At 32.1% G+C, this 72,089-nt stretch overlaps 4 protein-coding genes and 1 pseudogene across 4 annotated transcripts; all 5 read right to left on the reverse strand.

Annotated features, from left to right (window-relative positions):
• Positions 1-6,852: 6,852 nt before the first annotated feature.
• LOC111888554 (uncharacterized) lies at positions 6,853-13,196 on the reverse strand. Its single transcript, XM_023884709.3, has 2 exons — positions 8,118-13,196; positions 6,853-7,136 (listed from the first exon to the last, which is right to left on the reverse strand). The coding sequence occupies exons 1-2, from the start codon at positions 9,089-9,091 to the stop codon at positions 7,088-7,090; spliced, it is 1,023 nt and encodes a 340-aa protein (XP_023740477.1). The 5' UTR covers positions 9,092-13,196; the 3' UTR covers positions 6,853-7,087.
• A 9,158-nt stretch (positions 13,197-22,354) lies between these two features.
• Positions 22,355-25,129, reverse strand: LOC111888575 (cell wall / vacuolar inhibitor of fructosidase 1). Its single transcript, XM_023884736.2, has 2 exons — positions 25,021-25,129; positions 22,355-22,923 (listed from the first exon to the last, which is right to left on the reverse strand). The coding sequence occupies exons 1-2, from the start codon at positions 25,127-25,129 to the stop codon at positions 22,355-22,357; spliced, it is 678 nt and encodes a 225-aa protein (XP_023740504.2).
• A 6,145-nt stretch (positions 25,130-31,274) lies between these two features.
• On the reverse strand, positions 31,275-31,793 carry LOC111888532 (cell wall / vacuolar inhibitor of fructosidase 1-like; annotated as a pseudogene).
• An 8,452-nt stretch (positions 31,794-40,245) lies between these two features.
• On the reverse strand, positions 40,246-42,348 carry LOC111888534 (cell wall / vacuolar inhibitor of fructosidase 1). Its single transcript, XM_023884686.2, is given in 2 exon segments — positions 40,246-40,814; positions 42,309-42,348. Coding segments are annotated over 2 exon segments (609 nt in total).
• A 6,845-nt stretch (positions 42,349-49,193) lies between these two features.
• Positions 49,194-49,712, reverse strand: LOC111888544 (cell wall / vacuolar inhibitor of fructosidase 1). Its single transcript, XM_023884695.1, has one exon. It carries the CDS (start codon positions 49,710-49,712, stop codon positions 49,194-49,196), a length of 519 nt encoding a protein of 172 aa, XP_023740463.1.
• Positions 49,713-72,089: the final 22,377 nt, after the last annotated feature.

Consider the following 72,089-nt stretch of genomic DNA (forward strand, 5'->3'; position numbering starts at 1 on the left):
AATACATTCTCTAAAGGGGGTTAGAAAACCCTAACTCTAGGAATCAACACCACAATTGAACTCGCCGAGTCCAGCCGTGAACTCGGATAAGAATCCGCGACCATACTCGGCGAGTTTAAACACCAACTCGCCGAGTCCCCTCTCAACTTCCAAAAACAAAGGAATAAAATATTATACATGGGAACCCGGATGTTACATTATGAAACTAACGATGGAATTTAAAATCTTTTTACACTGCCAACCTTGTTTTTTTTGGGTGGTATAAAAATGCAATATTTGTCACTTTACAATTTGTTTACACAAGTAATTTGGTAGCAACCGCGATGACAATTCTCTATCAACTATTTTGCGAATGACACAAATGTCAAATCTAATTATTTGGATTTGATGTGTTCGCATGGAACACACGTCTTTGAAACATAAATAATCATATGCAACGAATGCTATTTAAACGGACTTTTCTTTTCTTTTTTCCTTTTTTTTATTTTGTCTTTAAAAAAATTATTATTTTTTAAAAAAGGATTTAGTGCAACATATACTCAGTTTTTCAGTTTATAAATTATTTTATTTTTTTTATTATATATATATATATATATATATATATATATATATATATATATATATATATATATATATATATATATATATATATATATATATATATATATATATGATATCTCAAAGTATTTTTTTATACATTTTTTGGATTCTTAGGGTTTTTTTTAGGTTTATGCATTTTCTATTAATGTTACTTTCTTTCTTTCTCTCTCTCTCTCTCTTTATATATATATATATATATATATATATATATATATATATATATATATACACACACACACACACACACACACACACATAGAGAGAGAGAGAGAGAGAGAGAGAGAGAAAGCCATATTCTTTTGAGAATCAAAATATTTGTGAGTTGCGAACTCATAATCAACTCATCATTTTTTAGCACCAAAAACACAAATCTTCGCCAAATGGCGCGTCTAAGCCACATCTAGGCTTAAAAAAATTTGACGGGTTTTTTTTGGGTTATTTGTAGAACTACTTATCAACACAATCAACAGTTGTACAAACTGTAAATGACCACAATCAACAATCATATGGACTACTAATGATCACAATCAACAGTCGTATGAACCGTTGATAAGCAATCAACAGTCCATATGACTGTTGAGGGTGCATATCCGCAGTCCATATAACTGCTAATTATGCTCATCAACAATCCATATAACTGCTGATTGTGCATACATGCAAATTTTGAAAATAAATAAAAAATTTGTCAAATCTTTTTTTGAGCCTAGATATGGCTTAGACGCACCATTTGAAGACATATCGATATTTTTGGTGTTGAAAAATAATAAACTATTTTTGAGTTCGCAAGTTCAATTTTTTAGTTTACACAATAACTCAGCCCGATATATATATATATATATATATATATATATATATATATATATATATATATATATATATATATATATATATATATATATATAGTCTTAGGTTATTATATTCAAAGTAATTATTGTGTTATTGTATGCATAAATGTGAGTCAATCATTTTACTTATTTTAAGAAAGTGATTAATACATATTATTGAATTAAATATAATTGATAAATATCATCAAATTTAACTAGAATGGTATTTTAGTCAATTAATATAGATTTAATAAAGGAAATTTGCATATTTTAAAGAATCATAGATTCTATTAATTTTAAAAATCCGATTTTACGAATTATAATGTTTTTAATTCAGACATTTTGACAGAATATGTTTGATTATGTTCAAAAATAAAAATATTCTAGAACCATAAAATTATGAAAATATTCTTGAACATATTTCTTGATCGACTTTAAAAATTTCTTGTAGAATAACAAATTCTCAAACCAACAATTGAAGAATTAAAACAAAAATTCCATTATTTCTTATAGAATACATGTAACAATTGCTAAAAATTACATTTATTGTTAAAGAAGAAAACTAAAAACTTTCAAATTGAAAAAAAAAAACATCAAAGTCTAACAAATACACTAATACATTCTAAAAGAATAATGTTGCTAAGAGGCGTCGTTCAAATTTCGTGGTCCGTTCTTCAAGCATCAGTTTCTGTGGAAACAAATCCAATGAATAAATCAGTGAGAAAAATATCCATATTCCATTCCAACATAATTGGAATTCGTGATTCCATTTTGATAGAATTGGAATTCATTTACCAATAATTATATTAATACAGGGCATTCCAACAAAATATGTTCATGATTATCATAAAAAAAAACATTCTTTTCTGATAGAATACTATAAACGAAAAAATATCATTCAGTTGAAGCATTTTAGCGAGCGCTTGGTGTGCATCAAAACAACTTTCAATTTCCTGTAAAAATTAAACAATCTGAACAAATTCCTAATTCCCAAAAATATTACACCTTGAAAGAATTAGACAATAAACCTAAACACATCCAAAATTTCTTTGATTTCTGTCAAACAATCAACCCAAACATCCATTCTATATATTAAAATCAAATCAAATTAAAAAACCCATTTGAAGATTAAACTTCATTGGTTTACAATAAATCAGTCAAAATAAGAAGAAAAAGAAGAAAGAAACCTGTACCCATCGACCTCCTTGTCTCTCATTCTCACCTCACTAGAAAAAAAAAAAGGAAGAAGTGGCAGAGCCGCCTACTACCGCCGCTGATTTTGCTTGTCCCTGCCTAATCGATTTTGTTGTAATGGAATACACAGTGGTGTAGGGCACCGATCGATAAGAAAGCCACCAGAGAAAGGCGTCTGTCCCTCTCTTTCTCGTCTTTTCTTCTTCTTTTCAAACACAACAATCGAACGCTCCCTGGATCGGTGTTGTCTTGATGCTTCTTCCCTCCGCACCTCCTCACGATTTCCCAACTATCACAGAAGCTCCGTCGACATGCCTTGCTCCTTCGTTTCCCTTATCGTCAGCGTCTTCGACTGATTAGAGGGGTAGGGCACCGATCGATAACTGCTTCCTTCGAACCAACTGTCGAGAGATGCTTGATTGTTAAAGGTCGATGTTTTCTGTCTAGGGTTTTAAAGCGGTAAATGTAAACGATTTTGCCTAAATTAAAGGGTTTATGATTTGAATAATTAATTACCAAAATTAATTAAAAGCTAAGATTACAATTTTACCCATATGTAGGTTTTTAAAATGATTGGTCTATATTTATGCATACGACAACACAATAATTACTTTAAACACCTGAACCTCTCTCTCTCGCTCTTTCTCTCTCTCTCTCTCTTTCTCTCTCTCTCTCTCTCTTTATATATATATATATATATATATATATATATATATATATATATATATATATATATATATATATATATATATATATATATATATATATATATGAGTAAAGTACACGAATGATCCCTATGTTTTGAGATAATTTGCGTGTTTAGTCTCTAACTTATTTTTCTCAGAAAGTTCAAACTGTTTGTTTTTGTTATGCGCTTGGTCCCTTTGTTACCTAAAAGGATTATTATGCTATTATTTAAATAAATTAAAATAATTTTTTTAGGTAAGATAAGGTGAGGTGAGGGTGGAATTGGGGGTGTGTTTATTTAAATAAATTAATAAAATCAAGGGCAAAATAATCTTTTTAGATAAAACAGAGACCAAGCGCACAACAAAAACAAAAGTTAGAGACCTTCCGATTTAAAAAAAAAAAGTTAAGGACCAAACATCCAAATGATCCCAAACCATAGGGACCATTCGTGTAATTTACTCTCTCTCTCTCTCTCTCTTTATATATATATATATATATATATATATATATATATATATATATATATATATATATATATATATATATATATATATATATATATATATATATATATCTTCAAATGTTTCTCACATCTATTGTGTGCTAGAATGCACCAATAGAATTTTGTATTAATTATATATATATATTAAATGTTATCCATACTTATAACTCATTTTATGGAAACAAATTAAATTCGTCATTAATGTAACAATAATATTCTTTCAGAATTAATTCATATCTAGAAGAATGAGAGTTCATTCTAGTAGAATGAGAGTGTATTCTAGTAGAATACACTCACGTTCTTCGTATCCCATGCAAATTTATTGTTTTTTAAGTGAGTGAGTCCTGAAACAAAATACGAACTCATATATAAAAACCTAGATGTGAATTCATTCTAAAAAAATGTTATTGCTGACGTTAATGATGGATTTAATTAGTTTCTATAAAAAGAGAATTATAATTATGGATATCATTTATTATACATATAATTATGGAAATCATTTAATATCTATATTTATTTAATTAAATAATTATTTAATTTACTAAATTCCTATTGGTGCATTCTAGCACACAATAAATGTAAGAAACAAAATAACCTATATATATATATATATATATATATATATATATATATATATATATATATATATATATATAGAGAGAGAGAGAGAGAGGGAGAGAGTTAGGTTCAAATGTTTTCACTATCTATTGTGTGCCCGTATGATTGATTCTGGATCAATCATTTTAGTTATTTTAAGAAAGTAATTAATGCATATTAAATGCTGAAGATGTAACTAATACCTATTATATCTTCAATATGTAATATGCATTAATTACTTTCTTAAAATAACTAAAATGATTGGTCCAGAATCAGTCATACATGCAGACAATAGATAGTGAAAACAAAATAACCTAACCCTATATATATATATATATATATATATATATATATATATATATATATATATATGGGAAACATGAATATATACATTACAGCCCCACCTAATCTTAGGTACTAAGTCTCATTAAACTGTGTCGTTTTATTAGCTAAACATTGCAATTATGGATTCATAATTAACACTTGATGTTGTAGATTCAATATTGAAGCAATAATTTTGATAGGGAAGCAAACATGTTAATTATCTTTGACCTTCATGATGATGAAAAACAGTAATGTTTACTGACGTGAAGTAATAAATGATAATGGAGGAAATAAAACATGGATGATTAAACGATAATAAAGGAAAGAAATCCAATGGAGAATTATATATTTACCAAGTGAAAACTGAATCGATTATATTTACTAAGATAAAATTGTATAATTTAGAGGTTTAGTACCTAAGCTTATGTGGGTCTATAATGTATATTCTCCATCCCTTATAATTTAATGGGGAATTATATATTTGCCAAGTGAAAACTGAATCGATTATATTTACTAAGATAAAACCGTATAATTTAGAGGTTTAGTACCAAAATTTATGTGGGTCTATAATGTATATTTCCTATCCCCTATATATATTTATATATATATATATATATATATATATATATATATATATATATATATATATATATATATATGTTTTTTTTTCATTTATTTTATCTTGTAACTTTTAGATTGACTTATAAAGCTTTATATTCTATGGCAAAGTTTATTGAAGGTCCAATGAATGTTACACAGAAAGGCATTGGGTGTGCAACACTTGACAGCAGTTGACAACTTGATATGCATATAAATTTATCTTGACTTTGTGATAATCACAGAATCGTTCAACTTCTTATAAAATTTCATATATGGATACTGAGTTAATTTTCGTTAAACGATAGCAAACATTAATGTAAATCATGTCATTTGTACAAAATGTTTTTATTTTTATTTTATTTAAATAGATATATAACCAGATACCGTGGTAGAAAATAATAAATAAATAAACTTCTAAGTTTGCGATTCCTTTATTATTGCGGTCATAACTCACCATGAACAAGTTGTTTCTCAATGTCATGATAAAATGGACCAACAACAATGACAATATACGTTCATTTATTTGTATCTTATAATAGCATATTTTTATTTACTTATATTAAAATATGTTCTTTCATCTTTTTTTCTTATTATTACATTGTATCCCAAATTATCCATATATTTACAATAATTTAGGATATTTTAATTTAAAGATCCATTGAATTATAAGCTTATAACCAAGGTTCTAAAAAACTCGTCATGGCTCCGTCATGGCACGTCACGACTCCGAGGCTTGCACCTACCGCCAAGCTTTGCCAAAACGCCGCCTTAACTCATATATGTGTATAAAAATGAATAATAACTGAAAATACATATAAAAAAATTAATTATATAGAAAATTGTCGCCTTAAGTCATGCCTTACAAACGTCATGACTCGTCAGGGCTCGGAAAAGCTTGAGGCTTGACATTGCCGCCAAGTCACGCCTTACGTTATTTAGAACCTTGCTTATAACTGTAAAAATTACATTGTATTTTTCGACATTATATATATATATATATATATATATATATATATATATATATATAAATATAATATTTTAATAAAAGAAATAAAAATATATCATAAAAATCCCTATACTAATAAAATAGTAGTTATTTTGCCATCTCTCATCATATTAGACATCCTAATTAATATGATGCTATTTATCAATCAATTAATTCTTCATTTCAAATTTATTAGACTTCCTAATTAATATGATGTTATTTGTCAATCTATTTATTTTCTATTTTCCATTTTAAATTTTATATTATTGTTTACATTAATTCACAAATAAAAGTTATCCGATATAAATTAAAAATTAATTTCATATATTTATTTGAATCAACGAATATAATTTTACATAACTAATAAAAATATTTTTTAATTAATAATTTATTTAAAATAATTGATTAACAATTTTGAAATTTTACAATGAAATTTTAATTAATTTTGTAACCATGGTTCCCACGGATTATAAATTAGTTGAATATAAATAGGTGCTTTTTTTTATCCACCCTATAGAAATATAAAGTATCAAAAATTGCATATAAAAACTTTCCATATATATGTCTTCCTTCGCTAAGCAACAATTCCAGTTCATTCCTTTCTATATATTTTCTGTTTTAATTTTCTCATATCGCATATTACTTGCAATCATTATTACATAGAAAAATAAAAGTACAACAAAATATTAAAAAAATTAACAAAAAACAAAACAAAAATAGTTCAAAAATTCAGCCACAATTGATTTTTCAAAAAACGCAATCAATCTTTTTTCAGGCTAGCCACTCCCCATCAATTCCTTCAATTTCACCTATATCCATGCTGCATTTTTCAAATTCAAAATCAGATATCTAAAAAAAAAAATTAAAACCATTAGAAATTAAAATTAAAATTCAAACATTTCATTGTACACAATTATAAAAATTGTTGCAATTTCCACACGTAATAAAAAATGAAAAAGGTCAATGTGAAAATAAATATGTAAAAAGTCATTTAGAGACATGGAGGTGGGGGGACCTATGTGGTCTCACTTCCATTGTTTTAAAGTCTCATACTGCAACAATTCAGAGATTGCAATAGTCTTTTGCTAAAACAACAGTAACAGCACCAACAAATATCTACAACTAAAAGTGCTAAATGTAAGAAATAGTGTCCTACTTTTATTTATTTATGTTACATCATTATATTTTTAAAATTTCTAAGATATGATACTTCAAAATATACCCAATTATAGCATTATACGTTTTTTTTCCCTTATCACTTTGAGAAATCTCTCCAATTATAACATTGTATTTTCGATTTTGACATTATACTTCAAAAAATCAACTTAATTATAGCATTATACTTTCAATTTTTTTTTTCTTATCACGACAATATACCTTGAAAAATCCATGCAATTATAGGATTGTACTTTTCAAAAAAAAAAAAATTATTAGAAAGTTATACTTTAAGAAATCTATCAATTGTTTTCTATTTCAATGATATTGCTATAAAATTATAATATGAAGAAATAAAAGTTGGATGCTATATAAACAAATCAATGGAAATATGTTGTTATTTCTTGCATTTAACCCAAACTAAAATCGGTAAAACGGATTTAGCAACGTAATTATCTCAAATAGCAACAAATTGCATGTTGTAAAAATGGTTGTTTCTTGATTTAAAAGTAACATTACTATTGTACGGAGAAAATAGTAAATACCAACATAAAACATTTCCAATTTCCTTACACTTAATAAATTTAATAATTTCTACAAATATACGAAAATGAAAAAAATCAGAGAAATAAATGAAGACTCTTACCAAGGTAAAGGAGGATCTTGCATGTACGCATCAGAAAAATTAAGATCTTGCAAACAAGAGTTCTCATTTCCATTAATCAGCCATGGTGGAAACTTCATAACTTGATCAAATCCATAAAACTCATCTCCTTCATCTTCTTCCATTTCCATATTCTTCAAGAAACTACACCACCTTGCTGACGTCATCAAATTAATGGTGTCATTCCACTCAATCTGGTGTTTCTCACCCAACGACCGTATCTCCTCCATCTCCTCATCTCCCATCGCATGATGCAACCCGCCGGAGGAATTTTCCGGCGTCTCCTTCCGTTTTCCAGCCACCGGATTAGAGGAAGTTGAAGATGATGACAATGGTGTGTGATAAAAACGGGTGTCTAAATTTTCAAAATTCTGAAAATTTAAATTCAATCCCAAAGTTTGACTCGGAAGAAATAAATTTAAGTTGTCATGGTACGCTGGCGGCAGTGGCGGTGCAGTGGCGGAGATAGGCCAATACAAATTGGCAGCGGTGGTGGTGGCGGTGGCGGCACCGCCGTCCGTGGTGGTGGAAGGATAAAGGCTGAGAATTCGTCGGGATTTTGGTTTTTTCTCTTGTACTGGCGGCGGTTGGTGGTGGTTAGTGACGGCACCACCGGCGGCCTCTTGTTGTTTCATGGAAGCTCTGTGAAACTTAAGGGCGGCGACAATTTCTCTTCTGGCTTCTGCCATGTTTAGGAGTCGTTCTTGATAAGGTCTAGTTGTGTGAAGTCTTCTTCTGACTTGTTTTTTGGGCTTTTGTGGTTTTTGGGTGTTATTATTAATTTCACTAAAATGTTTCTCATTTTCCGGCGATCCACCACCACCACCACCACCGTCGTTGGTGGTTAAGTGTTTCACAAGGCTACGGATGTAAACATCTGATACACGTGGTTGGAGCTCTTCTTTAGCTTCATCAACTTTCTCTGTTTCCATTGATCTCCTTCCTTTTTTAGCCATAATCTACCTCTCATCTATATATATACATAGATATATCTATATATACATATAAAATATAAATATATTTTAATTTCTTTTTTTGGGAAAAGTTTTTTTTTTTTGAGGAAATTGGAAAAAAAAAGGGTTTTGATTGAACTTGAGTTTGCCTTTCTGAAAGAAAAAGCAATGCAGAGGCAGAAATCGGCAGTGTCTCATGAAGGATATAAATAGCTGGGTACCTGTTTCTTTTTATTATTATTTATTATATTCTCCAATTTAAAATAAATGGGTATTTGTGTTTTTTTTCCTATTTTGGAAAATCAACTAGGTTCTTGGATTTTCTTTCCCTTATGTCAACTTGCTCTTCACACAATACCATATAATATATATGACTCATTATATGCCAATAAATATAAGATTCTCAATATGTTACCTGATTATTCAAATAACTATGTTCCAATATTGTTGTGAAATAGTACAAACATAAAAGTGTAAAAAAGAATAAACTATGACAAGAATTGATAAAAAAAATAAATAAATAATCAGAATATGACGTCATTACTCTTTTTTAAGGATCTAAGTGCGCGTGTGTGTGGGTATAAGATCATAACGAATTGCTTTTTTCAGCTTAAAAAGAAACTACTTGCCTAAAATAGTAACCAAACTAATAGATGATACTAATTATATATAACTTATAAGTCAATGTATCTATGTACTATGTAATAGTATGTATCACTGCTGATGCACATAGTTGACTTCTTTGACCACTCAATTAACTTCATGTTCAACAGTTCAAGCTCAAAGCAGAAATGAACTTTATTTCACCATTTCGATATGAAGTAAAACAAAGTAATAACTAAAAAGCAAAAAACAAATCCAATAATAAATTAAAGTTACTAATATCTTAATTTATAATTTAAATTCAAACTAAGTGAGACATATAGTATAAGTACAATGACTTAATTGGAGAGTAGAAGCAATAGAATAGTAATACATTTTATATAAATTTAGTATTTGGAAAATATATAGTGATACTTATTTATAACAAAATCGTGAATGAGTATCTTTTGTAATGGGACCATTCTTAAAAAAAAACGTCAGCAGAAGGCAATGGAAACTGACAGGAGAACCTCGACCTCCATTGCTGTTGTGAGTTGTGACCTTACTTTAATTGTAAATAAATGTGTGTGTATACGTGTAAGTATGCAATTTGTATGATTTAAAAAAAAACGATGCATAAAAGTCCAAATTTTCTGTATATAATTGACCAATATAATTTGTTTCTCATGTTAAAGGTTAAAACAGAGAACTTGGTCATTTATTCTAAGGACACAAGTAGCCTATTAAAGACACAATTCCTCCATACCACATCAAAAATAATCTTTCTCCACCTACCTTGACTTAACTTTTTTTTTTTTTTTTTTTTTTTAAATTTAAATTTCACACAAAGGCATGGCTTCTTAGTTGTTTGGGTGTATTTAGTCCATAATTTGAAAATGAAAAGTAAAAGTCGATAAGAATATTACATTATTACACCATATTTTCATATTCAAGAAGCAAGAGAAATAGGGCAAATTACATAAACAAAAACATACATTATAATATGGGCAGTTTGCGGTTTAATCACTAATATTGTATTTTTTCCAATCAAATCATAAAAGTTTCAAGCAATTTTTTTCAAATTAATTGTTTTGACATGTTGTATCAAGTTTCATAGGTAATTTTCTAAATTAACCTTTTTGATATGTTATATCATGTCAAAATGGTTAAATTGGAAAAACAATTATGGTTTGAGCGGAAAAAACAAATAATAAGTGGTTATACCATAAAATTGCCCAAAATATTATGTTTTTTTTTTCTTTTGGTAATTTGCCCAAAGAAATATAAAATATTATATGTTCACATATAAGAAATCCTATTGAATTTGAAATTTCTTTAAAGAAATTAAACAGTAAGCATCTGGTAACATACCTTCATTGATCCTCAAAAAGTGAAAACTAAACTCTGCTACATTATGGATAATCACTTGGGTTGATGTTTAGAAAGCAAGGGTGCAACCAGAAAGAACAATAAATACTAGTAACATTGGACAGATTAGGAATTAGAAAATTCTGGTCATAAAAAATGGGAAATAGATAAAATTATTATAACTCTCATGCTATTTTCACTTTTATAACTCAACAAAATGATTTGAGTAAATTACACGAATGGTCCCTATGGTTTAGGGTAATTTGTGTGTTTGGTCCCTAACTTATTTTTTTAACTCAGAAGGTCCCTACTGTTTATTTTTGTTATGCATTTGGTCCCTATCTTACCTAAAAAGACTATTTTGTCCTTGACTTTTTAATTTATTTAAATAAGCACACACCCCAACCCTACCTCCTTACCTTACCTTACCTAATCTACCATTTTTCCCTATTTAAATAATATTTTTTTTAGGTAAGACAGGGATCAAGCGCATAACAAAAACAAACAGTAGGGACCAAATACATATAAAAAACAAACAGTAGGGACCTTCCGAGTGAAAAGAATAAGTTAGGGACCAAACGTGCAAATTACCCCAAACCATAAGGACCATTTGTGTAATTTACTCAAATGATTTATCAATCACATAATGAATGAGGTTTGCAAAAATCAGATCAATTGCATAAAATGGGAAAAGGTGACACTTTGTTGCATAAATATGCATTTAACCTTTTATTTATTTTGCCCCACAAGAAAAATGTTTGTAATATCTGTGAACTCGAGTCTTGATTAAAATACATGCAAGTAGATATCCATAAAACAGTCATTTTATATGCTTTTCAAACATGTTCTTATATGCAATATATGCATGTCAGCTTGTAAGAAAAAATAAATTATCCTTCTGAATATAATATGAATCTAGAAAGTAACTTTATTAGTCTTGTTATTTTATCAGTTCATATATATGATATTATAATTGTTGCACTATTTTATTAGAGTAATTCAAACACCCCCTTACCCTATATATTTTCATGGGAGTTTGGTTTTGTTATTGTTATTGTTGTATATGAATCATGCAACATTTTACAATATATGATCTATATAAATAACAAATCTCTCTCTCTCTTTTTTTTCACAAGCCAACTATTATAGCAAACGGTCATTTACATGGAATTTTTCTTGGACAATTTTTAAAATAAAAGAAATAATATACACTTTCAAAGCACCTAAAAGATCATAATTGCAAGCATTTGAAGAAAGTAGGAACATCTATTGGCTGGTTTATTTAGTGCAAACTCAAGAAACGTTTAAATCTTATCCTTTTCTTTTTTTCGATCATGAAAAGAAACTTAAAGACATTATGTTTTCATGAAATTTGGCATCACTAAACTCCAAATATCTTACTACAGCCAAAAAATCAATAAAAAGAATCTAGAAGAAGTTATCCAAATTCAACAAACTTCATACATATGAAACAAAAAAGATATGAGATAAAAATTTAGAGAAGCAAACACACACAAACACTTGGAGACGGATGTGTCAGAATTAAGATCATACATGCATATGTATTTGAATGTCACAATATGAGGAAATCTAAGAGAAAATTACCAAATTTCAATACTATAAATAGATAGATATATCTAAATAAATTATTTTAAAGATTCATGCATATAACAGGAGGAAGTAAAAAGCGAAGATGAGTAACGCTTATCATCATATTCACATGTGATCACACATAAACGCGACAGGAAACAGATAAAATTAAATAAATACATCTGCATAGAAAACTAATTAATAAATTGAAATAGAAAAAAGACCTTCGAGAGAGTCCCCTGACTCTGAGTGGATAAACATGAAATTGGCAATGAATTGGCTTCTTTCTGAATTCAGTAAACCTGATTCCACCAATCAGAAATTCGTTGATTTTTTGAGTCATTTTTCTTTCGAAATTCTCTCTCACCCATCTTTTAGATTCCATTCACACAAAGGTGATGTAAGAAAGTAGGATAAGAGAAAACTGTAATTCATAGGACCTGCGATTTTGGGAGATCAAGTTGCAAAAAAGTTAAGGGGGAACAGAAGAAATACGATCCGACCATTGGATGGTCGTCTGATCTTTAACACCTGAGAGAGAGAGAGAGAGAGAGAGAGAGAGAGAGAGAGAGAGAGAGAGAGAGAGGAGAGAGAGAGAGGAGAGAGAGAGAGAGAGAGAGAGAGAGAGAGAGAGAGAGAGAGAGAGAGAGAGAGAGAGAGAGAGAGAGAGAGAGAGAGTGACATTGTAGAGAGAGAGGAGAGAGAGAGAGAGAGAGAGAGAGAGTGACATTGTATCTATCTTCGTTAAGGATCGTGTGACCTGAAAACTGTCAGTCCTCTGAAAAAAAGAAAGTAAAACTCATTAGTTGAATAGTAATTCATATCAACTTATTTACTGAAACAATGCTTTGTTTGATTCACAAAGATTTTGGAAGGTTTTATATAATCATACAACCAAATTTTTTAGACTTTAAAAAATTAATAATATATTAATGAAAACTAGGTTATAACCTCTAGAGTCTATGGTTGACCAAATAAAACAATATATAAATGTCAAAAGTGTAAGAGAGAATGAAAAAAAAAAATTTAAACAAAACATCATAAATGGTCTATGTGGTATCAACAATGACTTTCTTAAGAGTTCCACTCGTTCTTTGCCTCTTTACGATGGTGGGTTCACCGGAATCTGTCATTAGAATGAGAACAATACCAACAACTACGAGAATAACCAACGAAAACCGCCTTAAATCAGTGAAGGAACCTGCAACTCTTGTAGCCAACGTGCAACCACTCCAACAAACCTAGATCCCGTGTCAAGCTTTTTACGGTGAACCTTTCGAAGATGCGACTCCTGCATCGACGTGCTTCCCAACTCTGATGAATCCAATGCTCACACATGCTCCATATCTTCTTTCCATAAGCACCTAAATGATATACCCTAAAATCATATGTGACAGATCACAATCTTCTTGAAGCTCGTCATCTAGGCTCGAAGTGACAACCAGCGACGAGTAATCGGTTAGAGATCAAATTGTATACCTTTAAAGTTGAGAAGATTCGGTACGCATTCACGTCATTGATGAGATTATAGATCGAAAATGTATTATCAAACCAGGAGCAAGTATCCTCGACTTTTTCATCAAGTAATACGGTAATACTTTGATTCCTGAATTGAAATAAATTTCCATTCGCCAAACTACCAAATCTACCGGGTCCTGGATCCGTTCACGTCAACTAGATAAAAATGGATGTTGGATTTGAAAACCTCTGGACACGATTAAGTGTTGGACAAATTGCTTTGAAGGCATGGATGCACACCATTCACAGAGCAACAATATCAGTAGTTGAACAAAATGAAGTATATGCAACTATGCAAAGATTAACCGGTGATTTGTTTATAAGACAAAGAGAATGTAACATACCAATTTTCGAGTCCAAAAAAATTCGTTTTAAATTAAGTAATTTATAAAATCGATTACTGAAAACATTGTCGATATCATATCAAACCATAAACCATCATAACATGTCTCAAAACAAACATTGAACAGTAATAAAATCAGAGTACAATCCCAGACTACTCAATGCGGAAATCATGTGTGTGAGTGTGTGATGTGCTGCTACGCCGCCTACTCCTTCCCCTTGGATGAAGAGGTTCCAGAAACCAAAACTGAAACTGTAAGCACAAAGCTTAGTGAGTTCCCCCATCATACCACATACTATACAATCATACATGCTGTCGGGCAATTCTGGGGTGCCCGACCTACCTAGGTCAAGCCATTTTGAGGTGCTGAATACCCGTGTCAAGCCATTCTGGGTTACTGACTACCCGTGTTAGGCCATTCTGGGGTGCCTGCCTACCCTCCGGTTTGTCTCACCCGGCCACGGGGACTATTTCACCCCTACTACTAGCATATAATAACATATCATAAACATGCTGTCAGACATATTTGGGGTGTCCGATCTACCCTTCGGTTCTAACAACCGATCGGGGGACTAATCCTCTCCTACTACCACTATCACATAGAACATAGCATATTGGCACATAGAACATAGCAAACCAGACAAATATCATAGGGACAATCATCTCAACTTAATCAACTACTAGTGGGTCGGCCTTGATGCCTTAGATCCACTTCTACTGGAAGGTAACTCACCCCATAAACTGTGTGTCGAACCTCGCGGAGGAAATCTCTAATAGCTGCTCTGATAACTCTCGGCTATCAGAGACACATAACACTCAATCAGAGTCTATAACACTACTTAGGGTAAAATAACCTTTTTACCCTTCGGCCCAATTGGGACATACTTAAGTCTTGATTCTAGCTTATCAAGCCCAACTCTCTTACGGCCCGTTAAGGATTCCCTAAGGGCCCAATCATTGTTCAATTTCTGAATTAGACCTTATTTTCCACAAATGGGCCCAAAAATTCCCAAGTCCAATATAATAATCCTCAAGGACCCAATCTTGGCCCAAAAAGGCCCAATACTCCAGTTCCTTATTCCTAAGTCAAAAATGATACCTCACAGTGGGCCATGGGGCCCAAAAGTCCAGGCCCATCCTCTTAGGACCCAAAAACCCAATTTTCCCAATCTACATGTGTAAGTGCGGCGTACCTGGAAAGTACGACCATCGTACGCTGGCCTTGACCAAGATGGAGAGTTTGACCCAGTACGCACGGCGTACCAAGGAGTACGCCCAACATACTATTCAGCTTATTTGGGACTTCATTCATGACTTAATCCGTTAAGTCTTTACGTCTAAAATGTAGATCCAGGTCCTTTTAGACCTCCTAAACCATAAAGTCACGAACTTTATGTGCTTGCATGCAAGGTTGGGGTCAAAACATGATTTTGGTCCTTTTAACAACTTTAAGACCCACAAAAACTTGCATGGTTGTGGCTTAACCACCAAGGTTCGATTTTTATGACTCTTAGTGCCTCTAAGAGCCCAAAAGGACAACTATTATGGTCTGAAACCAACAATACTCAAACACTCCCAACAATGGGGTCAGAAAGGACATAACCCCCCCCCCCCCCCAAATAAACAAATCTAAGCATACAATGGTCAAGTATGGAGCTTGATACCTCAAAAGAGTTAGAAATGGTGTCAATCCTCTGGATCTACAAGCTCTTGGTGGATCATTGCTTCTTCTTCAAGCTCTTTTCTTCTTTTCTCACTAAAACAACACAAAAACACTCTCAAATGGCTTCTAGAACACAAAGGGAGCTAGGGTTTTCGTGGTGGCTGGGTAAGAGTGAAGGGAGGCTGAACCAACAGGGGTTATGTTCTTTATATAGGGAGAAAACTCTCATTTTAGGGTTTAAGGGTTTGCACACGTACGCTGGGCGTACTCCTGGTACGCTAGGCGTACGTGCATGGCTTCCGTGTTTCCTTTTCCTGAATACACTGAGCGTACATAGCAATGTACTCCCCGCGTACAAGGTTCCTCAGCCCACTCTTAAGGGCCCAAAGTCAAAGTCCAACAAAACAACCCATAAATTTATTAAGGCAAATACTCATAATACCTAGAAAAATCCTGGATGTTACAAATCTCCCCCACTTGAATCAGACTTTGTCCTCGAAGTCCGTTGCTACTGCTAAAAACAACTTAAGATAGTGCTCCCTCATTTCATCTTCCAGCTCCCATGTCCATTCCGAGCCCTTGCGGTGCTGCCATTGCACCTTTACCAGCTCCACCCTCTTTTTCCTCAAGTCCTTTGACTTCCTGTCGAGGATCGCCACTGGCCGCTCAATGTAGTTCAGTTTGTCATCCACCTGAATATCCTCCAAAGGCACCACTGCCGAGTCGTCCACCAGGAACTTCCGTAACTGGGACGTGAAAAGTACTATTAATTTGACTAAGTTCGAATAGCAGGTCTAGCCGATATGCCACCTTGCCTACCTGTGCTATAACCCTGAAAGGTCCAATGTAACTGGGGCCCAACTTGCTCCGTTTCCTGAACCGAATGACACCTTTCCAAGGCGACACCTTCAGGAGCACCATGTCCCCGGCCTGGAACTCCAGGTCCGAACGACGCTTTTCGGCATAGCGTTAATGATTTCGGAAATATGAATTAAGAACACAATGTTGAATCTTCAATGAACACTATATTAATCAATAGTCTAGTACATAAGACTCTCTATGTTTCTCAGTTCTCTCTATCTCTTTCAGAATCTCGAAATCAATCAACTAGAATGACCAACCACTGACACAGCTAAAACAATACTATATATATATATATATATATATATATATATATATATATATATATATATATATATATATACGTAGAACTAATTACATAGGCCCAACCCAAATCCCAACCGAAATATGTTAATGATTTCGGTCAAAACAACACCGAATTCATGGTATTTTCGGTCCTAGACCGAGAACTCTAAAATCTATGTAAATTCAAGTATAAACCATAAATCATGTCCTAATACCATTCTTGTCGCAATCATTCTAGTCACTTGGAAATGGTCTTGAAGGGTTAACATCATCTTAATTAAGGTTTTCATCGGACCCAAATTGAGCAGAAGGAAGATTTCAATCGGTTTCTTCAAGACTACAACAGTCATTTCTTATGACGTGATCATCAATATGTCACATCATGACGACGGGACCAAATCGGCTAGATTGTGATAAATGTTTAGCTCATGACGTGGCGCCTTCTTGGCCACGATGTAGGAATGCTCTGGACAGAACCATTTTTATTTCATGTTTTGTTTTTCATCAACTCTTTGTGTAATCTTTTAAGGGTGTTAGACTACTTGTTTGAAGATGTCTTTCCTCTATTTATTGCTTAACATACCTTGAACTGGAGGTGATTCATTTCTCGTGGTGGTTTAGGTACTTGTATTGGAAAGTTAGCCTGCTATTATGTTATGACTATTTGGTTTGTGTATTGCTAGATCTTGGAAAGTATGATATGCATGAAATTTGATAATATAAAGTATATAGAGAAATAAATGATTTAGGAAACCCTAGGTATGTTAGCATTCCTAATATCAGCATACATTACATAAGGATAAGAAGTAGGGATATGTTAGTGGTGAGATTGTACATGTTGTTAAATTGTGATGTTTTTCATGTGAATTTGTTTTTCTCACACTTGAATGAAACTAGGAGATGCATGTTATAAGTTGATTGTCAAAAGGTGTAACTCTTTATATGTTAATATATAATGTTTTGTGGTATTTATGTGAGTATACCTTTGATTTTTTATATGAGATGTAGTATGCCATCGATTAATTGATAATTATTAATAAGCATGATTACATAATGATAATAGTGAGATGCGTGTTTGGCCATATGAGTGAATTAATTAATTATACAATTAATTAAAGTAAAAAAGAGAACATGCATAGCACGGGTAAAAGGGTAGTAACCTAACTTATGTATGTATCATTATGGGATATCACGATGGAAGAATATCGTTGGTGGAAAAGAGCTTAATCCAAGTCGATGTCAAGTGGTTGTCAAGATAACCATCTCGAAACATGGTTTTGGTGCACGTTGGTGTACTGGGACTAGAGTGATGTCGGTGATCATAGATGTCTTGTACAAACATCTCGTTTGGGTGTAGGTATGCTCATGGAGGTATCGTGTATCCCCCTCGAATGACAACACATCGTGTTGCACATTCATAGTCAGAGTAGCAAGGACGGAGAACCAAGGACAGTGTTACGAGTAGGAGTCGTGTCTGATTTGATGCATTAGGTCGCTAGGTCACGTTAGTACTGAATGGGGTCTTCGTCAGGAAGTTTTGTGATGCATTAGACCCTAGTTAGCGAGTGACATTAATAGTAATTTCAATGAAGAAAATAAATTAATAATTACTATGATGAAAAAAGAATGTAAAGATTGATATATGCAACTATATATTAGTAACTATAGATGACTGAGGAATGGATTGATGTGATTGCATGATGGTCCGGTGAGGTTAGAATTTTTGGATAGTTATTGTTTCGATACCAATGATGATATCAGTTTGAGACTTAATGTGATGTTTTATTTACATTTGGTTTGAGATTTGTTTTGCTTCAAATTTTACAACTTTGAATTATGAAGGGTTTTTGTGAAATATTTTCAAGTAACACTTGTGGTCTTTTCTTAATAGGACTTCTGGTAACATTTTTTGATTAAATTCTTTTAAAAATAAAAGAAAAATTATGGTGTTACAATTTAACCTTGATTTTTAACAGATTTAGCCAAAATGACTAACGATGTTTGATTTTTAAACCACAAGGAGCATCGGGGAAACACTTTACAAGAATATCTTGAAAGTTCCATTTCTCATAAACCACAGGGACCATTTGTGAAATTTTGTCAAGTATTTGTGCTATTATAATTGCTTAGTAGCAAGTAATGGAATAATATATGTACTCTCATTTAAACACCACAAAAGAATATATACAAATAACATATACAATGAGAAATATAGAGCAAATTCCATTTCCAATTTATAAATACCCATTTAAATTTAAACTAATGAGAGCAATTTTTGAAAGAATAAATTACAGAAATAATCCCTATGGCTTGATCGAATTCAAAGTCTTGGTCCCTAAGTTTAAAATTTAATAGCTTACATCCCTGTGGTTTGTGAATATTGCACTATAGGTCCTCGCTCCATATAAAAAGACCAAATTACCCTTTCTTTCTTTTTATTTTATCTTTTAACAAATTATTATTATTATTATTATTATTATTATTATTATATATGTAGAAAATATTGATTTTTATCTTTAATTTAACTGAATTAATATAGATTATTTATAATATTCTTTTTAATTTTTTTTAAATCAATTATCTAGATTATATAAAATCAAAAAAAAATATTTGTATTTATTTATCTTTGTTTTTGAAGTTTAAAAATATTTTAATATTTTTGATGTTTTATTTGAATGTATTATTTAATGTTGTTTTTTCTTTTTTGACGTTTTTTTAATAAACAAATTAAAGCAATAACCCAGATAACTATCAGTCTTTCAATAATATATATATATATATATATATATATATATATATATATATATATATATATATATATATATATATATATATATATATATATATATATTAGATTGAATAGTTTTATTTTGGATTTTTTTCATAAATAGTTATACGAAAAAATAAAATTATTTAGGCAATAAATGAAGAAGCATTGACAAATAAACGAATGAAGTAAAAAAACACATAAAACCGCCTAAAACTCAATAAAAGAATAACCATTAACATGTAAGTGAATGATGTAAATAAAAAAACAAATAAAGAACAACACCAAAATAATTATATTGGGCGATTTATAGTTATCCGATTTATTATTTTAATTTTTTTATTCAAACAAAATATGATGATGAGTTCATAAGCATTTTGTATAAAAATCTGTGATAGTTAGAAAACCAGAAAATCTGATATTTTCTAGTCAAAGTAGTTGTAAGTCTTGTTGTCAATCAAATATAGTTGCATGTGTTTTAATTTATCATTTTCGAAATCGTATAAAATCGTTTTCTCGAGAAAATCCTATATTTTCTGAGGTACAAAATAGTAGTCTTAAAACCCTAAGACTTGTGCGGTAAAAGCTTCGTTTAGAGTATCCAAACCATAGTTGTTTATAATCGAAAAGTGTGACCTGCATAAATTTCTAAATAATATTCTTATATTATGAGTGATCGTTATAACCATACTAATATGACGAAGTGCCTGTCTAGGAGTTCTTCAGGCACTGGTTTCGTTTAATACATTTGTCACCCTAGACTGGTCAGTCTAGCTGTAGCAAACAACGAAGGTGCGGGGTGTCAATCCCATATAGATCTATACACAAATTCTCGTTCTCCTTCCAGGAAACTCTGGTTATAACTCCTACAGGACTTTAAATGTACACTAATATATATATATATATATATATATATATATATATATATATATATATATATATATATATATATATATATATATATAGCGAAAATGCGTCTGACTAGAATACTAACAGATATTGGTGCAAATCCTTGAAATCCGTTATTTATTAAATAAATAACAATAGGTGTACGTACTTGTTAACTAGATATATTGTTTTCGTTTGTTGAAAATAATCCACTTTGAATCATATTTGTCAAAAATCACGCAGTAATATCGATGTTGGCAAAAAGGGCCCTTCTTTCTATAAATTATAAAATAGCCCCATATTTGTCAAACGGTGTCATAAATAGTTCAAAACTATGTGAATTATTGAAATTGGCCATTTCTTCAAAAATGCTCATTTTAGACTTATATTTAAGAAAATGTTCAAAAAGCCCCTGTTTATCCAAAAAATTCATTTTTGGTCCTTTGGAAATTGAGATGTTCAATTTTATCCCATTTCCAAAATGATCCTTATATAAATATTTATGGTCGAAAATGGCCCCCAAAATATTATTATTTCCACAATTTAACCACTTCCAAATTATTTTGTCCAACAACTTGTTTAAGCAAATTTTGAAGCAATCCTTATGGTTTTTGTCATAACAATTTGTGATTTATAATTTTTTAACATATTAGTTCTTGGTTTCATACAAAATTTGTAAAATATGGTTCATACACTTGAGACTTGCTCAAGATTTCGAGTTCATGAAAATTTCATATGGAGTATTCATAAGTTTAGCACATATAACTTAGCATTCATGCATAACAAGCAAATATATCAAAATTTAAACAAGACTGTGACTTGTATTCTCCCCCAAAAACAATGAAAAGCTCAAACTAGGGGTATGAAGCTCACCTTGGGTAGAAGATAGTATAGTGGGAGAGATGAGGTGAGAAATTGGAGCCTAGAACACTTGAAGAGTTTGACAACCCTTGGAAACTTAGTAACGAGGGACGATCAATGTAATTTTTTTAAACTTACAATTATTAAGAATTTTATTATTGTATAACAAAATTAGAGTTATTTAATGGTTTTGTTTTTAGATATTAATAGTTTAAGTAACATAAAATTTTTGAGATCTTACATCCAATTTTCCATAAACCGTAAACAACAAACTGATACCAAAACGTTATTTAATGACACCTTCGCATCATAAAATGTAAAACCATCAAAAGAAAATTTTCTTTGTTATTCAGGTAACAATTTAAGAGCATTCAAATAAAGATCCTAGCTAAATTAGCAATATCATCCATAGAATTAAGTGAATGATGTTATCAAATTTGTGTTTTTGATAAAATGAAAACAACTTTCAAAAAGCTACGATAAATTAAAAGTTTGCAATAAACTCGTTAATATATAAATTTCTTTTTATTATAACAAAACTTATAAAAGCATTCTAATAATGGCCCTAGCTACATTAGCCACATCTTCCATATCTTTATTCATATTCGTCAACGGTGATGTTTGACCATGCTCCTTAAAACTCCTCTCACATGTCTGCGACTCGATAGTGGTATCAGCCATTCCATCTTCGCCGAATTTAGGGTTTCCAAGATTCAATGCGTTAATGGTTAAAGGAACATTCACATGCATTATAGTGTTATACACATCTCCACACTGCATCAGTGTTGCTGTCAACTCGGGCAGAGACTTTTTGAGAGCATGGATTTGTTGTAGGGTTTTCACACCTTCGTTTTTTACTGCATCAACTACGATGAGTGCTAAGCCTGTTAAATTTGCATCTTGGCTCTTGGGGTTTGCCAATAAAATCGAAAGGCATAAGTTGTATGAAGGTGTGCCCTTGCATGTGTTCTCTATGAATTCTCTGTCTCCCATGGCTAAAAATAGGGTTTCTTGAAAAAGAATAGCGAGAAAGAGAATGGTGACACGAGACAAGTTCATCTTGATGAATTGAAGGAAAAAAAACGATTGACGGTTTAATGATTTGTTTTCTATGATTATGATTACCAATTTATAGGACGATTTACTTCATAATTTAAAAAATAATAAAATCATTTTTTGTTGATATTAAATGACCATTGACCAATACAAACATAAAATTTAATTACACCCATTAATGTTTTCTAAGTATTAATAGAAAATATATATTTTATTAAAAAACTTTCTATACAATATACTTACTACCATAAAACATAGCTTTATACATATGTTTAATTATCGTCGATGAATAACTACTGATTATGGAATCTGGGCTTGTAGAAAATAGCAGATACCAAAAATAACCGATCGATCCGTTTTGAATTAGGGTAGATTAGGTTTGGTTATTCGGGTTTAGGGTATGTAGTTTTGGGTACTCGGTTAACACAATTTGATATAAGTTTGAGCATACGGTGTGTATATGGGGTATCGGGTATATACCGAATATCCGATTTTTTTTTTTAAATCATTTTTTTAATATGTATAGAGGAGCATTCATCTCTTACTCTTAATCTCTTTCTACATTAGAAAATAGATTTAATCAATTTACTATTCTCCCCATTGAATTGACTTAATCTTAAAAAAGTATATAAATATTATATTTGAGTATATGTGATGTTTAATTTTTTCTCAATTCTCGACATAATATCCTACTATTTCACTATACAAAAATGGTTTCTACGTCCTGTAGTCAAAACGGAGGTGCTACTTTATGTTTAAATTGGTAAATGGTTGAATGTATCATTCCTACTATTTTTTTAACAACAAATTGCTCCCTCTTCATTTCGCGTGGGATGCACTGATACTGTCTTTGTCAAACTACTAAATTCCAATGTCCACTTTATGGGCCGTATCTGTAAAAAATTTATTAGACACAGACCATTTTTCTAATTTTTATAAATTAAATGTACAATTTTGTATATTAGTTTCTACAAAGACACCAAACTTGCTAACATACTAAAGATTTAAAAATATGGTCCATTTTTGTAAAAAACATTACATATGGACATTTTTTTAAATTACCGGGATAACTTTTTGTAATTTATTCTCTGTAGGGGGTCAAACCTGCCAACATGCGAAATATTTAAACATACAAGCCGTTAAAAAAACTATACAATGACATTTTCTGTAAATTACAGGCAATGTTTGGAATATATTTTCGAAACAGGGACCAAAATTGACTACATGCGAAACATACACATGTGCCATACCATCTTTGTAAATTACGGCGCACACCGTGTTGACTTATCGACTTGCTGAGCTCGGCTCGGCATCAAAGTTAATATATGTCAGGTATTGTTGACCAATGGGAAGGTGGGGTAGCTTGCAACGGCTATTTCCATTTAATTTTTTTTTCATTTTAAAAAAAAACTGTTATAGATACTACAACTTTAAACCATTTTAACTCATAACTTCAACTTACAACTCAAATACGCTCTCTCAAAATGTCTTCTTTGTCATCTTCATTGGGCATGTTTGATGCCTTGCTTGAAACGACTATAGATGATATTCAGGAGGAGCAGATGATCGAACAACTACAAGAAGAAAATGCGAAGAATGCACACCAGAGGAAGAGAAGATACATACAAAGATTTTGTAAGGCGTCTAATGATCGATTCATGCAAGATTACTTTGAGGATAATGCCAACATTATAGGATATTATTTTTGTTGTCGGTTCCGTATGCAAAAAACTTAGTTTTTGCATATAGTCAACTACGTCACGACAAAATGTCCATTTTTTCAACAACGTCGAGATGCTAGAGATATAATTGGTTTACTCCTATACAAAAACGCACTGCTGCACTTCGTCAAGTAGTGTATGCCACTAGCCCCGATGCACTTGAGGAGAACCTTAGGATGTCCAGACGTGTTGCACGAACTAGCATTCATAAATTTTGTAAGTATGTCATGAGATGATTATATGGTCCATGATATCTACGCAAACATACTTGTAGTGACAGCCAACAATTGTATGCTCATCACTCAAACGTGCACAACTTTCCTGGAATGTTAGGATGCATGGATTGTCTCCACTAGGCATGGGGTTGTTGTCTGAATTCCTATAAAGGGCAATATACCCGAGGCGGTCATGGTTATCCAACAGTTATACTTGAAGCGGTGGCGTCACAGGATATGTGGATATGACATGCATTCTTTGGCTCATCTGGCTCCCTTAATGACACCAATATTCTTAACAGGTCTCTGTTACTTGACGACATGTACAACGGGACCGCACCAAACTCCTCTTTTCAAGTAGCTGGAACATCGTATAGGAACAGGATATTATCTGGTAGATGGGATCTATCAGGAGCGTGCTTGTTTTGTGAAGTCATTGTCTTGTCCAAATGATTGGAAAAGGTTGAAGTTTAAGAGAGCTCAAGAGCGGGCGAGAAAGGATGTTGGACGACCATTTGGAGCTTTGAAAAAACGTTAGCATATTCTTAAATATCCCACGTTGTATATGGAGGAGAAGAAAATGAGCGAGGTGATGTATACTTGTATCATATTGCATAATATGATTATCGAGGACGAAGGAAATGTAATATGTGAGTATAACAAAAATGAGATCGTTCAACCGACACAAGCTGTTGAGGTTGGAAGCGCAGAGTACATGTTGAGGAGGGCACTAGTTAATGATGTTGAGAAGCATCATGTTCTTCATAAGGACTTGACGAAACACATTTGGAACGTCAACCACATCGATCTTAATATGGAACCGGTCGACGATTTGGAAGGTCATTTTTCCGATGAAGATGTTCTTTAGATCTATCTAGGTTTGGTAATTTTAGTTTATATGTTTTTAATTTCAAATTCTATTTTTTTTGGTGTATTTGTTGTTATTTTGAATTTCTATGTTTTTATTTTAAGTTTAATGAATTTTTAGTTTTTAAGTATTGTTATGTTTGAAAGATTTATTTTCTATATTTAAAAAAAAAAAAAAAAAAAAAAAAAAAAGGTACCACGGCAAGTATGGCAAGCCGCGCCTAACAAATGTCAACTTTTTGTAAGAATGTGACAAGTGTGATGTGGCGCCTACATGGACCGTGGCAACTGACACCACATCCACCAGCCTTATACAAAGACCCAACATGTGATTATATAAAGTATCGTGGCCAAAGCCTAAAAATTATTTTTTTTATTATATATAATAATTAAAAGACAAAACTACAAAAATAATCATATGGTTTAGCAAATGTCATAAACTTAGTCTCTGCTCTTCAAACTTAGGACCCCCTCATCAGCCAAAGCCTTTCCCAACTAGGCTACAACTTTATTTTTCCAAAAACTAATTAATATTATCTAAAATCGTAAAAACATTAACAACAAAAAATTTAAAAACATATTTTCACAAAAAAGCTTTTTTTAATAAAACAAAATATTTTTTAGCATATTATAAAAGAAATACTTTTTACAAACAATTTATATACTTTTTTACGTATTTGTTTTATGTAAAATATTTTTTTTTTTTACGTTTTTACAAACAATTTATATCTTTTTTACGTATTTGTTTTGTGTAAAATATACTTTTTTATGTTTTTAAAAAATACGTTTTCGTATACTATGTTATTAAATTGCAATGAAAAATAAGTTTCTTTTGTGTATTTATGTTATGTAAAACTAGAAAAAAAACCACGGGCCTTACCCTTGTTCGGTTCGTGTTTGATTTTATGTTTTCCCTACTTTGTTATAATAGATTTCACAAAAATTAGCTGTGTTATATTGTCAACAACTGAAAGCATTTTTTGTTTATTATTTATGGTACTGACTCGGTCCATTCTTACTAAAATTTATAAAATAAAGCAAAGCATAAGGGCTTTGAAATTCATTGGTTAAAAGGCTACTACATTTATGACAATTCCATGTTTACAAAACATTTCTACGTGGAGATGGATAGATTGATGACTCCATGGATTTTGGTTAAAAAACTAGTACAATAATAACATTAGCATGATTACAAAAGACTTCTTTGTGGAGATGGATACTGCTAATTTTATGGATCCTTATTGATAATTTCCATCTTTTCTTCATAGGTTGTGATTAGTTTTTCAGCTAGTGTAATGCATAGATGAATGCATTTGAGATTGGGAAGTTAGTCATTGATGGATTATGATAAAAGCAGAGCAGGTGTGAAAGTTATTGGAACGTGAATGGTAATTCACACACAATGTTCTTTGTAGTTGCATCCTTCATCTGTAGTTGTTAAAGCATGGTTTGTTGTTGGGTCATGAGGTTTTCGATTTAACTTGTCATAATTTTTTTGAGATGGATTTCAACATCTTTGGTAGTCATTAGAGTTGAGGTTTATAGTGTGAGTTTGTTTCGATTTTGTGATTCTAGCTATTTCAATGGGATGGTTAAAAAAAAGTGATTGGAAGGAAGTCGAAGAGGTGGTGTTAAGATTGGTTGTGTTGTAATTATTAAATACCCTTCACTTATAAAAAAAAAACAATGATTATAAAGAAATTATTGTTTATTTGATAATTGCTATAAATTAAGTGACAGTTGGAATATGAGTGAATGACCCTATGTCAAATCAGAGTATGTCAAACAATCGTCCAAATACATCAGAGTCAAATAAGGCGTAAATCCTGGTGTGTGCAATATGATCATCTCGAGCTCTTCCCCTTTGATCTGGAAGTAAAGTGAAACATAAACTAAAAACCGTAAGCACAAGCTTAGTGAGTTCCCCAAAATACTGTATACCATACATATATGTTAGCTCAAGGCTATCTCAGGTCTATTTCACCCCTGGTCTATTTCACCCCGGCCTATTTCACCCTCGAGTCAATTTCAACTCATGCATCGACCCAAGCTGTACCGAGTCTATTTCAACTCATATGTCAGCACAAGGTTGTATCGGGTCTATTTCACCCCACATACATATAGAAAACAGGCACACATGCAGTATAACACATACAGTAGGAGTCACAAAGACTACAAGCACATAACATATCCTAGTGTCCTATTGTATAGTGAGCAAACTCACCTTAGTCTGTTGTCAGTCAAACAAATGATCGGATTGTTGAACCTGAAAATCCCTGCTAACCAATCAAATAAAATCCCAACTAATAATTGGGACATCAAACATAACTGGGAATCTAGTTCATTTGTCCAACACCCAGGGTAAAAGTCCATTTTACCATTTCCTCACTTGGCCCAATAACCGAGGCCTAACCTAATGGCACTAAAATCCCAATATGGCCCAAATTCCTAAATGATACTCAAAGCCCATTATGGGCCCAAATCTAAGAAGACCTAAACCTAACAATGCCCCAAATTCATAAGGACTAGAGGCTCAACAAGACCCAAAACCCTAATATTCCAAAATTGTCCAAACTGCAAAGCCCAAGACCAGGCCTGGTATGCTGCGCGTACCAGACGTACGCCCGATGTACTAGGTTGTGTGCTAGATTGAGGACTCGGACGCGTACGCTTGTGTATGCTCTGCATACGCGCCCGTTAAGCACTTTTTTCTTAAGTGCTTAATTCTTGCATCCCAAATGTCCAAATTACAGATCCAAGCCTTATGGAACATCTTAATGCATAGAGTCCTTAATTTGGAGCCTTTACATGGCTCAAATGATCCCAAACCCTAGATTAAGCATTCTACTTTCATCATATGGACACAAACACATGCATGGTTGATCAATGACCATCAAGGTGCTAGTGTTATGGGTTGGCCCAAGAATTGACCATCTCCTCATGCACAAAGACTGGACAACCCAATTTTAAGTCACATCAATGGCTCTTATGACTACTTGCACTTAAAATAAAGAACCTAATATTACCAAAACAGGTAAAGAACTTTGGTGTTTGTCCATATTTAGGTAACCATTTTTTTTCGTATACATTTGACCAGTAAACTCTTTTGACATGCTCATAATAGGGTAATGTTACTGCTAACGTTTGACATGCTCATTTGTCCGTATTACCTTATTTTGAACAGGTCAAATAAGTTCAATGGTTAAATGTCTACGAAAAAAATGGTTACCTTAATGTGAATGAAGACCAAACTTTGTTACCTTTCAAGTTCATAACCCAAAAAAGAAATTTTCAAGAGATACTAAAAAATGTAAAATGACAGGAGGAGAGAAGACACCTACACCCACGCCCTAACGATGATAGTTATCTAATTCCTTTGAGTTCATAGTTGTCACACCCCCGGACCAGAACGCCAGAAACGTCCGGAGGTTGGTGACGTCATTGTGCACTATCATAACAATTGAATATAAATGAAACATAACAAATCCAAACATCATACATTAAGTTAACAAACTTACATTGTTTTACATCATGTTTATGTTCTCAAATTACACAAAAGAGACAATAATGAGTACGTTTGAAACTACAACAAAATAATCCTGGATCCGCGTCCCATTAACCTGCTTAGAAAACCAGAAAATCTAATATTTACTGAGAATACAAGACGTTTGAAAATCGTTAGCATAAAATATGTTGGTGAGTTCATTAGATTTTTGTATAAAAATCTGTGACAGTTAGAAAACCAGAAAATCTAATATTTTCTTGTCAAAATAGTTGTAAGTCTTGTTCTCAATCAAATATAGTTGCATGTGTGTTTTAGTTTATTGTTTTGGAAATCGTATAAAATCGTTTTCTCGAGAAAATCCTATATTTTATGAGGTACAAAATAGTAGTCTTAAAACCCTAAGACTTGTGTGGTAAAAGCTTCGTTTAGAGTACCCAAACCATAGTTGTTTATAATCGAAAGGTGTGACCTGCACAAATTTCTAAATAATACTATGTTATTCTGAGTGAGTCGTTATAACCACACTAATATAAAGGAGTGCCTGTCTAGACGTTCTTCAGGCACCGGTTTCGTTGAAGACATTTGTCACCTTGGCCGGTCAAGCTGTAGCGAACAGCGAAGGTGCGGGGTGTCAACCCCATATAGATCTATACACAAATTCTCGGTCTCCCTCGAGGAGAGTCAGGTTATAACTCCTAAAGGACTTTAAACGTACACTAATATATATATATATATATATATATATATATATATATATATATATATATAGCGAAGATGCATCTGACTAGAATACTAACAGATATTGGTGCAAATCCTTGAAATTTGTTATTTATTAAATAAAAAACAGTAGGTGTACATACTTGTTAACTAGATATATTGTTTTCGTTTGTTGAAAATAATCCACTTTGAATCATATTTGTCAAAAATGACCCAGTAATATCGATGTTTGCAAAAAGGGCCCTTCTTTTTATAAATTATAAAATAGCTGTATATTTGCCAAACGGTGTCATAAGTAGTTCAAAACTATGTGACTTATTGAAATTGGCCCATTTCTTTAAAAATGCTCATTTCAGAATTATATTTAAGAAAATGTTCAAAAGGCCCTTGTTTATCAAAAAATTTCATTTTTGGTCCTTTGGAAATTGAGATATTCAATTTTATCCCATTTCCAAAATGATCCTTATATAAATATTTATGGTCGAAAATGGCCCCCAAAAGATTATTATTTCCACAATTTAACTACTTCCAAATTATTTTTTCCAACAACTTGTTTAAGAAAATTTTGAAGCAATCCTTATGGTTTTTGTCATAACAATTTGTGATTTATACTTTTGTAACATATTAGTTCTTGGTTTCATACACAATTTGTAAAATATGGTTCATACACTTGAGACTTGCTCAAGATTTCGAGTTCATGAAAAATTTCATATGGAGTATTCATAAGTTTAGCATATATAACTTTAGCATGCACGAATAACAAGCAAATATATCAAGATTTAAACAAGACTGTGACTTGTATTCTCCCCCAAAAACAATGAAAAGCTCAAACTAGGGGTATGAAGCTCACCTTGGGTAGAAGATAGTATAGTGGGAGAGATGAGGTGAGAAATTGGAGCCTAGAACACTTGAAGAGTTTGACAACCCTTGGAAACTTAGTAACGAGGGACGATCAATGTAATTTTTTTAAACTTACAATTATTAAGAATTTTATTATTGTATAACAAAATTAGAGTTATATAATGGTTTTGTTTTTAGATATTAATAGTTTAAGTAACATAAAATTTTTGAGATCTTACATCCAATTTTCCATAAACCGTAAACAACAAACTGATACCAAAACGTTATTTAATGACACCTTCGCATCATAAAATGTAAAACCATCAAAAGAAATTTTTCTTTGTTATTCAGGTAACAATTTAAGAGCATTCTAATAATAGTCCTTGCTAAATTAGCAATATCATCCATAGAATTAAGCAAATGATGTTATGAAATTTGTGTTGTTAATAAAAAGAAAAGTACTTTCAAAAAGCTACGATAAATTAAAAGTTTGTAATAAACTCGTTAATATATAAATTTCTTTTTTATTATAAAAAAACTTATAAAAGCATTCTAATAGTGGCCCTAGCTACATTAGCCACATCTTCCATATCTTTATTCATATTCGTTAACGGTGATGTTTGACCATGCTCCTTAAAACTCCTCTCACATGTCTGCGACTCGATAGTGGTATCAGCCATTCCATCTTCACCGAATTTAGGGTTTCCAAGATTCAATGCATTAATGGTTAAAGGAACATTCACATTCATTATAGTGTTATACACATCTCCACACTGCATCAGTGTCCCTGTCAACTCTGGTAGAGACTATTTGAGAGCATCGATTTGTTGTAGGGTTTTCACACCTTCGTTTTTTACTGCATCAACTACGATGAGTGCTAAGCCTGTTAAATTTGCATCTTGGCTCTTGGGGTTTGCCAATAAAATCGAAAGGCATAAGTTGTATGAAGGTGTGCCCTTGCATATGTTCTCTATGAATTGTCTGTCTCCCATGGCTAAAAATAGGGTTTCTTGAAAAAGAATAGCGAGAAAGAGAATGGTGACATGAGACAAGTTCATCGTGATGAATTGAAGGAAAAAAAAAACGAGTGACGGTATAATGATTTTTTTTCTATGATTATGATTACCAATTTATAGGACGATTTACTTAATAATTTAAAAAATAATAAAATAATTTATTGTTGATATTAAATGACCATTGACCAATACAAACATAAAATTTAATTACACCCATTAATGTTTTCTAACTATTAATAGAAAATATATATTTTATTAAAAAACTTTCTATACAATATACTTACTACCATAAAACATAGCTTCATACATATGTTTAATTAGCGTCGATGAATAACTACTGATTAGGGAATCTAGGCTTGTAGAAAATAGTAGATACCAAAAATAACCGATCGATCCGTTTTGAATTAGGGTAGATTAGGTTTGGTTATTCGGGTTTAGGGTATGTAGTTTTGGGTACTCGGTTAACGCAATTTGATATAAGTTTGAGCATAAGGTGTGTATATGGGGTTTCGGGTATATACCGAATATCCGATTTTAAAAAAAAAAAATTGTGATATGTATAGAGGAGCATTCATCTCTTACTCTTAATCTCTTTCTACATTGGAAAATAGATTTAATCAATTTACTATTCTCCCCATTGAATTGAGTTAATCTTAAAAGAGTATATAAATATTATATTTGAGTATATGTGACGTTTAATTTTTTCTCAATTCTTTGACATAATATCCTACTATTTCACTATACAAAAATGGTTTCTACGTCCTGTAGTCAAACGGAAGTGCTACTTTATGTTTAAATTGGTAAATGGTTGAATGTATCATTCCTACTATTTTTTTAACAACAAATTGCTCCCTCTTCATTTCGCGCGGGATGCACCGATAATGTCTTTGTGAAACTACTAAATTCCAATGTCCACTTTCTAGGCCGTATCTGTAAAAAATTTATTAGACACAGACCATTTTTCTAATTTTTATAAATTAAATGTACAATTTTGTATTATAGTTTCTACAAAGACACCAAACTTGCTAACATACCAAAGATTTAAAAATATGGTCCATTTTTGTAAAAAAACATTACATATGGACTTTTTTTTTAAATTACAGGGATAACTTTTTGTAATTTATTTTCTGTAGGGGGTCAAACCTGCCAACATGCGGAATATTTAAACATACGAACCATTACAAAAAACTATATGATGACATTTTCTTTAAATTACAGGCAACGTTTGGAATTTATTTTCGAAACAGAGACCAAAACTGACTACATGCGAAACATACACGTGTACCATTCCATCTTTGTAAATTACACGGATAACTTTTGTAATTTATTTTTTAGACCGGTAGGTGTGGGATCGGTGAGGGGCTCAACAGCCTCGGCTCACACCGTGTTGACTCATCGGCTTGCCGAGCTCGGCTCGGCATAAAAGTTAATATATGTCAGGTATTGTTGACCAATGGGAAGGTGGGGTAGCTCGCAACGGGTATTTCCATTTAATTTTTTTTTCATTTAAAAAAAAACTCCTATAAATACTACAACTTTAAACCAATGTAACTCATAACTTCAACTTACAACTCAAATACGCTCTCTCAAAATGTCTTCTTTGTCATCTTCATCGGGCATGTTTGATGCCTTGCTTGAAACAACTATAGAGGATATTCAGGAGGCAGAGCAGATGATCAAACAACTACAAGAAGAAAATGCGAAGAATGCACGCCAGAGGAAGAGAAGATACATACAAGGATTTCGTGAGGCGGCTAATGATCAACTCATGCAAGATTACTTTGTGGATAACGCCAACTTTATAGGATATTATTTTTGTCGTCGGTTCCGTATGCAAAAATCTTTGTTGTTGCGTATAATCAACTACGTCACGACAACATTTCCATTTTTTCAACAACGTCGAGATGCTAGAGGTATAATTGGTTTACTCCTATACAAAAACGCACCGCTGCACTTCGTCAAGTAGTGTATGCCACTTGCCCCGATCCACTTGAGGAGAACCTAAGACGTGTTGCAAGAACTAGCATTCATAAATTTTGTAAGTATGTCATGAGATTATATGGTCCATGATATCTACGCAAACATACTTGTAGTGATAGCCAACAATTGTATGCTCATCACTCAAATGTGCACGACTTTCCTAGAATGTTAGGAAGCGTGGATTGTCTCCACTAGGCATGGGGTTGTTGTCTGAATTCCTATAAAGGGCAATATACCCGAGGCGGTCATGGTTATCCAACAGTTATACTTGAAACGGTGGCGTCACAGGATATGTGGATATGACATGCATTCTTTAGCTCATCTGGCTCCGTTAATGACATCAATGTTCTTAACAGGTCTCTGTTACTTGACGACATGTACAACGGGACCGCACCAAACTCCTCTTTTCAAGTAGCTGGAACATCATATAGGAATATCCTATATTATCTGGTGGATGGGATCTATCAGGAGCGTGCTTGTTTATTAAAGTCATTGTCTTGTCCAAGTGATCGGAAAAGGTTGAAGTTTAAGAGAGCTCAAGAGCGGGCGAGAAAGGATGTTGAACGACCATTTGGAGCTTTGAAAAAACGTTAGCATATTCTTAAATATCCCACGTTGTATATGGAGGAGAAGAAAATGAGTGAGGTGATGTATACTTGTATCATATTGCATAATATGATTATCGAAGGCGAAGGAAATGCAATATGTGAGTATAACAAAAATGAGATCGTTCAACCGACACAAGGTGTTGAGGTTGGAAGCGCAGAGTTCATGTCGAGGAGGGCACTAGTTAATGATGATGAGACGCATCATGTTCTTCGTATGGACTTGAGGAAACACATTTGGAACGTCAACCACATCGATCTTAACATGGAACCGGTCGACGATTTGGAAGGTCATTATTCTGATGAAGATGTTCTTCAGGTCTATCTAGGTTTGGTAATTTTAGTTTGTATGTTTTTAATTTCAAATTCTATTTTTTTTGGTGTATTTGTTGTTAGTTTGAATTTCTATGTTTTACTTTTAAGTTTAATGGATTTTTAGTTTTTAAGTATTGTTATGTTTGAAAGATTTATTTTCTATATTTAAAAAAAAGGTACCATGGCACGTATGGCAACCCGCGCCTACCAAATGACAAACTTTTTGTAAGAATGTGGCAAGTGTGATGTGGTGCCTACATGGACCGTGACAACTGTGACGCCACACCCACCAGCCTTATTCAAAGACCAAACATGTGATCATATAAAAGTATCGTGGCCAAAGCCTAAAAATTGTTTTTTATTATATATAATAATTAAAAGACAAAACTACAAAAATAATCCTATGGTTTAGCAAATGTCATAAACTTAGTTTCTACTCTTAAAACTTAGGACCTCCTCTCCCTCTCCCTCATCAGCCAAAACCTTTCTCAACTAGGCTACAATTTTATTTTTCCAAAAACTAATTAATATTATCTAAAATCGTAAAAACATTAACAACAAAAAATTTTAAAAACGTATTTTCACAAAAAAAAATCTTTTTTAATAAAACAAAATATTTGTTAGCATATTATAAAAGAAACACTTTTTACAAACAATTTATATATTTTTTTACGTATTTGTTTTATGTAAAATATATTTTTTTTTACGTTTTTACAAACAATTTATATATTTTTTACGTATTTGTTTTGTGTAAAATATACTTTTTTATGTTTTTAGAAAATACGTTTTCGTATACTATGTTATTAAATTGCAATGAAAAATATTTTCCTTTGTGGATTTATGTTATGTAAAACTAGAAAAAAAAAAAGAAGAAAAAAAAAACCACAGGCCTTACACTTGTTCGATTCTTGTTTGATTTTATGTTTTCCCTACTTTGTTATAATAGATTTCAAAATAATTAGTTGTGTTATATTGTCAACAACCGAAAGCATTTTTTGTTTATTATTTTCTGGTACTGACTTAGTCCGTTCTTACTAAAATTTATAAAATAAAGCAAAGCATAAGGGCTTTGAAATTCATTGGTTAAAAGGCTACTACATTTATAAGAATTCCATCTTTACAAAACATTTCTACGTGGAGATGGATAGATTGATGACTCCATGGATTTTGGTTAAAAAAACTAGTACAATAATAACATTAGCATGTTTACAAAAGACTTCTATGTGGAGATGGATATTGCCAATTTTATGGATCCTTATTGATAATTTCCAGCATTTCTTCATAGGTTGTGATTAGTTTTTCAGCTAGTGTAATGAATAGATGATGCATTTGGGATTGGGAAATTAGTCATTGATGGATTCTGATAAAAGCAGAGCAGGTGTGAAAGTTATTGGAACGTGAATGGTAATTGACACACAATGTTCTTTGTAGTTGCATCCTTCATCTGTAGTTGTTAAAGCATATTTTGTTGTTGGGTCATGAGGTTTTCGATTTAACTTGTCATAATTTTTTTGAGATGGATTTCAACATCTTTGGTAGTCATTGGAGTTGAGGTTTATAGTGTGAGTTTGTTTCGATTTTGTGATTCTACCTATTTCAATGGGATGGTTAAATAAAGTGATTGGAAGGAAGTCGAAGAGGTGGGGTTAAGATTGGTTGTGTTGTAACTATTAAATACCCTTCACTTATACAAAAAACAATGATTATTAAGAAATTATTGTTTATTTGATAATTGCTATAACTTAAGTGACAGTTGGAATATGAGTGAATGACCCTATGTCAAATCAGAGTATGTCAAACAATCACCCAAATACATCAGAGTCAAATAAGGCGTAAATCCTGGTGTGTGCGATGCGATCATCTCGAGCTCTTCCCCTTTGATCCGGAAGTAAACTTAAACATAAACTAAAAACCGTAAGCACACGCTTAGTGAGTTCCCCAAACTACCGTATACCATACATATATGTTAGCTCAAGGCTATGTCAGGTCTACTTCATCCCTGGTCTATTTCACCCTCGAGTCTATTTCAACTCATGCATCGACCCAAGATATACCGAGTCTATTTCAACTCATATGTCAGCACAAGTCTGTATCGGGTCTATTTCACCCCACGTACATATAGCAAACAAGCTCACAGGCAGTATAACACATACAACAGGAGTCACAAAGACTACAAGCACATAACATATCCTAGTGTCCTATAGTATAGTGAGCAAACTCACCTCAGTCTGCTGTCAGTCAAACAAATGATCGGATTGTTGAACCTGAAAATCCCTGCTAACCAATCAAATAAAATCCCAACTAATAATTGGGACATAAACCATAACTGGGAATCTAGTTCATTTATCCAACACCCAGGGTAAAAGTCCATTTTACCATTTCCTCACTTGGCCAAATAACCAAATCCCAACCTAATGGCACTAAAATCCCAATATGGCCCAAATTCCTAAATGATACTCAAAGCCCATTATAGGCCCAAATCTAAGAAGGCCTAAACCTAACAATTCCCCAAATTCAAAAGGACTAGTGGCTCAACAAGACCCAAAACCCTAATAATCCAAAATTATCCAAACTGCAAAGCCCAATACCAGGCCTGGTACGCTGTACCAGACGTATGACCGACGTACTAGGTTGTGTGCCAGATCGAGGACTCGGATGCGTACGCTCAGCATACACGCCCGTTTAGCACTTTTTCCTTAAGTGCTTAATTCTTGCATTCCAAACGTCCAAATTACAGATCCAGGCCTTATGGAACATCTTAATCCATAGAGTCCTTAATTTGGAGCCTTTACATGGCTCAAATAATCCCAAACCCTAGATTAAGCATTCTAATTTCATCATATGGACACAAACACATGCATGGTTGATCAGCAACCATCAAAGTGCTAATGTTATGGGTTGGCCCAAGAATTGACCATCTCCTCATACACAAAGACTAGACAAGGCAATTTTATGTCACATCAATGGCTCTTATGATTAATTGCACTTAACATAAAGAACCCAATATTAGCAAAATAGGTAAGGAACTTTGGTTTTTGTCCATATTTAGGTAACCATATTTTTTTCGTATACATTTGACCAGTAAACTCTTTTGACATGTTCATAATAGGGTAATGTTACTGCTAACGTTTGACATGCTCATTTGTCCATATTACCTTATTTTGAACAGGTCAAATAAGTTCAATGGTCAAATGTCTACGAAAAAAATGGTTATGTTAATGTGAACAAAGACCAAAGTTCGTTACCTTTCTAGTTCATTAACCCTAAAAAGAAATTTTCATGAGATACAAAAAAATGTAAAATGAAAGGAGGAGAGAAGACACCTACACCCACGCCCTAACGATGATAGTTATCTAATTCCTTTGAGTTCATAGTTGTCACACCCCCGGACCAGAACGCCAGAAACGTCCGGAGGTTGGTGACGTCATTGTGCACTATCATAACAATTGAATATAAATGAAACATAACAAATCCAAACATCATACATTAAGTTAAAAAACTTACATTGTTTTACATCATGTTTATGTTCTCAAATTACACAAAAGAGACAATAGTGAGTAAGTTTCAAACTACAACAAAATAATCCTAGATCCGCATCCCATTAGCATGCTTACCGATTTATTGAGAATACAAGTCGTTTGAAAATCGTTAGCATAAAATATGTTGGTGAGTTCATAAGCATTTTGTATAAAAATCTGTGATAGTTAGAAAACCATAAAATATTATATTTTCTTGTCAAAATAGTTGTAAGTCTTGTTCTCAATCAAATATAGTTGCATGTGTGTTTTAGTTTATCGTTTTCGAAATCGTATAAAATCGTTTTCTCGAGAAAATCTATATTTTCTGAGGTACAAAATAGTAGTCTTAAAACCCTAAGACTTGTGTGGTAAAAGCTTCGTTTAGAGTATCCAAACCATAGTTGTTTATAGTCGAAAGGTGTGACCTGCATAAATTTCAAAATAATATTCTTATAATCTGAGTGATCGTTATAACCATACAAATATGACGGAGTGTCTGTCTAGGCGTTCTTCAGACGCCGGATTCGTTTAAGATATTTGTCACCCTAGACTGGCCGGTCCAGCTGTAGCGAACAACGAAGGTGCGGGGTGTCAACCCCATATAGATCTATACACAAATTCTCGCTCTCCCTCCAGGAGCCTCCGGTTATAACTCCTACAGGATTTTAAACGTACATTAATACATATATATATATATATATATATATATATATATATATATATATATATATATATATATATATATATATATATATATATATATAGCGAAGATGCGTCTCACTAGAATACTAACAGATATTGGTGCAAATCCTTGAAATACGTTATTTATTAAATAAATAACAACAGGTGTACGTACTCGTTAACTAGATGTATTGTATTCGTTTGTTGAAAATAATCCACTTTGAATCATATTTGTCAAAAATGACCCAGTAATATCGATGTTTGCAAAAAGGGCCCTTCTTTCTATAAATTATAAAATAGCTGCATATTTGCCAAACGGTGTCATAAGTAGTTCAAAACTATGTGACTTATTGAAATTGGCCCATTTCTTTAAAAATGCTCATTTCAGAATTATATTTAAGAAAATGTTCAAAAGGCCCTTGTTTATCAAAAAATTTCATTTTTGGTCCTTTGGAAATTGAGATATTCAATTTTATCCCATTTCCAAAATGATCCTTATATAAATATTTATGGTCGAAAATGGCCCCCAAAAGATTATTATTTCCACAATTTAACTACTTCCAAATTATTTTTTCCAACAACTTGTTTAAGAAAATTTTGAAGCAATCCTTATGGTTTTTGTCATAACAATTTGTGATTTATACTTTTGTAACATATTAGTTCTTGGTTTCATACACAATTTGTAAAATATGGTTCATACACTTGAGACTTGCTCAAGATTTCGAGTTCATGAAAAATTTCATATGGAGTATTCATAAGTTTAGCATGCACAAATAACAAGCAAATATATCAAGATTTAAACAAGACTGTGACTTGTATTCTCCCCCAAAAACAATGAAAAGCTCAAACTAGGGGTATGAAGCTCACCTTGGGTAGAAGATAGTATAGTGGGAGAGATGAGGTGAGAAATTGGAGCCTAGAACACTTGAAGAGTTTGACAACCCTTGGAAACTTAGTAACGAGGGACGATCAATGTAATTTTTTTAAACTTACAATTATTAAGAATTTTATTATTGTATAACAAAATTAGAGTTATTTAATGGTTTTGTTTTTAGATATTAATAGTTTAAGTAACATAAAAATTTTGAGATCTTACATCCAATTTTCCATAAACCGTAAACAACAAACTGATACCAAAACGTTATTTAATGACACCTTCGCATCATAAAATGTAAAACCATCAAAAGAAAATTTTCTTTGTTATTCAGGTAACAATTTAAGAGCATTCAAATAAAGATCCTAGCTAAATTAGCAATATCATCCATAGAATTAAGTGAATGATGTTATCAAATTTGTGTTTTTGATAAAATGAAAACAACTTTCAAAAAGCTACGATAAATTAAAAGTTTGTAATAAACTCGTTAATATATAAATTTCTTTTTATTATAACAAAACTTATAAAAGCATTCTAATAATGGCCCTAGCTACATTAGCCACATCTTCCATATCTTTATTCATATTTGTCAACGGTGATGTTTGACCATGCTCCTTAAAACTCCTCTCACATGTCTACGACTCGATAGTGGTATCAGCCATTCCATCTTCGCCGAATTTAGGGTTTCCAAGATTCAATGCGTTAATGGTTAAAGGAACATTCACATGCATTATAGTGTTATACACATCTCCACACTGCATCAGTGTTGCTGTCAACTCGGGCAGAGACTTTTTGAGAGCATGGATTTGTTGTAGGGTTTTCACACCTTCGTTTTTTACTGCATCAACTACGATGAGTGCTAAGCCTGTTAAATTTGCATCTTGGCTCTTGGGGTTTGCCAATAAAATCGAAAGGCATAAGTTGTATGAAGGTGTGCCCTTGCATGTGTTCTCTATGAATTCTCTGTCTCCCATGGCTAAAAATAGGGTTTCTTGAAAAAGAATAGCGAGAAAGAGAATGGTGACACGAGACAAGTTCATCTTGATGAATTGAAGGAAAAAAAACGATTGACGGTTTAATGATTTGTTTTCTATGATTATGATTACCAATTTATAGGACGATTTACTTCATAATTTAAAAAATAATAAAATCATTTTTTGTTGATATTAAATGACCATTGACCAATACAAACATAAAATTTAATTACACCCATTAATGTTTTCTAACTATTAATAGAAAATATATATTTTATTAAAAAACTTTCTATACAATATACTCACTACCATAAAACATAGCTTTATACATATGTTTAATTATCGTCGATGAATAACTACTGATTATGGAATCTGGGCTTGTAGAAAATAGCAGATACCAAATATAACCGATCGATCCGTTTTGAATTAGGGTAGATTAGGTTTGGTTATTCGGGTTTAGGGTATGTAGTTTTGGGTACTCGGTTAACACAATTTGATATAAGTTTGAGCATAAGGTGTGTATATGGGGTATCGGGTATATACCGAATATCCGATTTTTTTTTTTAAAATCATTTTTTTAATATGTATAGAGGAGCATTCATCTCTTACTCTTAATCTCTTTCTACATTGGAAAATAGATTTAATCAATTTACTATTCTCCCCATTGAATTAAGTTAATCTTAAAAGAGTATATAAATATTATATTTGATTATATGTGACGTTTAATTTTTTCTCAATTCTCGTTATAATATCCTACTATTTCACTATACAAAAATGGTTTCTACGTCGTTTAGTCAAACGGAGGTGCTACTTTATGTTGAAATTGGTAATGGTTGAATGTATCATTCCTACTATTTTTTTAACAACAAATTGCTCCTTCTTCATTTCGCGCGAGATGCACCGATAATGTCTTTGTCAAACTACTAAATTCCAATGTCCACTTTCTGGGCCGTATCTGTAAAAAATTTGTTAGACACGGACCATTTTTGTAATTTTTATAAATTAAATGTACAATTTTGTATTTTATTTTCTACAAAGACACCAAACTTGCTAACATACCAAAGATTTAAAAATGTGATCCATTTTTGTAAAAAACATTACATATGGACACTTTTTTAAGTTACAAGGATAATTTTTTGTAATTTATTTTCTGTAGGGGTCAACCCTGCCAACATGCGGAATATTTAAACATACGAACCATTAAAATAACACTATACAATGACATTTTCTATAAATTACAGGCAACTTAACGTTTGGAATTTATTTTCAAAACAGAGACCAAAACTGACTACATGCGAAACATACTCGTGTACCATACCATCTTTGTAAATTACACAGATAAATTTTGTAATTTATTTTTTATACCGGTGGGTGTGGGATCGGTGAGGGGCTCGGCAGCCTCGGCGCACACCGTGTTGACTCATCGGCATGCCGAGCTCGGCTCGGCATCAAAGCTAATGAATGTCAGGTATTGTTGACCAATGGGAAGGTGGGATAGCTCGCAACGGCTATTTCCTTTTAATCTTTTTTCATTAAACAAAAAAAAAATCCTATAAATACTACAACTTTAAACCATTTTAACTCATAACTTCAACTTATAACTCAAATACGCTCTCTCAAAATGTCTTCTTTTTCTTCTTCATCAGCCATGTTTGATGGCTTGCTTGAAACGACTATAAAGGATATTCAGGAGGCAGAGCAGATGATCGAACGACTACAAGAAGAAAATGCGAAGAATGCATGCCAGAGGAAGAGAAGATACATACAAATATTTCGTGAGGCGGCTAACGATCGACTCATGCAAGATTACTTTGTGGACAACGCCAACTTTATAGGATATTATTTTTGTCGTCGGTTCCGTATGCAAAAATCTTTGTTTTTGCGTATAGTCAACTACGTGACGACAGCATGTCCATTTTTTCAACAACGTCGAGATGCTAGAGGTATAATTGGTTTACTCCTATACAAAAACGCATCGCTGCACTTCGTCAAGTAGCGTATGCCACTTGCACCGACGCACTTGTGGAGAACCTTAGGATGTCTAGACGTGTTGCACGAACTAGCATTCATAAATTTTGTAAGTATGTCATGAGATTATATGGTCCATGATATCTATGCAAACATACTTGTAGTGACAGCCAACAATTGTATGCTCATCACTCAAACGTTCACGACTTTCCTGGAATGTTAGGAAGCATGGATTGTCTCCACTAGGCATGGGGTTGTTGTCTGAATTCCTATAAAGGGAAATACACCCGAGGCGGTCATGGTTATCCAACAGTTATACTTGAAGCGGTGGCGTCACAGGATATGTGGATATGACATGCATTCTTTGGCTCATCTGACTCCCTTAATGACATCAATGTTCTTAATAGATCTTTGTTACTTGACGACATGTACAACGGGACCGCACCAAACTCCTCTTTTCAAGTAGCTGGAACATCGTATAGGAACAGGATATTATCTGGTGGATGGGATCTATCAGGGGCGTGCTTGTTTTGTGAAGTCATTGTCTTGTCCAAATGATCGGAAAAGGTTAAAGTTTAAGAGAGCTCAAGAGCGGGCGAGAAAGGATGTTGAACGTGTATTTGGAGATTTGAAAAAACGTTAGCATATTCTTAAATATCCCATGTTGTATATGGAGGAGAAGAAAATGAGTGAGGTAATGTATACTTGTATCATATTGCATAATATGATTATCGAAGACGAAGGAAATGCAATATGTGAGTATAACGAAAATGAGATCGTTCAACCGACACAAGCTTTTGAGGTTGGAAGCGCAGAGTTCATGTCGAGGAGGGCACTAGTTAATGATGTTGAGACACATCATGTTCTTCGTAAGGAATTGAGGAAACATATTTGGAACGTCAACCACATCGATCTTAACATGGAACCGGTCGACGATTTGGAAGGTCATTATTCTGATGAAGATGTTCTTTAGGTCTATCTAGGTTTGGTAATTTTAGTTTGTATGTTTTTAATTTCAAATTCTTTTTTATGTGTATTTGTTGTTATTTTGAATTTCTATGTTTTAATTTTAAGTTTAATGGATTTTTAGTTTTTAAATATTGTTACGTTTGAAAGATTTTTTTTCTATATTTAAAAAATATATATATAGGTACATTGGCAAGTATGGCAACCCGCGCCTACCAAATGACAACTTTTTTTAAGAATGTGGCAAGTGTGATGTGGTGCCTACATGGACTGTGGCAACTGTGGGTGGCCTTATTCAAAGACCAAACATGTGATCATATAAAAGTATCGTGGCCAAAGCCTAAAAATTGTTTTTTATTATATATAATAATTAAAAGACAAAACTACAATAATAATCCTACGGTTTAACAAATGTTGTTAACTTAGTCTCTGCTCTTCAAACTTAGGACCTCTTCTCCCTCTCCCTCATCAGCCAAAGCCTTTCCCAACTAGGCTACAATTTTATTTTTCCAAAAACTAATTAATATTATCTAAAATCGTAAAAATATTAACAACAAAAAAATTTAAAAACATATTTTCACAAAAAAATCTTTTTTTTTTAATAAAACAAAATATTTTTTAGCATATTATAAAAGAAATACTTTTTACAACACATTTATATATTATTTTATGTAATTGTTTTATGTAATATATATATATATATATATATATATATATATATATATATATATATATATATACTTTTTTACAAACAATTTATATATTTTTTACGTATTTGTTTTGTGTAAAATATACTTTTTTATGTTTTTAAAAATACGTTTTCGTATACTATGTTATTAAATTGCAATGAAAAATAAGTTTCTTTTGTGTATTGATGTTATGTAAAACTCGGACAAAAAAACCCACGGGCCTTCCCTTGTTCGGTTCTTGTTTGATTTTATGTTTTCACTACTTTGTTATAATAGATTTCACAAAAATTAGATGTGTTATATTGTCAACAACTGATAGCATTTTTTGTTTATTATTTTCTCGTAGTGACTTAGTCCGTTCTTGCTAAAATTTATAAAATAAAGCAAAGCATAAGGGCTTTGAAATTCATTGGTTAAAAGGCTACTACATTGATAACAATTCCATGTTTACAAAACATTTATACGTGGAGATTTCTACGTGGAGATGGATAAACTGATGACTCCATGAATTTTGGTTAAAAAAACTAGTACAATAACAACATTAGCATGTTTACAAAAAAGTTTTATGTGGAGATGGATACTACTAATTTTATGGATCCTTATTGATAATTTCCAGCATTTCTTCAGAGGTTGTGATTAGTTTTTCAGCTAGTGTAATGCATAGATGAATGCATTTGAGATTGGGAAGTTATTCATTGATGGATGCTGATAAAAGCAGAGCAGGTGTGAAAGTTATTGGAACGTGAATGGTAATTCACACACAATGTTCTTTGTAGTTGCATCCTTCATCTATAGTTGTTAAAGCATGGTTTGTTGTTGGGTCATGAGGTTTTTGATTTAAGTTGTTATAATTTTTTTGAGGTGGATTTCAACGTCTTTGGTAGTCATTGGAGCTGAGGTTTAAAGTGTGAGTTTGTTTAGATTTTGTGATTGTAGCTATTTGAATGGGATGGTTAAATAATGTGATTGGAAGGAAGTCGAAGAGGTGACGTTAGTTGTGTTGTAATTATTAAATACCCTTCACTTATAAAAAAAACAATGATTATTAAGAAATTATTGTTTATTTGATAATCGCTACAAATTAAATGACATTTTGAATATGAGTGAATCACTCTATGTCAAATCAGAGTATGTCAAACAATCATCCAAATACATCAGAGTGAAATAAGGTGTCAATCTTGGTGTGTGCGATGCGATCATCTCGAGCTCTTCCCCTTTGATCCGGAAGTAACTGAAACAAAAACTAAAAACCGTAAGCACGAAGCTTAGTGAGCTCCCCAAAATACCATATACCATACATATCTGTTAGCTCAAGGCTATGTCAGGTCTATTTCACTCTTGGGTCTATTTCACCCTCGAGTCTATTTTAACTCATGTATCAACCAAAGCTGTACCGAGTCTATTTCAACTCATATGTTAGCACAAGGTTGTATCAGGTCTATTTCACCCCACATACATATATCAAACAGGCACACAGACAATATAACCCATACAATAGGAGTCACAAAGACTACAAGCACATAACATATCCTAGTGTCCTATAGTATAGTGAACAAACTCACCTTAGTTTGCTGTCGGTCAAAAAAATGATCGGGTTGTTGATCCTGAGAATCCCAACTAATAATTGGGACATCAACCATAACTAGGAATCTAGTTCATTTGTCCACCACCCAGGGTAAAAGACCATTTTACCATTTCCTCACTTGGACCAATAACCGAGGCCCAACCTAATGGCACCAAAATCCCAATTTGGCCCAAATTCCAAAATGATACTCAAAGCCCATTATGGGCCCAAATCTAAGAAGGCCTAAACCTAACAATGCCCCAAATTCAGGAGGACAGTCGCTCAACAAGGCCAAAACCCTAATAGTCCAAAATTGTTCAAACTGCAAAGCCCAAGACCAGGCCTGGTATGATGCGCGTACCAAACGTACGCCCGACAAACTAGGTTGTGTGCCAGACGAACTAGGTTCCTTAAGTGCTTAATTCTTGCATTCCAAATGTCCAAATTACAGATCCAAGCCTTATGGAACATCTTGATCCATAGAGTCCTTAATTTGGATCCTTTACATGGCTCAAATGATCCCAAACCCTAGATTAAGCATTCTACTTTCATCATATGGACACAAACACATGCATGGTTGATCAACGACCATCAAGGTGCTAGCGTTAAGGGTTGGCCCAAGAATTGACCATCTCCTCATGCAAAAAGACTGGACAACCCAATTTTAAGTCACATCAATGGATCTTATGACTACTTGCACTTAACATAAAGAACCCAATATTACCAAAACAGGTAAGGAACTTTGGTTTTTGTCCATATTTAGGTAACCATGTTTTTTTCGTATACATGTGACCAGTAAACTCTTTTGACATGTTCATAATAGGGTAATGTTACTGCTAACGTTTGACATGCTCATTTGTCCGTATTACCTTATTTTGAATAGGTCAAATAAGTTCAATGGTCAAATGTGTACGAATAAAACATGGTTACCTTAATGTGAGAAAAGACCAAAGTTCGTTACCTTTCTAGTCCATTAACGCTAAAAAGAAATTTTCATGAGATACTGAAAAATGTAAAACAACAGGAGGAGAGAAGACACCTACACCCACGCCCTAACGATGATAGTTATCTAATTCCTTAGAGTTCATAGTTGTCACACCCCAGCCCAGAACGCTAGAAACGTCTGGAGGTTGGTGACGTCATTGTGCAATATCATAACAATTGAATATAAATGAAACATAGCAAATCCAAACATCATATATTAAGTTAACAAACTTACATTGTTTTACATCATGTTTATGTTCTCAAATTACACAAAAGAGAGAGTAGTGAGTAAGTTTCAAACTACAACAAAATAATCCTGGATCCGCGTCCCATTAACCTGCTTACAGATTTACTGAGAATACAAGTCGTTTAAAAATCGTTAGCATAAAATATGTTGGTGAGTTCATAAGCATTTTGTATAAAAATCTGTGATAGTTAGAAAACCAAAAAATATTATATTTTCTTGTCAAGATAGTTGTAAGTCTTGTTCTCAATCAAATATAGTTGCATGTGTGTTTTAGTTTATTGTTTTCGAAATCCTATAAAATCGTTTTCTCAAGAAAATCCTATATTTTCTGAGGTACAAAATAGTAGTCTTAAAACCCTAAGACTTGTGTGGTAAAAGCTTCGTTTAGAGTATCCAAACCATAGTTGTTTATAATCGAAAGGTGTGACTTGTATAAATTTCTAAATAATACTAATATCTTCCGAGTGAGTCGTTATAACCATACTAATATGACAGAGTGTTTGTCTAGACGTTCTTTAGGCGCCGGTTTCGTTTAAGACATTTGTCACTCTAGACTGGCCGGTCCAGCTGTAGCGAACAGCAAAGGTACGGGGTGTCAACCCCATATAGATCTATACACAAATTCTCGCTCTCCCTCCAGGAGCCTCCGGTTATAACTCCTACAAGACTTTAAACGTGCACTAATATATATATATATATATATATATATATATATATATATATATATATATATATATATATATATATATATATATAGTGAAGATGCGTCTGACTAGAATACTAACAGATATTGGTGCAAATCCTTGAAATCCGTTGTGTATTAAATAAATAACAATAGGTGTACCTACTCGTTAACTAGATATATTGTTTTCGTTTGTTGAAAATAATCCACTTTCAATCATCTTTGTTAAAAATGACCCAGTAATATCGATGTTGGCAAAAAGAGCCCCTCTTTCTATAAATTATAAAATAGCCTGATATTTGCCAAAAGGTGTCATAAGTAGTTCAAAACTATGTGAATTATTAAAATTGGACCATTTCTTTAAAAATGCTCATTTTAGACTTATATTTAAGAAAATGTTCAAAAGGCCCTTGTTTATCCAAAAATTTCAATTTTTGTCCTCTAGAAATTGAGCTGTTCAATTTTGTCCCATGTTCCAAAATGATCCTTATATAAATATTTATGGCCAAAAATGGCCCCCAAAATATTATTATTTCTACAATTTAACCACTTCCAAATTATTTTGTCCAACAACTTGTTTGAGCAAATTTTAAAGCAATCCTTATGGTTTTTGTCATAACAATTTGTGATTTATATTTTTGTAACATATTAGTTCTTGGTTTCATACACAATTTGTAAAATATGGTTCATACACTTGAGACTTGCTCAAGATTTTGAGTTCATGAACAATTTCATATGGAGTATTCATAAGTTTAGCACATATAACTTAGCACACATGCATAACAAGCAAATATATCAAGATTTAAACAAGAATGTGACTTGTATTCTCCCCCAACAACAATGAAAAATAGGGGTGTGAAGCTCACCTTGGGTAGAAGATAGTGTAGTGGGAGAGATGAGGTGAGAAATTGGAGCCTAGAACACTTAAAGAGTTTGACAACCCTTGGAAACTTAGTAACGAGGGACGATCAATGTAATTTACTTAAACTTACAATTATTAAGAATTTTATTATTGTATAACAAAATTAGAGTTATTTATTGGTTTTGTTTTTAGATATTAATAGTTTAAGTAACATAAAATTTTTGAGATCTTACATCCAATTTTCCAAAAACCGTAAACAACAAACTCATACGAAAACGTTATTTTATGACACCTTCCCATCATAAACTGTAAAACCATCAAAAGAAAATTTTCTTTGTTATTAAGGTAACAATTTAAGAGCATTCTAATAATGGTCCTAGCTAAATTAGCAATATCATCCATAGAATTAAGCGAATGATGTTATGAAATTTGTGTTTTTGATAAAAAGAAAACAACTTTCAAAAAGCTACGATAAATTAAAAGTTTGTAATAAACTCGTTAATATATAAATTTATTTTTTATTATAACAAAACTTATAAAAGCATTCTAATAATGGCCCTAGCTACATTAGCCACATCTTCCATATCTTTATTCATATTCGTCAACGGTGATGTTTGACCATGCTCCTTAAAACTCCTCTCACATGTCTGCGACTCGATAGTGGTATCAGCCATTCCATCTTCGCCGAATTTAGGGTTTCCAAGATTCAATGCGTTAATGGTTAAAGGAACATTCACATGCATTATAGTGTTATACACATCTCCACACTGCATCAGTGTTGTTGTCAACTCGGGCAGAGACTTTTTGAGAGCATCGATTTGTTGTAGGGTTTTCACACCTTCATTTTTTACTGCATCAACTACGATGAGTGCTAAGCCTGTTAAATTTGCATCTTGGCTCTTGGGGTTTGCCAATAAAATCGAAAGGCATAAGTTGTATGAAGGTGTGCCCTTGCATGTGTTCTCTATGAATTGTCTGTCTCCCGTGGCTAAAAATAGGGTTTCTTGAAAAAGAATAGCGAGAAAGAGAATGGTGACATGAGACAATTTCATCATGATGAATTGAAGAAAAAAAAATGAGTGACGGTTTAATGATTTATTTTCTATGATTATGATTACCAATTTATAGGACGATTTACTTCATAATTTAAAAAATAATAAAATCATTTTTTGTTGATATTAAATGACCATTGGCCAATACAAACATAAAATTTAATTACACCCATTAATGTTTTCTAACTATTAATAGAAAATATATATTTTATTAAAAAACTTTCTATACAATATACTCACTTCCATAATGAAGGGTTTTGAGCAATACATCAATCTTATGGTGTACATGCAAACCCTAATAGCTTTTGGATCTAGTTTGTCTAATGAACATGCAATTGAATATCCAAAGTTATAAACCCTAGATCTAGCATACAATTAATCATATTAACATAAAATAGAGTTTAGATCTTTAGATTGTTATATAGCAATAACAATCAATCCTTAGCTCTAGAAAGCTTAGTGCCCCAAGCGTTGCACCTCTAATGGAGTCACAAACACCACTAAGCAACTTGGATGAAGAGGGAAGAGATGGGAGGCACCAAAACGGCTGGAAATTCTAAGGGAAGAGTTATCCACGTTTTTGTGGCTTAAGGGTCCTTTATATACATGTAGGCTATTAGGGTTTTCAACCTGGAATCCCTAATCTGACTGCTTTAGCCCTAATCAGTCCAATGGACCATTCCAGAAGGCCCTTGGACAATTTCTTTATGGTCCTCCATATAGAATTCGTCCATTGCCATCTAATGGATCCTAAGCCCAACTTTGAAACTATCTTATAATTACAATATCAGTCCCCTTAATTTAATTAATCTCTTTTAGTCACTAAATTAATTCTTGACTAATATTAATTAAACAATATGATTTCTCCTTTAATATATTATTCTTATAATATATTAATAAATCATAATTAAACTTTTCTCTCCTTAATTCATCCTACATATTGCTATGGTGAAGGCAACCTAAAAGGACCATGCTCATAATCGGGTCAAGTAGATACCAAAATATTTATGGACTTAGACACTAATCCAACAGTCTTCCACTTGGATAAGTGTAATAACTATTTTCCATATGACTTCAGAACCTGATCAGCAATCGTAGCTTTCAAAAGCTGATGTCAACTTTGATCTTATCAGATAGCGTGTCCTTTAGATAAGGGATCATATATTCCTCCATTCTCAAGATATCGTATAGACATAAGACATGAATTTCAATCATTCTCTCTATACTGTTTCCCGACTTCCGATTTATGATGACTGACAACAGACTACAATTGAACACATCAACTTAGTCTCGGCTTGGCCAAGCGCTTAGGTGTCATCACTAAATCATCGAGGGGCCCACAGATATCACTTTTATCCTACTTTGGGTTGAAGGAATGGATAAACTTTGACTCAAATGCTCGCTTGTAGTCACTCATCGAATCACACACAACAATAAGTTTTATAACACCAAGTTACTGGTGCGTTTACTTATTATCAATGCACAACCGACCAGCAAATAGCAACTCACACGTCTCGGTTTCAAGAATATACAATATTATCGTCTCACTAATCACTCGTGATAAATCCATGAAGTGATCCAAGTGAGTGTGGGTTTAATCCAATACTCTAATCTTATCAAAGCACTCATGAACCCTGCAGCAAACTTGTGCTATGTCTAAAATCTTCAGACATTCTACAGACTCTTCATGACAGTCTTCCTTCATACTTACTTCCAACATATGACCAATAGTGGAGGTTCAAATAACCTAGTTATTCTGGAAGCCAAAACACGCAAACGGAAACACAACAATAATACTTAATCCTATATGGTCCCAAACTTGTGAGAGTAAATAAAACACTTCTATTTAACCACCATATTGATTACTCATTATTTATCATTTAATGTTTCGGATTATCAACTCATTACTTGAATTACAACAATAATTGTCTCATGCTCCAAGCATGCACACTTTGTTTCCAATGGTCCTTATTGTGTGAAATAGATCAATTGAAAAACTTTTCCAACGATGCTCATTTCACAATTCCCAATCCTTATCATTAGTGTTAGAACACAAGGTACTTTCCACTACTAGAATAAGCTAGATTCTAACATTTTATGCAACGATCCTTTCGCAAAGTCATAGCACAAAAGTCACCAAGACCTGGCCAATGAAATTATAAATTACTGTATCAGAAATTGTTACAAGACAATTCCATGGACGCGAAGTCTCACATTCAAAGTACATTCCTTTGAACATCCTTCTTGCATAAAGTTTTCTAATCTAGACATAGACTCTCAATATCCAACTCCCAATGTAGAAACATTTCCACAATTGCCATATGACAACTCATTCTTGATAGTATCTTATCTAATCATAATAATGTCGATATGGTCCATCCAATACCATACTCCCAACTACTCACAAGCGACCAATCCTCAGCGAACTTTGGATCGGCCTTTGATAGTTGTTTAATTATTTTAGTCAAAACCGATTCTAGTCCTTTTTCCCTCTTAATGTGTTAGACATTTGGAAAATTTTAGAATGGTCAAATATTATAGCATTTGCAATCGATCCTATACCCGAAGCGTATGGGACACAATGCATAATGTCTTACATAAAGATATGATACTTTATCAATCTTCTGCCATAATATTTTATGTGTCACGTTCTCACAATTCGAACTATGAAGAGGCATGCCGTAATCATAATCGAAATTTTGAGAACACACTGTGTATCCTTTGACTATATTTATTAAAATTTCTCAATCTAAGCTTTAGATTTTGAAACGAAGTATAATATTCTCTCACTTAATTATAGCTAAAACAACTTTTCAACCCATGCAACTTTGCAAATTGAATCTTTGTTTTTTTATAATTAATATTGCTAACTGGAAATACTTGTCATAATAATCATATAATTATAACACTTATGCTTCCACTATCATGATGATTATTATCATATAAGCATAACACTTATGCTCCCACTAGCTTTGACATGTATTCAGAAAACAGTTGAACTTCCAGAAAACAATGCCTATTGAATTTCTAAAGTTCATATTTCTAATACCAGATGTTTCGATAAGCCTTTATCTAAGCTTCTTAAACTCATATACCTTTTCCGTAGAAAGCTCACGTGTGCGTCTAAATAAATTAAAAACTTATGTTACTAAGTCCCAAATGTTCAGACCAATTGCCAAATCTTCACAATTCGAATAATGGAAAGGGATGTCGTAACCATAATCGAATTTGAGAATACAATTTTCACAATTGCTATCTTCTTAAAATCTCTCTTAGTGAAAGCATTTCCTCACATTCATTTTCATGAAGGAGGGAATCTTATGACACTTAGATTTTATGGTGTACGTGTTCCTATCCATGTGAATTTGCCAAAACCAAGTTTGCGACAAATCCAAACTCATATGGACCGAACTTTCTTGATTTCTAGCCTTATGGTAACACGAGTGACCACCATGTCTTCCAAGTAGTTTAGCAACTTATCCTTACATATCAATTTTGGATTAGTGTCTAAGTCCATAACTATTTTGGTATGTACTTGACCCGATGGTGCATGGTCCTTTTGGGTTGCCTTCACCAAAGCAACTTGATTGGAGAAATAAATAAAGAGAGAGAGGTTATTATGATTTATTAATATGTTATAAGAATAATATATTAAAGGAGAAATCATATTTGTTTAATTAATATTGGTCAATAATTAATTAAGAATTAATTTTGTGATCAAGTGTAATTAATTAAACTAGAGGGGCTGAATTGTAATTATGTGATAGTTACAAAATAAGGTAAGGATTATCTTATATATATGGTGAACGAATTTGAGGTGTAAATCCCTTAGAATTCGACTAGTATAAGGGTTTCTAAGAGTTATCTTATGGTTGCTTGGTGGACAAGCAACTAGATAAGGATAAGGACTAAAACCCTAATCTTTACACCTATATAAACCCCCTAGGGCTTAGGAATTCGTGTAACCCTTCCCAAGAGGTCCTAAGGACGAATTCTAACCTCCCTCCTCTCTCTTTATACCTTCTCCACTTGCTTATGGTGTTTGTAAGCCATTAGAGGAGTGACACCTGTGACTCTCAGCTTTCCAAGGTCAATTCAAGGAGGAATTGGATTGTTATTGCTACATAACAATCAAGGTAATATCTTAAACCCATTTATATGTTAATATTGATTTCCATATGCTAGAATTAGGGTTCATAGTCTTGGATTCAAAGCATGTACAATAGAGAAACCTAGATCCAAGCTTTAGGGTTTGTATGAGCACATAGGATGTCTTATGACCAAAACCCATCAATCAATGCACTTTCCATTGATCACGGTGCTTTGTCTTTATGCATTCATATGTGAACTCATAGAACTTACATGTATAATTAACTCAATTGGAATGGCACAGAAAAAGAGTATTCATCCACGATAGGCTTTAAACCTCAAGTCGTGTGCTAGTGATGATCAAATAGGTTTAACTCTTGATTTGTTCTTGAAACCTTTCAATACCATTAAGACTCCCACTGACTCCTTGACATATATAAGATTCTCTTGTCAAGAAACATTCCTTGACAAAACAAATATTCAAGAGTTAGTGTAGTTTTTATCAAGACTATCACTTCACATAATTGGTTCTAGTTGGTCTTTGTCTTATCCAAGACATCACAACTTACCAATTTCAAATTTGCAAGAATAAGAAAACCTTTTCCAAATTCCACGTTTGATGAGTGTTATAAACCTACTTAAGACTTGTCACTCCATTCATAATCTTGGAGTATGACTCTAAGATTCGATATTGGAACGAAGTATGATTGACTTCTTGATTTAACCAATTCCATAATTCCCGATTCCTCTTCTTAGACATACAAATGTACTAAGATTCACTTAGAGAATCAATTGAGATATGGTTCTTAATCATTAAGACCTATCATAAAACACAATAAAAGGTATGCTCCCATTTTCATAGAATAGAGAAACTTTTATCTTTCTACATACTTGATTCTTCTTTAATTGTTCTACTATTTATTGAAACCTTTTCAATTAACTCAGAATTAAACTTAATCTTATAAGTATAACCATATTTACTAAACTTTAGTAAATCATGACGAATATCTTCTTCATTCTTGTGGTAGACTTGATCAACGTACGACCTAGTGTACTCGATCTCCTAGTCCTTCAATTGACACTTTGTCAAAGAATCGGTCTAAATTTCCCAAATTTGAAAGTTTTTCATTCATCATACAATACACGTTGCATGATTTCAAGTTTCTATTCACTTGATACTTGGGCGATGAGAAACTCTCCCTATTTGGTAAACTCTTGACATTTCCACAAATGACCTAATTAAGAATCAAATCCATTATCGCTAATAATAGAAACTTTCAAACATCAATTTTTCATACATGCCATTGAAAGGATAAATAAATAAGATAAAATCAAAATTAATTTTATTGCAGAAAACATTTGTCCTTACAATGCAATTCAATTGAAAAACTATGTTATTACATATTTCTTAACAATTTATTCTAACTCCAAGTAGTAGCTCAAGAATCTAATCTTCAAGCAATGCGATCGAAATCCATTTCTTCACAATTAGATTTAGCTCACTTCTTCCCTTAAGTTTCCTCTGTTTTCTTCGATCCTACAAAACATCAAAATGTAATCTTATCACATCATGTATTAAGAATCTAGAATAAGAACTTAAAAGAGTTAGTTAATGGATTTTACCTGAAGCAGAGCCATACGTCTTGACTCTCCCATCTCTTAGATCTCTCAGGTAGTTTCGGCAGCTTCGTCTCCAATGCCCCTTCTCTTGGCAATAAAAACAAATGGACTCCTTTGGCATAGCACGTCGGACAATCACATACTTAGTTCTTTCTGGACTTCCAATGTTGCCAGTGTCCATTGAAGTTTGGGAGTTTGATTCACCAGACAAATTTGCTTAACCAACACGCCAAATCATTGTTGATTCAGCAGCTATAAGCAAATAGGTGAGATCAATGAGGGTCACGTCGTGATCCATTATAGTACTCTCTAACGAACTCACTATATGATTCAGGAAGTGACATAAGAACCCAGTCAACAGCCAACTCACTTGAAATATCGACACCCAACATGCTTAACCTATCAATGTGTGACTTCATCTCTAAGACGTGTGCAAACACAGGTTTCCCATATTCGTGTTTACTTGCCAAAAGGGCTTGAGTGAGCTTGAACTTTTCAAGCCTTTGAACTTGTGGGTCAGGGAGAACAATTGGATGAGGTGGAGGGAGTGAAGCATGACTCTCATTTCCTTGATCGTATCTTGGAATGTCATCTTCATTTGGAAAGCTTGTTCCATGGGATTTGGGAAGACCATGATTGTCAGAACTAGACATCTACAAAATGGGAGAAAATTCAAGTTAATTTAATTAGAATTCTTGATGTAACACCCAAATGAAACATCAAGCTAGGATCCAACACAATACTCTACAACCTAGAAGAGGGATGTCGTAATCTAGTCGCAGAATATTTGAAGGTAGGTAAATGACGATTTACCAATTTCCACCATGAAAAACGAAAAGGAAGTTTAAGTTTTAAATGAATTGAAACTCCTAGATATTTTGAGATTCATTGAACCTTTCAATGGCATGTTTAATCTCGATTATGCCCTACTATTTGTGTCTAGGATGTCGAGGATCACAAACAAGGTGTGAATAACCATACGAATCACGTGGTGCACCCAATGCTACTATCACCTAATCAATGTGCCGGTTACCCACACACACTCCATTGATCTATGATAAGCATCGAGCCACCCTTCGCCACCAATGTCATCCCCAAATTAGTGTGTCGGTAAACCACACACGCTCCACTAACGTTTGACAAGGGTACGAAGTGTAATTCCATGGATTAGCATACAATTTCATATTTTGCCTAAAGTAACTATGATTTGGGAATTTGTATAAGAATTTAGTTACTTTGTACTTCATTATACGTATAACAGAAGGTTTCTGTCTTATCGTACCCGTTCGGCTAACGACCCTTCACTAGTCAGGAGTGCGGCGGGTAAGAGTGGATACCCATTCAATCGCCATTTTATAGGAAATTTCCTTAAACACCCCTTATAGACCAGCTTCGTGAATGAGGCCTACTAACGGTAAGACTGACTGTTTACTCATACATATATATAATATTAGACTTTTAATGTTATATATAGTATAGGATGTATTTTACACTTTTAAAATACTAGGTGGTTTAATTTAGTAAATTATACTTTTAATTTAATTAAATGTAAACCAAAACTTTATGGGTTTATTAAATCTCTTTTAATTATACAATTTAATTAATTAATAAAACCATAACGGTGTGAATTGAACTTTTCAGATTACTAGGGTTTTAGAATTTAACATTTCAAAATTAAACTTTTAATCAACTTTTAAATTCCAAAACTTGAGGGCAAGTTCTGAAACATTTCAAAACATTAGGGTTTAGAATTTAAATATTTCAAAATTAAACTTTTAATCAAAAATTTAAATTCCAAAACTTGAGGGCAAGTTTTGAAACTTTTCAAAACATTAGGGTTTAACTTATTTAAATTTCGAAAACAAAACTTTTAAGTTCAAATTTAAACTATAAAACCTAAAGGGTGCAATTTGAAACTTTTTTACAAGATAATTCAAATCTAAATTACAAATAATCAATATTTATCTAATAAAACAAAATATTATCTAAATTTGAAAATTATCTTCAATTTTGGCAATGATAAACTCCAAATATTGATAAAAATCGGATTTTATTAATATAAAACGTTTTAGGTAATTATCTACAGCCAAAACAGGAAGAAAATCGCAAAATATAGTTGTCAGACCCGCTGACTCGTCGAGTCAGCACTAGACTCGTCAAGTTCACCATGGACTCGGCGAGTCCAGCCTCCAGAAACACTAATTTTCGATTTTTAAGCAGGAATAATCAACCAAAGCATCAAATACATCAAACAAACAGCCCTAGTCTCTGATACCATTGATGGGTTTTGAGCAATATATCAATCCGATAATGTACATGCAACCCCTAATAGCTTTTGGATCTAGTTTGTCTAATGAACATGCAATTGAATATCCAAAGCTATAAACCCTAGATCTAGCATACAATTAATCATATTAACATAAAATAGAGTTTAGATCTGACCTTAGATTGTTATACAGCAATAACAATCAATCCTTAGCTTTAGAAAGCTTAGTGCCTCAAGCGTTGCACCTCTAGTGGAGTCACAAACACCACTAAGCAACTTGGATGAAGAGGGAAGAGAGGGGAGGCACCAAAAACGGCTGAAACCCCTAAGGGAAGTGTTCTCCACGTTTTTGGGGCTTAAGGGTCCTTTATATACATGTAGGCCATTAGGGTTTTCAACTAGGAAAACCTAATCTGACTGCTTAAGCCCTAAGCAGTCCAATGGACCATTCCAGAAGGCCCTTGGACGATTTCTTTATGGTCCTCCATATAGAATTCGTCCATTGCCATCTAATGGATCCTAAGCCCAACTTTGCAATTCTCTTATAATTACAATATCAGGCCCCTTAATTTAATTAATCTCTTTTAGTCACTAAATTAATTCTTAATTAATTCTTGACTAATATTAATTAAACAATATGATTTCTCCTTTAATATATTATTCTTATAATATATTAATAAATCATAATTAAACCTTTCTCTCCTTAATTCATCCTACATATTGTTATGGTGAAGACAACCCAAAAGGACCATGCTCATAATCGGGTCAAGTACATACCAAAATAGTTATGGACTAAGACACTAATCCAACACATAAAACATAGCTTTATACATAGGTTTAATTAGCGTCGATGAATAACTGCTGATTATGGAATCTGAGCTTGTAGAAAATAGATGATACCAAAAATAAGTGATCGACTAGTTTTGAATTAGGATAGATTAGTTTTGGTTATTCGGGTTTAGAGTATGTAGTTTTGGGTACTCGGTAAACGCAATTTGATATAAGTTTGAGCATAAGGTGTGTATATTGGGTTTCGGGTATACCCCAAATATCCGATTTTTTTTTAAAAAAAAAATCATTTTTGTAATATGTATAGAGGAGCATTCCTACTATTTTTTTTAACAACAAATTGCTCCCTCTTCATTTCGCGAGGGATGCACCTATAATGTCTGTCAAACTACTAAATTCCAATGTCCACTTTCTGGGTCGTATTTGTAAAAATTTTATTAGACACAGACCAGTTTTCTAATTTTTATAAATTAAATGAACAATTTTGTATTTTATTTTCTACAAAGACACCAAACTTGCTAACATACCAAAGATTTAAAAATGTGGCCCATGTTTGTAAAAAACATTACATATGGACATTTTTGTAAATTACAGAGATAACTTTTTGTAATTTATTTTCTGTAGGGATCAAACCTGTCAACATGCGAAATACGAACCATTAAAAAAACTATACAATGACATTTTCTGTAAATTACTGGCAAGGTTTGGAATTTATTCTCGAAACAGTGACCTAAACTGACAACATGTGAAACGTTTAAACACATGGACCATTTTTATTAAAAAAACCTACACGTGTACCATACCATCTTTGTAAATTACACGGATAACTTTTGTAATTTACTTTTTAGGCCGGTGGGTCTGGGATCGGTGAGGGCTCAGCAGCCTCGGCGCACACCGGGTTGACTCATCGGCTTGCCGAGCTCGGCTCGGCATCCAAGTTAATATATGTCAGGTATTGTTGACCAATGGAAAGGTGGGGTAGCTCGCAACGACTATTTCCATTTAATTTTTATTTCATTTAAAAAACTCCTATAAATACTACAACTTTAAACCATTTTAACTCATAACATCAACTTACAACTCAAATATGCTCTCTTAAAATGTCTTCTTCGTCATCTTCATTGGGCATGTTTGACGCCTTGCTTCAAACGACTATAGAGGATATTCAGGAGGACACAGAACACATGATCGAACGACTACAAGAAGAAAATGCGAAGAATGAACGCCAGAGGAAGAGAAGACACATGCAAAGATTTCGTGAGGCGGCTAATGATCGATTCATGCAAGATTACTTTGTGGATAACGCTAGCTTTATAGGAAATTAATTTTGTCGTCGGTTCCGTATGCAAAACTCTTTGTTTTTGCGTATAGTCAACTACGTCACGACAGCGTTTCCAGTTTTTCTAAGGATGTGCAACGGGCCAGACCCGGACCGGTCCAAAGACCGAAAATCATGAATTACCATACCCTAATACCGGACCGTTTTTGTGTGTATCGGGTCCGGGTCCGGGTTCGGTCCGGTCCGGTTCCGAATACTAAACAGGGTTTTGGGTTTTGGACCGGTTCCGAATACTAAACAGGGTTTTGGGTTTTGGACCGAATTAGACTTTGACAGTGTTGTTTATGGTTTCGGTCAGATTTTGTTTGGACTTACTTCAGTTTGATTGTGTTCCATGGAACCAATCCAATTTTCATTCACCATTGTAAAGGAGAGGAAACTATGTTGTCTATTAGAGAGTAGAAGTTTCGTTTTTTTTCTTTGTAACAGTGGAATGCAATGGAGATTTGGAGCATAGAGGCTGAAACCAAAAAAATTGTCACTGTCATGAACTATAGAAGAGCCACACAAGGCTTTTTTTTAGTTGTTGCTCGTAGGGACGAGCCTCACAGTTCATAAAAAAACAAATAGTAATTTAATTACATTTTTTAGAAAGAAAGAAAAGGTAATAAATTAGATTAAGATAGATACATTACGAATGATAATGGGCTTTTTTTATGTTATTATATCCAATTTGGTGAGACATGTGATATTTAATTTTAATACCCAATCATATTAGATATATTTTTTTGTAGCGTTAAATATTGAAACATTAACTAATAAGTCAATATTATTATTTATATATTTTAAAATACCTATAAAAACAATTAAGGTGAAAATATTTTCCGGTCCGGTTCAGGTTAAATCTCATATTCTGGGTACGGTCCGGTCCAAACCCGAAACCCAAATAGTGGTAAAAACAAAACCCAAAAACCGGCCCACTAATATGAATATACGCTCTGGTCCGGTCCGGTCCCAGTTTTTTTCCGATCCGGTCCGGTCCAACAGGTCATATGTTCATCCCTAATTTTTTCAGCAACGTCGCGATGCTAGAGGTATAATTGGTTTACTCATATACAAAAACGCACCGCTGCACTTCGTCAAGTAGCGTATGCCACTTGACATTTGCACTTGAGGAGAACCTTAGGATGTCTAGACGTGTTGCACGAACTAGCATTCATAAATTTTGTAAGTATGTCATGAGATTATATGGTCCATGATATCTACGCAAACATACTTGTAGTGACAGACAACAATTGTATGCTCATCACTCAAACGTGCACGACATTCCAGGAATGTTAGGAAGCGTAGATTGTCTCCCCTAGGAATGGGGTTGTTGTCTGAATTCCTATAAAGGGCAATCCACCCGAGGCAGTCATGGTTATCCAACAGTTATACTTGAAGCGGTGGCGTCACAGGATATGTGGATATGACATGCATTCTTTGGCTCAACTGGCTCCTTTAATGACATCAATGTTCTTAACAGGTCTCTGTTACTTGACGACATGTACAACGGGACCGCACCAAACTCCTCTTTTCAAGTAGCTGGAACATCGTATAGGAACATGATATTATCTGGTAGATGGGATCTATCAGGAGCGTGCTTGTTTTGTGAAGTCATTGTCTTGTCCAAATGATCGGAAAAGGTTGAAGTTTAAGAGAGCTCAAGAGCGGGCGAGAAAGGATGTTGAACAAGATTTGGAGCTTTGAAAAAACGTTAGCATATTCTTAAATATCACACACCGTATATGGAGGAGAAGAAAATGAGCAAGGTGATGTATACTCATATCATATTGCATAATATGATTATCGAAGACGAAGGAAATGCAATATGTGAGTATAACGAAAATGAGATCATTCAACCGACACAACCTTTTGAGGTCGGAAGCACAGAGTACATGTCGAGGAGGGCACTAGTTAATGATGTTGAGACGCATCATGTTCTTCATAAGGACTTGACGAAACATATTTGGAACGTCAACCACATCGATCTTAACATGGAACCGGTCGACAATTTTGAAGGTCAATTTTCCGATGAATATGTTCTTTAGGTCTATCTAGGTTTGGTCATTTTAGTTTGTATGTTTTTAATTTCAAATTCTATTTTTTTTTGTGTATTTGTTGTTATTTTTAATTTCAATGTTTTTATTTTAAGTTTAATGAATTTTTAGTTTTTAAATATTGTTATGTTTGAAAGATTTATTTTCTATATTTAAAAAAAAAAATAGGAACCATGGCAAGTATGGCAACCCGTGCCTACCAAATGACAATTTTTTGTAAGAATGTGACAAATGTGATGTGACACCTACATGGATCGTGGCAACTGTGACACCACACCCATCAGCCTTATACAAAGACCAAACACGTGATCATATAAAAGTATCGTGGCCAAAGCCTAAAAATTGTTTTTTATTATATATAAGAATTAAAAGACAAAAGTACAAAAATAATCCTATGGTTTATGAAATGTCATAAACTTAGTCTCCTCTTCAAACTTAGGACCTCCTCCCCCTCTCCCTCATCAGCCAAAACCTTTCCTAACTAGGCTACAATCAAACTTGTTTTATTTTTCCAAAAACTAATTAATATTATCTAAAATTGTAAAAACATTAACAATAAAAAAATTTAAAAAAATATTTTCACAAAAAATCTTTTTTAATAAAACAAAATATATTTTAGCGTATTGTAAAATATAATTTATATATTTTTTACATATTTGTTTTGTGTAAAATATAATTTTTTATGTTTTTAAAAAATACGTTTTCGTATACTATGTTATTAAATTGCAATGAAAAATAAGTTTCTTTTGTGTATTTATGTTATGTAAAACTAGAAAAAAAAAACAAAAAAAACAAAAACAAAAACAAAAAAAAAATCCCAGGCCTTACCCTTGTGCGGTTCTTGTTTGATTTTATGCTTTCCCTACTTTGTTATAATAGATTTCAAAAAAATTAGTTGCGTTATATTGTCAACAACTGAAATCATTTTTTTGTTTATTATTTTTTGGTTGTGACTTAGTCCGTTCTTACTAAAATCATTATCATACATACTTATAAAGCTAACATTTTTTCTTGAATCTCATGCATTTGAAACCCCCTTTTTTAACTTCCTTTCACTACATTCATTTAAAACTCCCATGACTTTTCAATTTTTATACAATAATATTATAAATAAGTTAAATAATGTTCTATAAACAAGAAATTGTGTTTTATTACAATGTCTTCATCCCACATCGATGGTGAGAGTAAACAAGAGAATGTTTCCTCTTCTATAAATAGGAAATGTTGTGAAATGTTTCAAAAACTTCCTCATGCCTACCTTTGTAGGATTTTGAAGGTATTATTTGGTGAGACTGTCTATGTTGGCAAGTGTCCAGTTAACTTTTAGAGTTCCAAAAATGGTTTTGAACCGAATTTTTTCAGGTTTAAACTGTGTTTCTGTTAGAAAAAAAAATATGTAGTTGGATATATTGAGTTGAACCGGAGCTGGATCAATTTGGACCGATAAATGAATCATTTTCATTTCACAACAAACATTCGAAACTCTCATGATTTTTCAAATTATTTCTAATAATATTATAAATAAGTTACATAATTTTATATAAATACGAAAAAGCACCTACCAAAACCTAAAATTATAACTGTTTGAAAATTACTTTGATTTAAAAGCACGAAATATATATACAAATCGGGTTTCACTAGAAAAAAAAATATGTAGTTTGGTATATTTAGTTGAATTGGTCCGAGTTTGATCTATTTAGACCATAAAAGAAGCATTTTCCTTTCATTACATACATTTGAAACTCCCATGATTTTGCAAATTGTTTCTAATGATATTTTAAAAAAGTTACATAATGTTATATAAATATAAAAAAAAAAAAAAAAAAAAAAAAAACACCTACCTAAACATAAAATTATAATTGTTTGAACATTCGATTTGATCAAAAGCACGAAATATATATGCAGATTATATTTTATAAATGAATTCTTTTTATAATGAAGTTTTGAATCTTGAAAATACATATAAACAAACTTTCTATATTAAGTACCTAACTGAATTTATGATTTTAGAGTTGAACAAAACTTATTCAATAAAAACTTACTTTTTTGGATAGCAACTTACGAGATTATAGAAAGATGGAACTATTGAACAATAAAGAAAGAGTAAACAAGAGAAAGGATGTTTTACTAAATAAGTTCAATAATATTTTATAAACAAGAAAGTGTGGTTTATTCTAATATCTTCATCCCACATCGATGGTGAGAGTAAACAAGAGAACGTTTCCTCTTCTATAAATAGGAAAGGTTGTGAAATGTTTCAAAGGGACCAAACCATGAGAACTTCCTTATGCCTACCTTTTTAGGATGTTGAGGGTATTCTTTGGTGAGAATGTCTTTATTGGTAACTGTCCATTTAAGTTTTAGAATCCCGAAAATGGTTTTGAACAAGAAGTTTTTAGGTTCAAACAGAGTTTCAGTTGAAAAACCGTTATGTAGTTTGGTATATTGAGTTGAATCGGTCAAAGTTTGATCAATTTGGACCGATAAAGGAAACGTTTTCCTTTCAGCACATACATTTGAAACCCCCATGATTTTTCAAATTGTTTCTAATAATATTATAAATAAGTTACCTAAACATTGATTTATAATTGTTTGAAAAATAAATTTGATTCAAAAACACAAAATATATACAAACCGGGTTTCAATAGAAAAAACATTATGTAGTTTGGTACATTAAGCTGAATCGGTCCGAGTTTGATTAATTTGGACCGATAAATGAAGCATTTTCATTTCACTACATACATTTGAAACTCCCATGATTATGTTTATAATAATATTATAAGTTACATAAATATAAAAAAATATACCTAAACATAAAATTATTATTGTTTGAAAAATCACTTTGATTCAAAAGCACGAAATATATACTCGATTATATTTTATAAATGAATTCATTTTATAAAGACATTTTGAGTCATGAAAATACATATAAACAAACTTTCTATATTAAGTACCTAACTGAATTTATGATTTTAGGATTTAACAAAAAATTATTCAATAAAAACTTAATTTTTTATAGCAACTTACGAGATTACTGAAAAATGAAACTATTGAACAATGAATTGTTTGGATAACGTTTTATTTTTATTATTTAATATTTTATTTAACAAGATGAAATTATTGGCAAATAAATAAATAAGTTTAATCAAAATGTCTTCATCCTACATTGATCGTGAAAGTAAACAAGAGAATGTATTATCTTCTATAAATAGGAAAGGTTGTGAAATATTTCAAAGGGACCAAGCCACGAGATCTTCCTTGCATCTAACTTTATAGGACGTTGAGTGTATTCTTTGGTGAGATTGTCTTTGTTGACAAGCGACCAATTAAATTTCAAAATTTCAAAAATTATTTTGGACCATATTTTTTAGATTTGGATCGAGTTTAATAAGGATCCAAGTGTCTTCTGGTTGAGTTAGGCAGACTATCTTCCATTGGAGGTCGGGTTTAAGTAACATGGAGAGTATTTGGTTGTGTTAGCCAAGTTTTACAACCCTGTATGTAATACAATTTAAAGTTTTAACCTTATAAAAGACGTCACTATTATTATATGTTCTACATAATTATGATAATATTTATGATACAAGACATTTTTTTTTACTATTTAAGATAAAAGTTGTCTCTATTATCATATGTTGTACATAATGATAAAATTTAATTGTTAATAACAATGATTTAGTTATTTTTAATATAAAATATTTTTTTATATCCCACGCAACGCGCGGGCATTCGCCTAGTATACTTATAAAGGAAGCATTTTTCCTTTCACCACATTCATTTGAAACTCTCATGCATTTTTTCTTTCACCACATTCATTTGAAACTCCCATGAATTTTCAATTTCTTTCAAATAATAATTATAATTTGGATAATTAGGTTAAATAAATATCAAACCAAAAGTGTAATCATATATAAACTAAATTTTCAATATTAAAATAATATCTTTATTTCTACTTATAAAGTTATCTTTTTTTTAACTTTTAACATATTATACTTTTATTAGTTTTAATGTATTCTTGGATGTAAACCATTATCATTTTAAAGATAAAATTTTGGAAGATAATTTGTATAAAATACTTAAATTATTGATTTTAATATAACATTACATGGTCAACTTAAATATAAGTTTTAGTTTAACTTAAACAATCCAAGTAATATTTTGTAAATAGTTAAAAGTGATAAATTTTAGTGTCTTTCTAATAATGATTATAAATGGTTAATAAGGGTAAATACATATCAAACCATAACTGTAAACATAAATGAACTAAATCTCAATTTTAAAATAATACCTATACTTCTACTTATAAAGTTATGTATTTAACTTTTAATATATTATACATAATTTATTGGATTTAATATGTTGTTATATGAAAACAATTATCAATTTAAAGCTACAACTTTTGAAAAGCTTAGACAAAATACTTTAATTGTTAACTTAAATATAACATTACAATATCAACATAAATATAAATTTTAGTTCCACCTAAAAAACCAAAGAATATTCTGTAAATAGTTAAAAGTGATAAATTGTAGTGATATACAAAAACTAAATGGTAATATCAATTTAACTAAAATATTTTTATAATCGTTAAAAGTTTCCAAATAAGTAGCTTAAAATGATTTATAATAACAATAGTTAAAAATAACTCTATATAAATGATTATATTGTTACTTTTAAAATCAAAAAGTAATGTTTGATGTTTTAAATAATTTTAATGATAGAAATTAAAACATTAAGAAAAAAATTTTAAAAAATTAATTAACAATAAAAACTATAAATAACATTAAAGCATATATTATATTTAATTTTATTCATATGTAACTCGCGGGTGGAATTCATTCAAACGATTGAGATTATGAAGTTATAATATATGTATATATTATCATATAATTCACAATATTTAATATATTATATCAATTTATTATACGAATTATTATATCACATGTAACAACAAAGTTATTGTTATATTTTAAAAAAAAGGGATAATGACTTAAAAGGGTAATATATTCTTCGATTTGTACACATTTGGTCACTTAGTTTATTTTTTGTTCACATTTACCCATTTAACTTGTTAAACTATACACATTCAGTCCTTATGACAGGTTATTTCAGGTTAACCGGTAAAAATGTCTTAATAGGGTAATATGTTTCTCATTTTGTACACATTTAGTCCTTAATATTTTTATACACATTTAGTCCTTAATATTTTTGTTGCAAAATAATTTATTTTTGTTTTTGTACTCATTCAATACTTATGAATGTTTTCTTTAAGTTTTTCTCACAACATCTTACATGGAACAATCATTAACGAGGTGTTTTAGGCTTTTGATGCTTACGTCGATCGCGATCTCGACTACTTGGTTGCTTAAGTCATGTGTTTTGAACGTCATAACTTTTTCGTACTATCTTAGATTTCAACAATCTTTATATCTAATCATTTATATTTTAGTCTACTACAACTTTCGTTTAGATTACTCCCGTTAAAAATTAATATATTTTTTAATTACGATCTTTATATCCATATGTTTTTTATGAATGCATGTATGGATGTTTATTTTTCTATAAAATCGTAAGTAAAAACATATTATATTTTAACGAGAGTAATTTTAACAAAAGTTATAGCTGACTTGAAAAACGAACACGTAGATATAAAGATCGTTAAAATCAAATATCGTATGAAGAAGTTGCGACGTTCAAAATACAAAACCTAAGTCAAACCACAATATCTATGCAACCAAGCAGTCGAGGCCACGATGAACATAAGCATCAACAGTCCCAAACACCTCATCAATCAGGGACGGACGCAGGATTTGGTAGTAGGTGTTGTCAGTCCGTAGTAGGTGTTATCGTTAAGTAGAAAAAAGAAAAAAAATCGAAAAATATTGAAAAATTTACACTGCGTACAAAAAAAGTAGGGGTTGTCTGTGCCACTACAGGCACCCAAAAGGAACCATCCCTGTCATTAATGATAGCCCCATATTAGATGTCGTGAGAAAAACCCTAAATAAATCATTCATAAGCATTGAATTGGTACAAAAACAAAAAAATGATTTATTTTGAAACAAAAAAATATTAAGGACTAAATGTGTACAAAAATGTTAAGGACTAAATGTGTACAAAATGAGAAATATATTACCCTAATAAGTCATTTTTCCCGGCTAACCTGGAGTAACCGGTCATAAGGACTGGATGTGTATAGTTTAACAAATTGAAGGGGTAAATGTGGACGAAAAAAAAAACTCGGTGACCAAATGTGTACAAATCAAAAAATATATTACCCTTTTAAGTCATTATCCCTTAAGAAAAACATATATTTGTAAAGACTTCAACTATATTGGTGTTTCTGCGTATTACAATGTCAACTTAAATATAAATTTCAGTTACACTTAAAAAACCAAAGAATATTTTGTAAATAGTTAAAAGTGATAAATCCAAAAACTAAATAGTAATATCAATTTAACTAAAATATTTCCTAAATATATTTTTATAATCGTCAAAAGTTTCCAAATAAGTAGCTTAAAATAATTTAAAATAAGAATAGTTAAAAATAACTCTATATAAATGATTAGATTGTTACCTTTAAAATCAAAAAATAATGTTTGATATTTAAAACATTAAGAAAATAAATTTAAAAAAAAAAATAATTAACAATAACAACAACTCTAAATAACATTAAACTACATATTATACTAAATTTTATTCATGTGTAACTTGCGGGTAGAAGTCATTCGAATTTGGGGATGTCGAGCAGTTATGAAATTACCCGAACCTAAAAAGAAAAATTTGGGTGAGCGAGGAATTAACTGTATATTTATTAGATATGCAAAACATTCCAAATCTTATAGGTTTTATGTTATAGAACCTAATGAGGCATATTCCGTTCATACCATCATAGAGTCGCGAGATGCTATTTTTGATGAGTTGCGATATTCTTCAATTCAAAGACCAAAGGATCTGATTCCAAGCACAAGTGAGGTGCCTAAATCAGATGATAAGGAAGTTGCTTCAATTCCAGAAACACACCAACTTCGTAAAAGCAAATGAGGTTGAGTCGCAAAAAAATTTGGCGAGGATTTTCAACTATTTCTGGTTGAAGGATCTAGGGATAAAGTGGAGAACCAATACTCATATTCCTCTCATCTTGATACTGATCCAAAGACTTCTAAGGAAGCTATGGAGTCTCGTGATGTTGCGTTTTGGAAGAAGCGGTTGATGAAGAAATGTCATCGATTATGGAGAACAATGTTTGGGTGTTATCTGATTTACCTCCTGGTTCTAAACCTTTGGGATGTAAATGGATTTTCAAGAAGAAAATGAAGGTAGATGGAACCATTGATAAATTCAAAGCTCGTCTGGTCATACAAGGTTTTAGACAAAAGGCCGGTATCGATTATTTTGATACGTATGCACTGGCAGCACGGATTTCTACCATTAGATTGTTGCTAGCTTTGGCAGCTATTCACAATTTAGTAATTCATCAAATGGATGTTAAAACAGCCTTTTTGAATGGTGATCATGACGAGGAAGTTTATATGAAACAATTAGAAGGTTTTGTTTTGCCTGGAAATGAGCAAAAAGTTTGTAGACTTGTGAAATCATTGTAGGGACTTAAACAAGCTCCAAAACAATGGCATTTGAAGTTTGACGAAGTTATTTTGTCTAATAGTTTTTCTTTAAACCAATCTGACAAATGTGTGTACAACCGTTTTGATTCATCTGGATCTGGTGTGATCATTTGCTTGTATGTAGATGATATGTTGATTTTTGGCACTAATCAAAATCAAGTTAATGCAACAAAGAATTTATTGTCTTTAAAGTTTTCCATGAAGGATATGGGGGAGGCGGATCTAATCCTTGGAATAAGGATTAAACGGGTGAACAAGGGACTTGCTATTACACAGTCACATTACATTAAGAAAATTCTCAAACGGTTCAATTACAGTGAATCTACACCCATTGGCACCCCTATGTATTCAAGCATGAAGTCTATGACTAGCACTCGTCCAGATATAGCTTTCGTAGTGGGAAGATTGAGTAGATTTACTCATAATCCTAGTACTCAACATTGGCAAGCGATTCATCGTGTTTTCAAGTATTTGAAAGGAACCAAGGATTATTGTTTGTGTTATTCAGGATTTCCTTCGGTCTTGGAAGGATATTCTGATGTAAGTTGGATATCCAATAGAGAAGATCACTCTTCTACAACTGGTTGGGTATTCTTTCTTGGTGGAGGTGCTATCTCATGGGCATCTAAAAAGCAATCTTGTATAACAAGTTCAACAATGGAATATGAGTTTATTGCATTGGCTGCTGCAAGCAAGGAAGCAAAATGGTTACAGAATTTGATTTATGAGATTCCATTGTGGAGGAAACCGATTTCGCCATTATCTATCCGATGTGATAGTGTTTCTACTTTGAGTAAAGCTTATAGTCAAGTTTATAATGGTAAATCGAGACACACTGATGTTATAGTCAAGTCTAATCATGGATGGTGTGATTTCGATTGAGTTTGTAAAATCACAACAAAATTTGGCGGATCATCTCACTAAGAGTTTGGCGCGAGACTTAGTGCACAAGTCTGTTATAGGGATGGGCTTAAAGTCCTTATAAATTCTTATGAATGAGACACCCAATTCCCCTCTAATACAATGTTAGAGGTTGAATTCAATGAGGAAAGCTTATTTATATGAATTGAAACACACATTAAAACATCCCAAGGTACGTGTGTTTGAACCTGTAGAGACCAGGATGAATTTGATTTCTTAATGATTCTTTTGATAACATGTATTAGGTACATGAATAAAAGAATCACCTATATGATCGTGAAGTATAGCCGTACTTCAAAGAGCTTGGGACTTGGCTTTTATACGATCAAGAATCGATAGGGACACACGACTTTATAATTAGTGTCAAGTTATTTTGTTTTAGATGATTGTAAAACTAATGTGTATATTATGTTAAGATATTCAAACGAGTTGATGGGTTTAATCTTTAAGATACCTTGATTTCTCAAATGTTTGAAATGTGTAATATACTAACATGAAAATTCAATCGTATCGATATTTTCATTTAAGCATTAGTTTCGTTTCTTTTGTTTTTTAAGTTTGTTAATTCAAGGTTACACTAAAATAGGGGAGGATTGTTGATGATTTTATCACCAAATATATTTTAGTGTAATGGACTTAACAAGTGTTTCAAGAATAATGTTTTAGTTATAATACAAGTTAGGAGGTGTGAGAGTGCACACTTGCATTTACTAAAATATTGTTAGTACCGAACACTAATCTACTGTGTCAAGTCGGGGGTCCCGCTTGAAAGATGTAAATGTAAGGACTAATCTGTCTTTTTTGAAAGATACAAACTGTTTTCAGTTATCCGTTGATTGGATAAATCAAAGAAAACGGCGCCAATTGAAACACAGAAAAGCCGGGAAACGTTTGCTTCTTCATCTTCTTTTAAAATTGATTCTGATTTTGTGCCTAAAATCAGAATTGCTGCATCAGGAATTATCCTAAGTTTGGATTTCATGATACCCAAGGCATATAGGGTCGAAATGTCAAACAAGGAAAGTGATTATACGATTCTGTTTTGTTATCCAGATTTCTATAACCCTATTTCGATTTTCCCAACAAATGTCACTAATTTAATAAACACTTACAAACCAGCGGCAAAACACATACTTTTTTATTAGTTAAATAACACATACTTTTTTATTAGTTAAATAAATAATAGTGCATTCTAAATAGATGCTCATAAACTATTAGGTTGTTATCTTTATCGCTTACCCAACCCAAAAGTAACCGAAAATTTAGTTTTTACTTGTGGAGAAAATTGATTTATAAAGTATAAGCATGGTTTAAAATAACAGTCAGATAGTTTTTATTTGTGGAGAAAATTGATTTATAAATTGTAAGTTTGGTTAATTTAAAATAATAGTTAGACGTGACTTAACTACAATGTAAATCCTCAAGTTTCTACAATTTGTGACGACTCACGTCGTTTGTAAGACGTAACTTAAAATGAAAATTATATATATATATATATATATATATATATATATATATATATATATATATATATATATATATATATATATTCTACTATTATTCATTGCATATATGACTTAAGACGATACTTTGTTAAAGTTTGACGTCAAGTAAAAGCTTTGAAACCATGGTACATCATAATGAATTTTTATAACCTTGATTATAAATAATGATATATTTTATTCTTTT

Source organism: Lactuca sativa, chromosome 7 (genome assembly GCF_002870075.4).
Source record: "Lactuca sativa cultivar Salinas chromosome 7, Lsat_Salinas_v11, whole genome shotgun sequence".
Classification (NCBI taxonomy): Eukaryota; Viridiplantae; Streptophyta; class Magnoliopsida; order Asterales; family Asteraceae; genus Lactuca; species Lactuca sativa.

Excerpts from the sequence above, each read along its gene's own strand:
- LOC111888554 (XM_023884709.3), bottom strand. The coding sequence starts at position 9,091 with ATGGCTAAAAAAGGAAGGAGATCAATGGAAACAGAGAAAGTTGATGAA. Across the intron at positions 7,137-8,117 it reads CAAGATCCTCCTTTACCTTG|CATGGATATAGGTGAAATTG; the intron begins GTAAGAGTCTTC and ends TGAAAAATGCAG.
- LOC111888544 (XM_023884695.1), bottom strand. The coding sequence starts at position 49,712 with ATGAAATTGTCTCATGTCACCATTCTCTTTCTCGCTATTCTTTTTCAA.
- LOC111888575 (XM_023884736.2), bottom strand. The coding sequence starts at position 25,129 with ATGTCGTCAAGTAACAGAGACCTGTTAAGAATATTGGTGTCATTAAGG. Across the intron at positions 22,924-25,020 it reads CTGTGACGCCACCGCTTCAA|AAAACAAATCATTAAACCGT; the intron begins GTATAACTGTTG and ends TCATAATCATAG.